Here is a 72,089-nt window from a genome sequence, read left to right as displayed (position 1 = left end):
TATTTATAATTCCTGAAAATATAGTATATTTATTAAACAATATATTAATAGGATTAATAAAGTTTTACTGAACATTTAATCTATACAGTAACACAGTAAACAAGTATAATTAAAGACTTTTAAAACTATAATTAATTTTAGTTAATAGTCATTTATAGGCCTATAGCTACTACATCACAATAAAAATATTATATAAATTTCAACTATAAGAAACCAACGTTAACTCAATATAATTTTAGAAAGGATTATATTTTAATTAAATAATTTCAATATTTTTCTTAATTCAAAATTCTATTTGCGAAAACTTTGCTAGAAAATATTTTCGATTTTTATAAATAAAAGAACTAATATTTCAATATAAAATTTATAAAGTCTCAGTTAATAATCTGTAAAATATTTTAAAGAATTTTGATTATAAATAATCATAACTAATAGGCCTAATCGAAAAGACGTTTCTTAATTTTCTTAGAATAAATTATATTTAAACATTTTAAATGATTTACAAAGAAACCGAATAGTAGTGTTATTAATTATAATTTTAATTATATAAATCAAAGTTATTGCAGTTAAAATAAAACCCTCAAGCTGCTTCTCTTTAACAATTTACAATAGCATTACTTTCACTTACTGATATTAACGGTAGGTATAAAACAGGAGTTGGATATTGATCGAGAAATTTTATTTTCCCAATTACAAAACCTCGATTATTATTATTATTATTATTTTAAGTTAGAGGAAATATCTGTTATCGTTATAAAAAAAATACAGGACGAATAGCAAATTTTGAAGTCGCGAAAACCATTCCAACTTTCAATATAAGCACACTAAACAATTAGTAATAGTATCTTTATTACCACTAGAAAGAGAGAAAAAGATATTTTATTAAATTCAAGAAGAATTTTTTAGATGGTAGAGCAAAATATTTATTATTTTATGAGCATAAAATTTGTCACTTGTAATAAAACATATTCTTGCCATTATTTTCCTTATATATCTTTAGAAAAAAAGAAAATATCCAGATACTTTCTAGACAAATTTATTTTATATTTAAGATAAATGACTTTAGAGTATTAAAAAATTGTATTTAGGATAGATTCTTCACGCTAATTTCCGAAATTGTTACAACGTAAACGATATCATTTATAAAATTTTTTCACTCGAACAGTGTAAGTTTCGATAAGAGATTTCTTAAAAACCCTAAATAGCAATTATTTTAGATATGTAAGATTAAGAAATTGGATACTTTAATGCATGATATAAAGTAGTCTAAACATAAAATGCGAGTTGAATGATAACGCAAGTGACGTCAGAAAGACTCCGCCTATAAAGGTCTGACATGACTAGCTCCTACACACTGATTGTCAGTCCTTTGCTGCGAAAGTACTCTTTCAGGTAAGTTTCTTTCATATTTTTCCCAATTCTATAATTTATTTATTTGTTTCGTAGATTTAAAATAGAATTTTACGAAAAGTTTGGAAACTGGTCAAAATTTTTTTCATTATGAACATTTTCCTGTTTACAAACTTTTCAGCGCAATTGTTTTGGTTTTTTCAAGAATTTTGGAAAATTATTAAATGAAATAAAATAAAATAAAATATTATTTACTTATATTAATTATTGTATCTATTTAATAAATTTTACGTATTATTTACAGTAAAAGTTTTGGATAAAAATAATAAATCAAAATATTTAATTCTGTTCTCAATTAAATTATAATTATTATTTTCTCAATTAATAATAGACTTCCAAATTCATCATATAACTTTTTCCACGTTATAAATTCAAATTTAAATATCTTACAAAGAAGGAAAATTATGAAAAAAAATTAATTCGTTAATTAAAGATTTACATCAAATATTTGATTTATAAATTTTTATAAAATATATATTTTAATTTCAAAATTTTCAGAGTAAAATTTGAAAAAAATTCTGTGAAATTAATGAAAATAAAACTTAATTAAAACTAAAATTATAAGATTTATCCACCTTGCTCTGAAAATACGACATTAATATTAAAGGTAAGAAAGGAATTGATTGATTAAAAATCCATTTACAGGTATTAAAACAAAATTTTAATGTATTTAATAACATAAATTTCTTGATTCTTTTAAAAATATTTTTTAATATAACAATTTTCTAAAAACATTTCAAAATGGATGATCAATTTAATATGGCATACAAATACTTATATCACAATTATTTCATATTAAAAGTTAATTTAAAGTACTAGAAGTAATTAAGTGAAATAAATACTCACTTATTTTATATATATGCAAACTTGAACAGGATTTATGTATGTAATCGCGTTATAATTATCGTAACAACGAAGACGAGTACAGAAATGCTTACTGAAATGATTAACTTTACAGGTCTTGAACTTAACCTATTTATGATATTAAATACAATTTTTAAAATTAGTTTAAATCTGACAATTTACAAAATACACTTAATATATTCGTTTAAATTCATCTTATCTCATATATTGGTATTGATTGAAGATTTACAACATATTTTATAACGATAAAAAAACAAGTCAGCGGGAAAACGAACAAAATTTTAATTATTATATATGAATAAATATGTAATTAACATTAAATTACGTAATTATACAGCGTAATTAATATGTAATACAATATCTAATTCTATTTAGTATTACATTATGTTGTACACGATGAGGCTGGTTACTTAATGCAGGAACTAATATGAACAGGTTTAGTTGATTACATATATTAAAATATATTAAGCGATTAATTATTGTAGTTAATTTACTATTTAAAAAATATATATATAATTTAAGCAATTAAATAGTTAATTTTGCGACAATAGGCGATTGTAGCTTAATCCGAGTGATCGTTGAAAATAAAAGTTTTATAACATATGTTTGATTTGCATTCAAGAGAGAGTTAAGAAAAATCTTAATGATATGATTTTCTATACAATTCTCGATTTCATTAATACACTTTTAAATATTTGTTTAGTACTATTTTAAGTTGAAAGTAAAGAATTACATCCGATTTCTAAAGAATTCTTTCATGCTTATATTTCTTTCCAATTCAACTATTTTTGTCTCAATCAAAATTAAATAAATAAATAAAAAATGACGTATTTTTGTGTTAAAATGTTGCAAATACAAATAAATGTTTCTAAAAGAAGAGAATAAAAATAAAAATTGTCAGAAATGTACTCCGAAAATGTAAAGATATTAAAATATTCACCCGTTTCCGATTAAACTATTTGTTATTCAGTATCAATTATCTTTGCATATTTAAATTTAATTAAATCTTATAAATTGGAATAGTCCATTGTTCACTTAGAAAGTTTCTAACATTGGAGTATTTACAAAATTTCTCAACTTTCGACAGTTGGCTGTTGACTCTCTTTTTGATCTATTGATTCTGTACTGTTGAATAGAAGGACACTGTTTCTGTTCACAGGATTCTACACATTCTCGCGAAATTTATTTCAATACTACTGAATATCAAATACAAACATTCGCAATCAATAGAGATCGTTTATTCCTTAATTATTCTCATTCACACATATTTTATAAGATTCTTACAAAGATTTGTTTGAAGTCAAAGTATTAACGTATATATTAAAAATGCCAGATCACACGATTTTCATTTTATTTCAAATTCTCTGACGGAAATACAAGTTGCTAAATCTTTATACTATCGATTTAAGAAGTTAATTCAGATGCCGTTTTCTCATTTATTAAAAACAGCGATCCCTTTCAATGCCATTACTAATAATTTCAGCAAAATTGAATATTTAAATGCACTTCACCATATGAATAATTTATAGGCGAATGAATTTCTTATGAAATTAGCGTTAGTTTATTATTGAAGTATCATTGAAATTCTACTTAATAAAATTTTAAATTAGCTTTGTTATGATTCGATTTTTGTGCATGACATTAATACGTATGATAGACTCGAAAAAATATATTTTTACAAATTTATACGAAAGATTGTATCTTTCATATATTATGTATCGAATTTATTAAATTTTATCGGTACTTAAAGGCGATATAATAGAATTTTTCTATTAAAATGCGAGCATATTATATAATTTAGCTAAATATAAATCTATATTTTTATAATCTATTTATCAGTGATTGTTTGTTTACTTATAACTTAATTTTTTTAAAATATAAATTTAAGTATTAAAGTATTATTTTAATGCAAAATAATCTATATACTCACATTAATATATTTATCAAGTTTTAGAGTGTGAAAAGATCGATGTAAGTTGTAATCCAAGATAAATAACTTTTGTATATTAAAAGTAAACTGATTATAAGAACAAAATTTCAAATTTCGTGCTTAAGTGGGAATCTTGGAAAATAATCCCCTCTTTTTTCACTTTTTTCTTCATAAAATATCTTAAATTTAGTGTAAAATTTTAAAAAAATATTCAATTTAAAAATATATTATGAAATCGATTTTTATACGCAAATTTATCTTCATTAAGTTTTGATATACATAAAAAAACTTTTTATTTTAGTTTATTCAGTTTTTATTTAAACATATTTAACATATTTTAAGGGAAAATTCATCAAAAAGACTTGTTTTCTTAGTTAAGTAGCTGAAAATAAAATTATTTAAGTGTTTTTTTTTTTTAAATTCTGTTTTAGTATTTTATTTGAAATTTAAATTAAGATATATTTTTATAATATTCTGACTACAAAGTTGTAACTTATATACATTTTTATTGGTAAAAGACGATCGCTGAAAAGTTATATTAAAAAAGTTTTATTTTAGATTATTCAGCTTATATTTAAATTTATTTAACATATTTTAACTGTATTTTTCTATATTAGATTTACCATAAAATTTTTGATTTTAATTTGTAATTCTTCAACTTAAATAAATTAATTTTAAACAGTGTCTTTTGTGTTATTTTATTATATTTTTTTTATATTTTTACTGAATTTAAAATAAACATATTTTTAAGATAAATTTTATTATTGATGAAAGAAGATCTACAGAAATATATATATATATATATATATATATATATATATATATATATATATATAAAGTAAAATCTATAATAAAAAATTATATATTTGAAACGGTTTTTACAAAAATATATTCAATTTAAACAACCTATTTTGTCCATTTTAGTAAAGACAATGTTTGATTTCCCGACTGGACGCTTTTTAGATATTTTTAAAGGCAAAAATCATTATAAAATATATATTTTTAGTCGATAAATTAAAGTAAATACTAAATAAATTATACTTTAAACATTAAAAGAACATTCTAATTAATAAAACTTATTAAAACATGATTTAATTTATTAAAATTTCTTACTTAAGTCTTAATTTCTTAAGATGCAAAATTAAATGTATTTTATTTTGAAGTAAAAGAGTAAATAATTTATTTATTTTCATTAGCAAATGAAACCAATTTAATTTAAATCTTTCAACAACTTTAACTAAAGTAAATTATGATGTTTGGTTTAGTGCAGGGATTTTATTGTAATTTTATGAAGTTTAAAATCTTGATTAGGGCTCATCAAAGTTAATTTTAATTTAATTTCCGATAAAGTAAACTTAACGAAGTGTTATTCAGTTATTTAAAAGATTATAACCCTTCGTTTTTCTTTAATTTTCGTCGTTTTTTTTTATAACGCTGACAGAAAATTACACTGTGTAAATTCCTTAAATTACACTTAATTATCGGCTCATAAATATCATAAAGAATGTAATAAAAAGTTTAAAAGTTTAATTAAATTTTGTTTAGTTTATTTTTAACGCAACTGGATGTTTTAAAATCGTTCTGTATAAAAAAAATTCTCGGACTTGGAAACGAAATTACCCGATTATTCAGTAAATAAATTTTAATCCAAAAATTTTGAAAGAAAAATCAGAATTTTTAATGAAAATAATGATAGAAATTAAAAATAAATTGCCGTTAAAACACCCCAATAAAAAATAAATAAATAAAATTGATTCTTTCTTAAGCTTATTTATAAAATCTATAATAGGTTTTGAGACTTTTTTCTTTTATTATTTTCGGTTGATAAAGGTCGCGAAATATAAAATAAAAATAAAATAAAAGATTACATCATTTCTAAACTCAGAATTCTTAAATCATTGTTCTAGAAGAAAGAAGGATACTTAAGGGAATTTGTAAAAAGGGCTTCAATTCTCAAGAGAAAATTTACTTTTTTTACGAATAAAAACTTTGGTTAAAGACAAATTTTTCATCTTAAGTTTAAATCTTTTATAAAAAAAACCTATTTTAAGTGATAGTGAAAATTTTTTTTATATTATTATTAGAAATAACTTTTCAGTTTAACAATTTTCTATCATGTTTCTTTTTTTTCATACCTGACTTTATTAAAGAACTCGTAGATTGGAATAGATATAATAAGACATTACGAAATTGAAAAGATTATTTCGAATAAAAAATCTACTATTTTGAGAAATTTTGAGATCGAATATCTTATTGAAGTAGAAATGGCTCGAATTGAAAGATTATTTCACAATTTTTTTTTGTTTTTTGGTTGTAACTTCAAATATCCGAAATATTCTATAAGCTGTCAAATATCTAACACCAGAATGTCTTAATATATATAAAAGAAAAACATTCTGGATATAATATTTTATCTAAATGTATTTTTGAACAAGTATTTATTTAAAAACGAAGAATTGTATAAAAAGCTACGTTAAAACTTTTATTTATTTGTTTGTTTAACTTAAATGGATTTTAAGATATGATTTTATTAAAACTATTATTTGAACAAGTGTTAATCAAAAGTATTTTTAATATTTTATATAATATTATTAAAATAATTAAGCTTTTAAAAATTAGAATACGTTAAAATTAGGTTTTTGATGCGATAATTTGTTTGACATTCAAAGAATGCTGCACGTATCTGAAATGTTATTTGATCGAGTTACAAAATGTCTTCAATTAAATAAAACTAAATATTATTTTTATTTTACCACATAAAATTTGCAATTATTTCCATTAATCAAAGTAATATTTTTTTTAATATTTTCGAAATGAAACAATATTTCGAGTCATATATATCAAATGTAGATTCTATGAGTTATAATTGCCATAAGTTTCCATCTTTGTTGGTAAAATTGCATGAAAAAATCGTGCATTTATGCTGAACTGTTTATGTAAAGTATGTATCATTGTCATATATAAAATGTAAGTTTACTAAGTATACTATATATAAAATGTAAGTTTTGTATAAATGTCGACTTACTTTTACATTTTTTGAGATTTTTCAACGTTTATAAATCCATTAAATTGGTACAGAGTTAACGAATAATCTAATTGTAAAACTCACGAATAAATTTAACACGTTTCTTTTTATCTACTTAAAAATTAACTTGAAAGTACTCTTTCGTTTTGTTTATAGAAATTCCTCTTTTTAATACCTACAAAGTAACTTAAAATTGAATGAAAATCCTTTCACAAGTACAATTTTTCTTAATTTTAAAGTGTTAAATACAAATTCTTTGTTCTCATTCACGAAAATATAAACCAAGATAAAATGACGATGTTTACAATTCAGTTGTTTATGAGAGTAGGCCTATGTAAGAATTTATCATCTTACACAAACTTTAAATTATGTAAATTTATAAGTAGCAAATATTTTAATTTTAAATTATTAATAAAAGTTTAAATATAACTTGTAATGAAATATTATGGACTTGTAGTTTTGACAGACAAGTTTAAGCTTCGAAGCATATTGATAATATCACGTTCAGAATTTTGATGATTTGTCACTTTATAATTTATTTCATGGCAAGTAAGGAAATATAATCCAAATGAGTTACAAAGTAATTACCTATAAGTGATTCCAGCAATCACTGTCAATCATCACATTAATTATTGTCGACTTCCAACTGCGTCAGAAGTTAACAGAAACAAGGAAACGAAGTTACCACTGTTATTCATGTCATTTCTATTACATCAGAAGTAAGAACTTAAATGGTAGTCGGGGAGCAAATTACACCACATGCCAAGTTAACAGCTGGGACATTTTCGATTGTTATTCGATTTATAGAAATGCATGTGGAGACTAGATAAAGCATTGATTATATCTTAGTTGGTGGTATGTAATGGATCATTTAATACCATTTACTTTTTCATACACAGCTTTTTCTCCATAATTTATAGTATTACTATTTGTTTGTCAGATAAAGACATTTAAGTAAGTCATTTTTTGAAATCAACGCATTATTGAATTAAGAACAAACGTTTTACCGTTGATATAAATTAATTATTTTCTTTAAGTTCACACCTAACTGGTTTTCAATGATTTGATTAAAGCGCATCATTTAATTTTGAACTATTTATTTAGGTATCTTTTTCTCTTGTAATTACTTCTAGACAATTGGCCAAATGGAAAATCTGGCGTCTCTAGTTATCTTGACAGTAGATAATCTTATTATTATTATTTATTTTTTGGACGTTTATTATATTTGTTCGTACGTTAAGACAATTTACCGTATTTAAACAAAAAAGTTATGAAGTGCTAGAAAGGTAATGATTGAAAAATTTCTATTGTTTCGTATGAATAGTGCGGAAATTTTTTTGCTTCGTTTCTTAAAATGTATTAATTTTTGTTAAATTTTAATTACTGAACAATATTAATTCAATAAAATTTAGTTAAATATATAAAATTTTCAAAGAATCTTGTTTTCTTTGTTTTGGTTTTACCATTAAAATTGAACACAATGATTTGTGATATTGTCATTTCAATATTAAAAACGATCCTTTTTCATTTCTAAAATAAAAATGTTCGAAACGATTTTTTATTTTTTAAAATTTTATTAATTTTTTGAAGAAGCTAATGAATAAAAATTTTACTTTTGTACAGATAATCAATAATTTTGTACGAACAAGTGACAATCTGACATTTTTTCTAAATAAAGAATCAAACTGTAGAAAAAAATTTAACAAAAGAATTCATTAGTTAATTTTTTAATATATATTTTATTTTAAAAAGACGGTTTAATATTCCATTTTTAATCATTTTTTGTACAATATTTCAATGGCTAAGTGAAAACAAATCGCTTTAACAAAAACTACCAAAGCTTTATTTCCTATAGATTTATATTATAAAGATGATCTAGAATATCACGAGAAAATAGACACATTTTTGTTATAAATTTATATAAACGAGAATGAATTTCACCGCTGTAATCAGACTCTTCAATTATAATGAAGATTCTATCAGCAGAATCTCTCTTTTTTTCTGTCCTTTTGATCAGTTTCTAAATCAAGTTTTCTTAGTTATATTCTTGTATAAATATGCTGTTTTATTTTTCTTTAACTATTAATACTTTAATATCATAATTCATGATTTTCTTATCAGAGTCGATTTCTTCCTCATAATAAAACTTATTTCGTAAGAATAAGAATTCGTTTTATTAATGGAATAATTTTTGTTTTATTTAATAAATTAATAATTTAAAACTGAAAAAATCTCATGTTATTTTTAAAAATATTTTATGTATTATTTTCTATTAAATTATATTACTATTATTATTGAATAAAAGAATTAGAATATGAATTTTTAAAATATTATTTTAAACTATATAATTAGTAAAATATAAAACAATAACGAGAAACATTTAGAAAAGCGTGATAAAACTTTGTAAATTTAGAACATTAATATGTTAATTTAAAATCTCACTAAGTCATAAGATCATATTGCATATTTAGGAAAATTACATATATTTGTCTTTCTGTTTGCTTAATGTATACGGAATAACTGCATATAATAGCAATAAATGTCAACGAAGTGAATAATTGTATAAAATAAATAATTTATTATTATGTATTACAGAATATTTTCGAAAAATAAAGGAAAGATATGGTGCGTTGTCAGACTTCAGTTCTTCTTTTACTATTTGTGATTGCTTGCGCTGGTTTAAGTAGTAGCATCACCACTCAGGTAAAAATAATAAAAGAAAATAAAATAAATCGATTAAGAATTTTTCAGTAATAAAATTAAGAACAGTTTTTCTAAATGAATAATTTTTTAAAAAAATATTAAATTAAAATGTCGAAATGGAAATGTTTATGTTACATCAACTTTTATAATATTTTATATTTTTTATGCAAACGTCTGTATAAATATTTTATGACTTTTAATATAATTTTCGACTTACTTTAGAAGTAAAGTTAATATATTTTTACGAAAAACTTATAATAATTTGATTATTACGATTTTACATAAAAAATATTGAAGAAAATTATAGATTAAGTTTGTTTACATTAAAATTTTAGAAGACAATTTTTTAAATATATATTTGAATATTAAGATAATTATTTTGTCGAAAATTGGTTAGGTATGATTAATTTTTTTAATGTATGAATAAAAAAGTTATTATCGATTTTGTATTTTATTTTTTGGAATTATTTTAAAGGAAACCCGACCTAAGAAACCGTTCTGCAATGCGTTTACTGGATGTGGTCGAAAAAGATTTGTTATAAATCCACTTCTTCATATTCAAGATGATCAATACGATGAATTGAACAGAATTGCGCGGATAGTTGCAGAAATAATGAAGCAGAAAGGCGAATATAGATATTATCCTAGTTCACGAGTAAGAAATTCAAATAATAAATTAAATAACTTTTGAATATTTATCTTACAAAATGATTTTAATTGGACGTATTATTATTATTTTTAAATAAAACAATAAGCACGAATTAAACGAAGGTTTAATGAATGTTCTCAATCCTGAATCAAGAAAACGAAGATCACCAATTTATGATGATTTTGTGTCCGAAGAAAATGAGGTATAAAAATAATATATTTAATAAAACATAATAAATTATATTTAAATAATACAATTTATTTAATTTTCAGTTTTAAAAGAAAAGAAGGAGAAGAATAGTTTTTATTAAATGCTTGCCATAAAATGTTATTAAAAGTAGATATTATTTTCTTGAAATAAATCATGTTAAAATTGCTTAAATTATTTAATTGCCAAATTGTAATGTCTCTTAAGATATTCTGTATGTCATATAAATGTAGAGAAATAAAGAATGATTAAGTTTTTATCAAATTAACCTTTTTGTGTCATTTATTTCTCAATATACAACAAATACTATTAATATAAAGAAGATAAATGCCGGACACAAATTTGTTAATTGCTTTTGCATACTGTACACACATTTTTTACTTTCGCATGTCAAGATGAGTAATTGTCTTAAGGCAATTATATCGGTTTATCTTCCTGAATTCTTTTCTCTGCAGCTTTACTTTCACTTAAGTTTATTATTTAACTATTTCATTTAAATAATTTATCAGCGATGTTTTAAGTTGTTTTTCTATTTGAAATTTTAGTTTTGGAAAAAAAATAATGACAGATATTGAAAAATATTTGTTATAATCTAAGTAATTATGTAAAAATCAGAAATTAGATTAAATGAAGAATGTATTATTTTCATAAAAATTTCTTTGTATATTTATGAAAAAACTTGAATTTGTTTAAAGAATTTTATAAATGTAAATATTATTGTAAGTTTATTTATAAATTTTTAAAAATAATATTTAAAAATTAATTTTCTAAAGTGTTTTTTTAAACATTTTAGAATTTGGAAAAGAAGTTTCCAACTTTATTTTCCATTCTCTGCCAAGTATTCAAACCTTTTATTTTATAACTTAACATTAATTCTTCTAAGATTATAATTAGGATTCTTCTAATTGTTTTCTCTACAGAAACGCCTAAAAATAATTTTAAAAAAAACTTTTTCCTATTAATTCTTATCTTATTCTATTTATCTTCAAATTTTCAATACACTAATAAGTCTATTTCTATTTAATAAATATAAAAATGAATTTATTTTAAAATTATTTCTAATGCAAAAAAAATAAACAGTAAATATTTATATTTAAGAATAAAAAAACTTATTTAATACTTTTAAGTGCGAGAATTTGAAAACTATTTCAAAAATTTTACCATTTTGATATGAAAAAACTTTTACATTTATTCATTATTAGGAATTCAATCTTATCAGGTTGTAAAGGCAAAATTTAGACATTTTGAAAGCAAAAACTTTATTAACAATTAACTGAAAAACGAATACAGTTTAGCCTGGTAGGTAATCATCATCAATATCAACCATATCTCACTACCTTTGCTGCAAACTTCTAATCCCGTTAGCATAGAATGACTGGGGTTTTTCTTTGAAGAAAGTCTCGAGCGTCGATATTGTCATTGAACTGTATATTGGCAATATGGTTCTGCAGGGCGCAAAATAAATGGTAGTTAATTGGCGCCAAGTCTGGACTATAAGGAAAGTCAACTTTACACTGTATACTTAAATCAATTTTTGGACGAAGTTCTTAGAACTTGGTGTTAAAACGCTTCAGTCATTCACTTTAGAGTTCTTTCGTGATAGTAATGTTGGTTATAAGCAGCTCAATCATGATGACGCCAAATAAAACGCAGATCATCATGTTCTTTGCACTGTCGACCCTTTGACATTTGCAACAGCTGGTTGACCTTTGTTTGCCCACGAACGATGTGCAGATGACATAATATTCGTTTTCGCAAAGAATTCATCTGCCCCCCATTAAGCCCCCTTATTTAGATTCTAGATCCGCCGCTGGTCAAGAGTGTCACGATTTTTTATTTTTCAATCAGGGGTGCCACTCAATAAAAAAGGCTGAAAAACACTGTGATAGAGCAACAGTACGCGAATGTGTTCTTTCGAAAGTTTCACTTAGACATTGCTTATGCGACTTATTTTAGAAACAGGTGTTCTTAAATGGCTGAGTATGCGTAAAAAGAAGGTCAAGGCTACCCATATGTTTTTAATGTTTTCTTAAATATGTGAATTAACGTTAAATTTTATTTTGAAAATATTGTATCTGTTTTTAATATTTGAAATTTTTAAAAATTAGAAAGAAAAATCGTTCTGGTAAAGAAATTTATTTACAATATTATTATTATTGTTGTTGTTCTTTTTAGTTTTAATTTTATCACACCTATCTTAACAGTCATAATTAAAATAAGAATATTATACGGTTTAAATATTGGCTTCATTTATGTAAATGAAATTATAAAACAAAATTATGTAAATTCTCTAAAGTAGTCGCATAATTAAATTAACAAATATGTAATGTAAATTAAATAAAATTAATAACATAATTATCGAACAACATTTGTAAAATAAGAAAATATTAAAAATTGTAAATTATATAATTAAAATAAACATAAAAAACAATTAAATTATATTTTAATTTACTTTAAGTAATAATAAAAATAAACAATTTAACAATTCTGTACCGAAAACAAAATAATTATTTATTTAAGAATTTATATTTTTATTTATCTTTTATGTATATAGAAAAATGTAATATTAAATAAATATAAACAAAATTTAAATAAGGAAAAAAGAAGGCGAAGAAAAATTTTTATTGCTAAACTGAAAACATTTCACGTCTAGCAAATCTTATTAAAGAAACACAACCTTAATTACTGTATATCCCTAAGGAACAGTTGTCATAACATCCACAATTGGTGACGATTTATGAACAATTTCGTACAGTTTATCCAAACACAAATAATTTTACGGGATTCTAATCTTAGTAAATTAGTTAAATTATACGCGCGCGTAAATGTTTTACATTAATTATATCATTAGATTGCGCTATATTTGTTATTTATGCATTTTTCGGAATTTAATTTAAAGAAATATACGCTTTAAGAAACTTAATTTAGGATCGTGTAAAGTGTACTACATATATTAAAAATTCATTCGATTTAATACATTATTAGAATACACGAATCAATTATTTATGATTGCTCGTATTTTTAAATTAAACTACACGAATTGTTAACATATTTTTGTTTTCTTATGCCATACACCTAAGAAGCATTGTAATGAATTTTTTACTTAATTTTGATTACAAATAGTTTAAGATTCTTTAAAACCATTAATTGATATAGCAAATATAATATTAAACAAATGAATTACTTACTTTAAATTATCGGTTTTAGTTAACAGTTGAATTTATAAAAGAAAGTCCTTCTTGATATATTAAGTCAAAATTGGGGTGTATAAAAACAAGAGTTATTACGAATAATGAAATTAAATATGCGTAAATGTGCACGGGAAGTAATCCATTAAAAATTTTGTGTTAAAATTCTATCATAATAGGTAACTCTGTGTAACGTATGTTTTGGGAGACCGAGTCGTGTTAGAGCAATTTCAGGAGAATCGGTAAAAGGTAAGTTGTCAAGTTAGTTTAACAGAAGATATGGTTTAGAAATGTCTTTAATGATTTTGTTTATGAGAGTATTAGAAGCAGTAGCCCATGTAGATAGATAATAATCAATGATCGTTTGAAAATTGGTAAAATAAATGGTGCGTGGGGCAAGTTTGGATAAAGTGTGTTTATTGTTTCTCCACAGTATTCCTCTACACATTGCCGAACCTTTTATTATTTTATCAATACGATGTTCATAGGTAAGTAAGTAAGTTTATCATCGACTGTAGTAAAGTAAAACCTGTCCAAAACGTAATCTGTCTAAACGGGGAAAAACTCTTCGGAAAGGTTGATTTTGTATGCTAAAAAACCTGTTCAAAACGGAAACCTGCCAAACCGGAAAAAATATTTGGTACCATGCGATTCCCGTTTACACAGGTTTTACTGAATATAAGCCATTAACTACATTGACAAAAGTAAGATTATAGTTGTAAATTTTGAACGAAAAATCACAATAGGATCTTATCGAGGCAAAATACATAGTTATAGCGTTATTTAGATTTTGAGAGCTACCTGAGTGTTTATCTAGATCATGTTTTAGGATGTTATTTATAATTGGCGTAAGCCATTGTTAGAGAATTAAGCTGCTTTAAAGTATCGTTAATGTACTGTACGCTTTGAATAATTTGTTCAAGATTGAGCCTTGAATTCTCATGGTGGGTGAGAAATCTTGAAAGGAGTAGTCATTGATTTTTATTTTGTAAGTACGGAATATGTAATAATTATTTAACCACGGGTTTATTATAGGCTTGAGATCAAAATTATTGTTTAGGATGTCTAATAACTAATGTGGTAGAACGGAGTCATAAGCGTGGGATATATCTAGATAATCAGTGCTGATTAAGAAATATTTTACTGGTAATTTGTACATATATCTAATTTTATATGCATATTTCGAATATTTTCAACTGCAGACGATAAACATATACGTCCATAAGAAATATGGCTTTTGTTTAGGAACTGACTTTAATATAGAGGAACATCATTGGTTGGGCATATATTTTTAAGAACTAAAGGAAAGGTATGCAAGAAAATGGTAGCGAAAATGTGTTTAATTTTATTGCAGAATTATAGCAGTGTAGTTTATCGAAGAAATTTTGTCTATGGCATATCGACTTTCCTGAAGGGATAGTAATTTTGTTGTTGCTAAAGAGACTAAAATTGGGTAAATCGGGTTTAATGATTTGTAAGAGTTTATAAAGGATATATGTGTAAATCTTTGCTTGAAGTTGTTATAATATATATATATATATTATAACAACTTCAAGCAATACGTACAGAAAAAACCCTCAACTTTTTTTTTTTTTTGCATTTCTCGATGTTTCAAAGTCTCTTGAGTCGAAAATGTAAAAATCTTGTAAAAATATATATATATATATATATTTTTACAAGATTTTTCTGTACGTATAGATGATAGCGTGTTTGTGGGAGTACGATTTTGTTCATCCTCTTTGAAGCTTAATAACTCCCGTGCTTTTAGTCGAAAATTTATGAAATTTTTGCACGGAAGTTTCTGTATCAGGAGATTGATGCTTTTAAAGTTTTAGTGGCTAAAGGTCGCGGGAGTGGGGAGATAGAAGGGAATCATCTCTCATATCTCGATTTGAATCGGACTTATTGAAGATTTACTCGTTATTAGCATTTATAATTTTTTTAAAACTCATCTGCACCCTCAAAGTTAAGTTTTTTGCCAATTTATAATAATTAATACAAAAACTTTTTAAATGAAATTTCATAACAAATGGTATCACACGCAATTTTAACTGTTTTCCGGGAAAGTTACGCAACTCGTACCTGGATATTTATTTATATTAATAAAAACTAAAAAAAAAAAACCAAAATGTAAGAAAAATTATCAATGTTAATTATTTTAATTAAATAAATTGGTTAATTTAGTGCTTTGGTCGAAAACAAGACTAAATTCTGTATAACTGTCTTAATTATCATCAAAAGATTTGAATAATTTTCGTTTAAATTACGAAATGAAGAGAAAGAAATAACCTGTTAGACTATGAAAAAGGAATTATCATGAGAACTTTAAACATAAAAGCACCATTTCAAAATATATTTAAAAATACCATAGTCTCACTTGAAAATATGGGCACAAATCGAATTGATATCGTGTGAAAAACGACAAATTGTGTGTTGTATGTCAAAAAAAGACGAGATATGCAAGTGCAAGTCAAATTGTACGAGATATTCAATATAAAGTGTCCAGACAAACTATCGTCAATACGGCAGTGCAGCAAAAATTTTTTAAATGACAGCAACTTCAAAAAATATAAAAAGAAAAATATAACTAAAGTTAAAACCAAATCATATTGCAGCACCATGAGCATCCGCTGAAAGAGCAAACGAGACATTTGCCCTTCCCTGAGATCGAGTAAGAAATTCCACAAATTATAATCATAAAAGTGATTGAGATACGTAATTTTTATACTTTCGACCACAAGAGGCTTTGATTCAATACTATATTCTACCCGTGTAATATATCTGTGAAAAAAAACCTCAAAAAATTGAATAATTAAATAAAAATTTATTGATGCAATTTACTTGTTTTCAAGCTTTGCTCCCCCTGGAAAATTTTCTGCGGACACCAATGTACAATGTAATCGAAATTTGCTAAAAAGCCCCAGACTTTGGGCGACAAACTATTTTTTTTAATGAGGAAAAAGTTAATTTTGACAATCTGACAAATTGCCAATATAACTGGCATGGTTTAAGCAGAGCCTGAAGTTTCTTCAAAGCATGTTAGTGGTGGCTGCTCATTAATGATGTGAGAAGCTTTTGGCTTCAACGGACTTCACTTCCTAGAAAATTTGTATGTAGAACGAACTTTCGTAGAAAACATACGGGGTGATTTAGGCCATTCTATATAAGTGAATGAAAAGCAATACAAACGCTGTTTTAGATGTTTAAAAGAAAATGTCTTAGACCTATATAGATTCCAAAAACTTGTGGAATCAATGAAAACTCACGTTTTTAATCTAGCAGTAAAATATACAAGAAAAATTATGCATTAAAGTGGAATAAAACACATTTATTAAATCTGTTGGTAATTTTATTTACATGCTGAATTGGATAAAAATGTTTGTAGAGCACTATTTCTTTTAACATTTTAAAACATTTATGCCTGAACTGTTTATTTCTTAATAATTCTTACGCTTTTCTTCTTAAGATTTAAGATTTACAACGCTCTCCAAGTTTAGATAATTTTTTTTTATAGCACTGTTTGTTTCAGTTAGACTTTCTATCCATGAATGTAGCCATTGGAAGACGAGACTGAAAATCAAAAACCTTTACTGGCCTATGAAGAGAGAGAGAGTATATATATAAAGCTTTTTTTCTTATTTTTCCCACTCAATTGATATTTCAAGATATCGTGAAATATCAATTGAATGAAAAAAAGCGTTAATACATTTCTTTTGAAGAGATAAGCCAATTTATGCTATTCTAATATCCATATAATCGAAAATGTTATTAGATGAAGAATATGATACACGTAGTGACGTTAATTACTGTAATTAGTTTATCATGATTCTTATTTTATTTATGAACCATAAAAGTTTGATTAAATTCAAAAAGTACTCCCAATTGATTCACTATAAATATCTGAATAATTAACACAACGACATTAAATGCATGATACTAATTAAATACCTTTGCAAATACATTTTCTGAAAAATTAATATTGTATATATTTTTATTATATCTGTACTTTGGCCATATTTAAACTATATTATTAAATTCATAATTTGAACGACCTATCCGTTCAAAATAGAATAGTAAGTTACTTCAATTGAAGACGATGGAGGTTGAGGAAATTAATGGGTTCACCCTAGAGCTCTGGGGCACCCGGGATCGATCCAATAGACTAACTACAGCAATTTTTCATAAGCAGATAAGTCGAACCCCAGTCGTACCCATTGTGGGCCTGATGGAATCCACGATGGCCTGCAAAGGCCCTTTTAGTGCTCAACGAGCGGGAAATGTTTCTTCACTATGCTTAATCTTTTAAAAAATTTTTAGATAAAAACTTTTATAAATCATTAAATATTTTAGAATAATAATAATAAAATAACGAAAATTTAATCCTTTATTCTGAATAAAAGAATATTTTTGCCTAATTGTTTTTGATGTATAAACGAATGGTGAAATTTCTATTTAGAAAATTAAATTAATGATATTGATTATCCTAAATTTAGATTAATGATAAAATGCCAATTTCATTAATTAAGAATAATAATAACTGGAAACATAAATCTTGTTTTCAATTACTATTAATCTAAATTTATGAAAAAGACATTTATTTTTCTAAAACTTTTATTTTCAAAATACTTTTTGTAATTATTTAAGTGCACATTAAAATATAAATAATAAAATTTGTAAAATGAATTTTCTCTAAAATAGAAAATCTTTAAAATTTGTCGTTAGAAAGTTGAAAGAGTTTGAAGTTCTTATAGGTCAGAACATTTAAAGATATCTAGAAGATTTGCCCAGATTCTTCACGGGAATAGGAAGCTAACTTAAAACAGAATATTTGGCTAATTCGGCCCACCAATGGCCGTGATAAAATCACCGAACATTAGTAGTTAATTGGTCGCGGGTTCACACCTAACTAACGAACTGGAAGCGTGGAGATTTCCTGGTTTTGTTCGCCTGTCTAATAATTAAATAGAGCTAGTTTCCATAAAAGTCTTCCCAGTGGCATCTCCCTCGTCCGTGTGTCGAGTTGCATTTTGTCATCAAATCAAAGATACTTCATATTGAACATAAACGTACTCAGCAAAAATATATATACTGCAATAACCAACACCTTATAAGTTGCTGAGGGAATTTTTAATTAAGAAAACTAACGTTTTCGATCTAGTCCATAGATAATCTTCAGGTTTAAACTGACGAACAAAAATAATTCCAAAGAATGGAACACAACATATTTAAATTCAAAAAAAACCGACAACGGAGCAACAAATTAAGGTATGTATCAAATAAACCTTTTATATGTGGAAACTGGAAGTATTGAAAAGATTACGGCTTCATTTTAACTTTGAATCTATCTGAAATAAACTTATTACGCCATTTTTTAGAATGTTATTAGGATATCCGTTTAATAAATATTTATTAAACGGACAGACATTGTAATGAGACAAATTGTAATGTTAACGTAGATAATATATAATCTAAATATTGTTTAAAGAAAATAATATTGTTAAGAGAAAAATTAAAGAACATTTCTCGATAATAAATAAGAAAAATATTAATAGGCCTAATATAAATTTAAATAATAGCATCAATGTTGATGCTTGTTCGGATAGATTTGTTAACTATAAATTAGAGGTGGGAGATCAAGTTCTGCTGCTGAAACTGGAATTTATCCGTTTAGTCCAACTGTTCCTCGGAACAATTAGGCTAGGCGGTTCTTCGGAATCATTACATAACGTAGGAATTGCTTAGTCTGTTGGACTAGACGGTCACTCGTCGGTTTTACATAGAATATAAAATGTTTCTCACTCAATTCTTTTTTTTTTGGTCGATCTGTTCCAGATTATTCTTGTTTAACTGAGGAATTTGAGAAAAATGTAGACTATAGTCCAGATTTCATCCCTCCTTATTAAGCCGCTACGGCATACTGTCGTACTGTTTATCGTACTGTCAACGTTGTTGAACTCGTTACACGTTAAATATAATGGAATGTAGTGAGTTTAGAATATAGTCAAAGATAAAGTTTAAACAGTACGATTTGTGATATACTGAACAGTGACTACTTTCGTTAAGGAATATTTTTTCATTACCTTTAGCAACCGAATTTTATTCATTTTCTTGAAAGCCATAATTTGCTTATAGTTATGATTTTATATTCTAAACTTTGTCCAACACTTCATATCGTTTTATATTAATAGTATTTCTTAACATTATAAATAGATTACACTCTAAAACAGGGATGGGGAACCTGCGGCCTTAAGGCCGCATGTGGCCTTTTGGGCCAACAAGTGTGGCCTTCTGCGGCCTGTGATATAAATGTTGATATATATTTTTTAAGACCTTTATTTCTTTTTATAGTTATTATACATAAATTTACAATACACACACGCATATATAGACTGTCTTTCTTTTATTACATAACTTTCAAATTACTTAGCGGCCTAAGCCTAGGGATAAAATGTCAAAAGAAATTTCAATGCGGCCTCTGTAAGGGACGATGAATTGTAATGTGGCCTTCATGAACGAAAAGGTTCCCCACCCCTGCTCTAAAACAATCCAAACAGTACAAAAATCTACGAGAATTTTGTACTGTTTAGTAATTTTTATTTACATTTGCATTAATTTTAATCATTTTTATTATAATATTTTAATTATTGAGTTGATTTTTATAAGTTTTATAATATTTTAAAAAATTAGTATTAGTCATCTAGCAAATGAAAATACTTGTGTCGCCATCTGTTATGAATTCGTTAAAGTTTTAGTCTTTTGAAATGACAGAACATTTTATTTCTTTATTGTTCGAGTATAGAGATAAAATAATAATAATCCGTTAGTTAACATACGAGTCTTTTTTTATTTTTATTTTCAACTATAATTATTATGTATTAATCTTTCTATCGCCGTGTAAGAATATGAACACAAAGAAGCGGAACGACTTCTTTAAAATAAATCCAAAGTCATTAATGATATTTAGATTATGACGATTTAAATAAGGATTTTGGAGAATGGTTGTATGAATATCGGGGAGTTTGGTGCAGGAGTTTAAATGATGGAGGGTAGTGCTGGTAACGTTGGGACAGTAACTAATATGATAAAGGATATGCTTGTGAAGAAAATGGTTGGTGATGAGCATATTAATCTGGGCACGAGTGATGAAGAGATGTAGATGCCGGGTGATTTCATGCATGTTCGGAGGGGGACAGGAATTGGATAGCCAAGGGTAATCGTCTTTTTTGCTGTAGTTAGTCTAAGCACTATTCATGTCCCTAGTATTATCAATGTCGACGATGGTGATGAGATCTTCGGCAGTAGTGCGTAGTATCAGTCCAGGTGCTTTTAGAAAGGGCATCAGCTTTGTGATTGATGGGAATGCTGGTATGGACGGGAACCCAGATGAGGTGGAATTTGTAATCATGTGATAGACTAGTGGTTAATGGCCTCCTCAATGTTGTGGACGATAGTAGGGGATGAGAGATGCAAGAGGGTAGACAGGATGGATTTGGAATCTGTACAAATGGAAATATTGGTGTGATTGGTGGGAGGGTGGAGGATTGCTTGGAGAATGGCGACTCCTTCAGCTGTAAAAGTCATGGGGTGGAGGGTGAAGTGGGTTTGATAATTGGAAGTGAGGTCGATATAGGCAGCGGTAACACAATTATTGGTTTTGGAAGTATCCGTACCAATAACGTAGAGGTGAGGATTGGAGAAGGATCAGGAGTCGAATAATATGGTAACACAATAGATCGGGATATTAGTGATCTTCCTTTCCAAGCCCCCAAGGTGAATGGGTGTATTGACGGGTAAAACGGCATTGCGAGGATTAGGGAGGAAGTCGTTCGGCCGGATGTGATGATTCCTCAGCAATGGCGGGATGTGGTAAATATATGGTGACTGAGGTTCCAGATGATGTTGCTGAGGGGTCGATATTGCGTCGTTTGTGATAATTGACAAACTGTTTAATGAGACGTTTGCAATAATGAAGGTTAAAGGATGGTTGGTTGGCAACACGGAGGGTAACGATGTTGGCAGTGCAATTGGGGATGCCCAGGCTAAGTTTGATTTAACATTGGCGGATAGATTCGAGAGACTTTACTTGGCTGACGTTGAGGGAAATGACGGCTGGAATGATATAGTCGAGGATGCTGCCTATGGTGTGTCTGCGATAAAGAGAAGGTCGTGGGGGATCCGCCATGATTGTTATTGCAAAAGATTTTGAAGATATTAAGTAATTTATGGCATTTATTGCGGATATAGGTGCATTGCAAAACTATCGTACTCATTTTAATTACTTTATCATCCGTTTCTATATTAAAAATATTCAAGTTATTGTAAACCTAAACGATGACAGGAATGGAAATAAATATTGATAAGTGTAGAAACGTTTTCATGAATCTAAAAGTGTGCAATTTTAAAATTTATTTTGATAAATAGCCAATCTTAAAAATTAAATTTCATATCAAAATTTATTAAATATGAAAGTTTATATACACTTCAGAAAATTCGATTTACAAATTTAATTGTTGAAGAAATTATAATTCTGGTTCGGACGTATACTGACTACAATGACAGTCGAACACCGCTTTAAATATAGTGTGAATGTCCGTACTATATAAGTTGCCTTGTCCATTTATAGACGATTAACAGAGTCTTTAAGCTGGTAAAAACACTGCTTTATGTTTTGGTTGTCACTTTGCAGATCATCAGACGTTAATCTAATCGAAGTAAGTTGAACAACCAGTGCAGAAATGTCTGTCCGTCAATTCAAAACGAAGAAACCCAATCCGGGATTAAATGTCAAGTCCAGTAAATTAAGTCGTAACCGGGTGAAACGTCATTTCCGGGTGACAAAGTCGTCGTATTCGGGTGGCAGAGTCACATCCGGTGAAAAGTGGACGTGGGTGGAAGTGACCTCGGAAGAGAAAAGATTTATTTTATGCAACAGAAGAAGAGCCTTTTCCACCAAGGTTTCTTCCGCTTGACGGATGTTTCCACGGTCACTTTGGACTCCCCTCGACACTCCACCGTCCATTCTGCAACTTCCGGGTATCGCAGTCCCAGGTAGTCGACCACAGTCGAGGCGCTATCGTCGGGAGTAATGACAACCACCCGTTTGACGCACTCTCCGCTCTCCTCGACATCTTTCGGAAGCACCCGAATCACCGGAAACGGAACGGAAGACGACGAAGAGCCTTCCTCCTCCTCACCATCTGCCGAGATGCGCCACTTCTTTAATTCCTTAAAATTTTCCATTCTGCCAAAGAAAGAAACGACTATTATGAAAATACAACCAGTATTCGTTTTGTTAATTTAATTTTATGTAAATTGTAAGATTTCTAATGAAAAATTAATTTTAAAAATATCGTCTTAATTATAACGAAAAGTCACAAATGAATATTATAATAAAATCTCTGTTAAATATAGTAATTTTAACTTTCAAACAATTTTTAATGTTCGATATAGAAATCAGTTTCTACAAATTATACAGTTCTGTCCATTGCCATAACACAAAACATTTGTGAAAATTTAGACGAATAATCTCGAATTATTCTGTTTAATTAAAGTTCAGACTATAACGGTGCAAATTTCATATGGGATATGATGCGTATATAAACTATAGCGGGCTAATACCAATGTAATGTATTTATTAATTTAGATTCCATTGGATTTGGGCTTAACGTAGAGTGAAAATGAGTGGAAAGACCCTGTTCGTCGTCTCTGTCAAGACCGATCAATTGTTATGGAAATAGAGATTCGTCGGAAAATCATTAGCACTAATTGTGATATTCGGCTTAACAATGTTAAAAAAACACGTAAAATTAGAAACATCGTAGTCTGTACTTACCGATAAAATCGACGCAAACGAAACAAAACTGAGAAAAACGCTCGAAACGAGAAAATTTTGACAGCACGAACTAAAAATCCAACCGTTCGCATTAACAATCAACGACCGCTCGCAACAATAAAACTCTGACAATATGTTAGTACACAGAGTTTTATTATTGCGTTGCTACGAAATTTAATATTAAAAGTTTGATCGAATTTCGTGATTTGCCCGGACCTTTCCTTGCATATATTCGTACATTAATGTACGCAAAAACCTAATATTCTCGTATAATGATGAATAAAAATTTCGATTTTATCATGACTTTTACAACCGGAAAAACAATAAACTTCAAGTATAAAACCCCAATTTTATCTACCTTTGTAATTTAATTAAGCTGCTGGAGCGTGCTTTAAGCAATTTGGTGGGAACACTGGTATGCCTCAGCTCCTCATTATTGTTGTTCGGCTCTTTGTATAAGTTATCCATTTTTAGTTTTACTGTACTAAGCTACAAAAAAATACGGAGACGTTCACGTAGAAAATAGAAATGAAAGGTCAAATGAACGCCTGACGTTAACAAAAATAGTTGTGTTCATTAAACGGCGTAGGCCAACTCACTGAGTCACGTAAGTGTTTCACCTGGTAAAAATCACGACTGTGGCTGAAAAACTTCTTTGAAACTTTTGGGATTTCAGTCGTCTGCAAACTTTTTCGACAGTCGACCTTTTCAAGAATTTCTCAACCTTTCATGGACACCCTCTACTTTACTGTTAAGCTACGTAATTATAATAGGACAAGCAATATTGGGCTGCAGTTAGAAAATTCCGCCTGTCTTTTCCTTATCTCGAGAACGGAGTTAGATAGATGAAAGACGAGACCAGATATAGAAACTTTACGGGCAGCAAGAGATCCCGACTATGTACTATGTACGAACTTTTGATGCAAACTAGAAGTCACGTTATTTCAATTGAAATACCAATTGAAAATTGGTATTTTCTCCTTAAAGCGGTTAGATAGATGACCGGCACGACTTTATTGTTAAAGGTAAAGTATGACGTACAGGGGCAAGCCTCTACTGATTTGGAGTATTTTAAATTAAATAAATGAAAAATCGACATCCCGACACTGTGACGATGTGACAATAAAAGAATTGCTCATGGGATTTTTAGATTGTTTATTACTTATAATACAGGCATGGGCAAATGCGGCTCTGAGAGCCGCATGTGGCTCTTTTTGAGTTACATGCGGCTCTTGCTGAAAGTGTTAATTTCTGTTTTTTATTATTATTTTTACAATTTTATTTTTTAACAATTTTGTAAAAATATGTTTATTAAAAAAATTCAATATTTGTTTTATATTATATTTATTTTATATAATAAAATCGCGTGCCTTACCATACTATCTATCACGACAGTACAGAACTGCGGCTCCCATGCATTTTGCAAAACCTACATTTTGGCTCCCACTGAACTCTTGCTTGCCCACCCCTGTTATAATATTATAATAAATGTTATTATGTTAATGAACTTTTTTCTTATCAATCTCTGTCAAAGTAATATCGAACTCTTGAGAAGACCTGGGGCCGTATTCTGCTAGTCACTTATCTCTCTTCTCTTCTTTCAATGACGAATGACGTGAAAACGAGAGACAAAATTCGTCTCTCGGAAACAGTGGCATTTCCGGTCACTTTTAACGATTTCGTCTTCGTTTATGACATCACGATACTACTAGGTTGATTATACATGTTCGTGTTATTTGCGCGCGCAACACGGTATACAATTTTAACCAATGAAATTGTAAAATTTTCGAAAATGCAGAGTACGTAATCATGGAAAGCACGTGTTCAAATAAAGCACGTCATTTCGACGAATGAATGTTTTTTGTTTTATAACGATTTTACGGATTGTAATATCAATTTGTCAATTGTCAAATAAAAATTTGGTTAATGTTATCCATGGTTCCAAAATGGCGGCTCGTCTCCGATTCCAGCAAATAAAAGAAAGGAAACAGTGGGGACGCACGTTCTAACCTAACCTAACATATTCTAATAATTTTGTTGGTAATAATTATGCTAATTTATTAGAATACGTTAGGTTAGGTTAGAACGTGCGTCTCCACTGTTTCCTTTCTTCTATTTGCTGGAATCAGAGACGAGATTTTGGAACCATAGGCATTGGCGTAGCCAGGGTTTTGTTATGGAGGGGGCCTAGTAGAGGCTGTAATTTTCTGGGTAGGGGCACCAGGTTAACTGGGGGGGCGTGCCCACCCTTGCCCCTTCCTGGCTACGCCCATGACTATAGGTAATATTAACCAAAAATTTTAATAACCTAAGTAAAAATGCGTGAGTACTTAGATATTTTTCGAAATATTACCATCTAATTTCCCCTTAACTATCTAAGTAGGATTAATATGATATTCAGTAATTGATGTAAGATAATTAAAAAAAAAAAAAAAAAAAAAATGGAATCAGTAGAGTTTTCGAGTAGGCACTGGGAAAAAAGCAGCATTTTCTCTCTCGAAATATTCTTTTCCGATATAGAGAACGTTCTCTAATACAATTGTACAGCGCGAGTAGCATCCAGTCGTCCATATTGGATATAACGAAATCGAGGCGAAAGACAACTATCCGCTCGTCTCTGACAGAAGACAGAATCGTCAAGAAAAAAAGTTGTCCAGAATCGCGTTTGCTGAGACACGATGATCTGTCCATACGTAAACACATGATTAGCCAATCAGCGACCGGCTTGTGAGAGACGATGACCAGAATACGGCCACTGATCTTAAAAGTTGTCTCTCGGCTGTTCTTCCCTATTTGCGTGCGAAGAATGCAGTAAAAAAAAAAACTTCGGAATAAATTAATAGTCCTCATCTATAAGAGAGTTTGTAAGATCTCTTTGCTTTCGATAGCGGCCATACCACGCTGAAAATACCGGTTCTCGTCAGATCCCCGCAGTCAAGCAGTGTAGGGCCCGGTCAGTATGGGACAGAGATGACCTGGGAATACTGGGTGCTGCTATCATTTTTTTCTCACTGTTCTTGACTCTTACAGACGATCTTTCTGCCAACTTCTTAATATTAAAACCCCCTTTTTTTCTTAATAAATAGAATTCATGAATTAAATTTATATTTAATACCAAAAGTCAATAGATTCTAAGATAATGTAGAATTGCCATTATAAACAGAGACAACTCCAGCTTCAATCTCGATCACTTAAAGAGAAAAAGGACAGATTGCGATATCTTCATTTTGTGCACGACCAATTTAGTATACATTAGAAAAAAATTTCATGTTTTTAAAATAATTGGATAGTACAGAGTTTTGTTACATACGTCAGTTGTAATAAATAAGCTTCAAATTTTGGTTTTACCCTTGTTTTTAATTATTCGAAACATGTATTTACAGTTATTTATTTGCATATTTTAAAACTTACTTTTCAACAGAAATACACAAATTGTAATGCTTCCAACAAACCTTTGGCGTATTTGTCTCATAAAGAGGTGTGACTGTGTAAGTGAAAAGAGGAGTATTTTAAACATGTTTTTGTGTACTGATTTGAAAGAAGCATTGCCTATGATTCTATCATCTAATCTTTCAAAAAACAAAATTTGTAAATTTCTGTAACTGTATTTATTATACAGTAGGACCTCGCTTTTAACGAGCATAATTCGTTCCAGAGTCTTAAGCTTAATTCACACTGAGCACGATTCGCTGGAGAAAGCGAATAACACTTCAGACACGATGTCGTTTCCGGCGAATTTTACCATTTCGCGAATCGCTTTGAAGTTCGGAACCGTCAAGCTTTTTCGCTAGCGAAAAAATTTTGCCACCAATCGTATTCCGCTAATTGTCAGTGGTTCTTGTTGTTTTCCAGATGGCTACAGAAACTTTCGTTTTTGGTTGTATGGGTCACTAAGCGAATAAAACTCATTTTTCGCTTTTTTCATTCGCTCAGTGTGAACTAAGCTTCACTCGTAATGCGAAACAATTTTTCCCATAGAAATTAATGTAAAATACGATAATGCGTTCCACGCCGAAAAAATGCTCAAATGTCTTATGTATAACGTTCATTTAAAAAAAAACTATTGTACAATATACATTGTTAAGAAGTGTGAATCATCTTCATCTTTTCTTCTAGCACGGAGTGAACCATCCTGGAATGAGAATTCTAATTTGCAGAAACAAAAGAAAAAATCACAGCTAATATGTTCGATAAACACTCCAAACGATATGCCAAGTTCTTAGGTTATGTACATGCTATAATTAAATATTAGAAATGAATTAATTTGACTAGAGGTAAGCAGTTATGTTTCTATCTCGTATTACATTTAATAATTATAAATAGTTAATTTTTAATTCAGACATTTCTAAAATTTAATTTGGAATCGGTTATTAAATTTAATGACCCAAGAATTTGACATATCGTTTGGCGTGTTTATTATATAACGGGCTATGGTTGTTGATGTCTATAAGTAATGTGTGAACACGAGTTTGGAAAAATGTGTGATCACAAGCGACACTAAGATGCTAGCGGAAAGAGTGCTAAACACAGACTGGTGGAGCATGCCGCATGCGCACAATTCGGGACTTCTCCTCTCCTCATCACTCGTTATGCGAAATATCGTTCGTTAAGCGAGGTAAATTTTCAGAATTTTTGTTCGTTATGCGAAATACTCGTTGTGCGAGGTGTTCGTTAAGTGAGGTTCTACTGTATTTTTGTTTTATACTTATATTTTTTATAAATTTATAAAATTTTTCAAGTACATGAACATTTGATTTTAAATAGAAAAACAATCTTATCCAGGGAATACTGCCTTAGCTGGCATGCTTCCGTCTCTCTGAATAGGGGTGTTAAGACGCCACCTAGCCACAAAATTTAGCAACACTAAACTTTTCGAAACGAAAAGTTCAGAATGCGATAGCCTTTCTTATCTCTTAAGCAGCTGCCGCGGCATACTGATGTGTCACAAGAGGATCTTAAAGTCTGCCGCGAAAACTTCTGAAAGTTATTGAATAAATTATTTTGGAAAGAAGCCCAAAGAACAATAAGTGTACATAGCAAAATTAAAACCCCTCTAAATTGATTATACGAGTTTTCATTGTTATAATAAATAAATGTATACCTACATAATGTAGTAAAAAATATATATTTATAAGCAAAATTACAGTATATGTGCACAAATTGGAATATTTCATTTAAAATGAAATTCTCTTTAAATCAAAAATGTATCTATAATTGTCCATATTTAGTTCAAATTATTTTAACTTAGAAATAGTGGAACATTGGACAGGTTTCTAATGACCATTTTTAAATGCAAATTAAGACTTACTGTTAATTGCTTTTCTTATGTAAATTAAAAGTAAGCCTATTCATTTAAATAACTACAGTAGAGAGTCGTTATCCGAATCAATTGGAGACTGGGGTTGTTCGGATAACTGATTTTTCGGATAATCGATTATGCGAGAAAAAATATATTAACCTGTCCTATGTTGAAATTTTTCTCCGTTGCGTGTCGCTTCGTGTTGAATTTTCGTCGATTTTAAACATAACGAAAAGTTTCAATAATAATAATCGAGGCTATTGTATTGTTAAAAATTAATTTATTTATTTTGTACAAACAAAATAAATATATTGAAAAATATAAAAATTATACTTTAGAAGTAAATCTAGTATCAAAAAAGTTCGATTCAGCACGACAGTCCGACTGGAAAGCGTTCAGATAAACGACTCTCTACTGTATTGTTTTAACTTGTTGCTGTTTTATTTAATTCATAAAAAATATAGATAAAACGAATTAGGTTGTGGCAATATGACGATAAAATGTTTATAAACACGACTTTAAATCATGTGATTTATTCAGCAGGAATTTAATATTAAATTCATGTGTGCTGTAAGATAAAAAAGGTTGAAAAACACTCAACAGAAGGAAAAAAATAATAAAATTGTATCATGTCAAATAAAACTTTACTGCGAAAATATAGATTTGTCAGTAATGGTCCCGGATTCTATTGTGTTGAAATGACTATACAATTTCAGAAATATCAGTTCCAAACTGAAAATAAAATTTCTGCTAAAATATCTTTGTGATTCATAGAAAACTATAGAAATTTAAGTGATTTCTTTTATACAAGTAGTTTATCAATCATAGCAATGATTACAATTTCAGTGTGTAAACAAAGTTATATGTAAGCTGAATATCATTTCTTTGTTTATATAATTATTCCATGTTAGATATCTGAAATATTTTGTCATTTAAGAATGTGTACTGTACATGAAAATTAACACTTAAATCATTTTATTCATAACAACTTTTATTCTGATCCCAAATTCCACAACAATTATCACAGTAGTATTATATGCACAAATATTTCATTCAAATACATTAACACTTAGGAAAATATTTTGTATTAATGTATATAAACAATGAATGGGAAATGCAGTTTCAAAAGATAAATATACATTTTTCACATTTCACGTCATTTGATCAACTTAAAATAAATTTACACATAATGTAAGTATTATATTCACGTAAGTATTACCAATAATGGTAAGCATATATATATATGTATATATATACAACAATTTGTGCTTTCAAACTTGTTAAAGTTTCAAAATTCATATATATATATATATATAATATAAATAAAAATTGCAATGTTGAACAATTCTTAAAAGATTAATCAATTAAATATAATTTTCAAAAAGTATTTAAATATCAAATATTAAAAGCATGGATTTCATTTTCAGATGTGTACATCAATTATATGCTACATTAAGTTTAATTGTGAATGGCACAATTCATAAGTTAGTTTACAAAAGCCATCAATTTTAACATATCATTCATTTTAAAAATGAAATACTTAAAAATTCTGCTACTAAATAATAAAACAAATCTGAAAAAAAGTATTATATTTACTGATGACAATCTTAATTTTATATAGTTCCATATTGATATGTTCATAGAAATTAAAAATATGATAGTAATCTAACAGTTGAACATCGTTTAAAATTTATAAAAAAAACCCATAAGTGCAATAAATCTCATATTAAATATCAAAATGAAGTCAACTATTTAGTGACATTTATGAACAAATTCCAAATGGATAATTTTCTTTTAATATAGTGGAAGACCATTTACTATACAAGATGACAGAAACCATGGAGTAACGATTTCTCATCATCTTGTTGAGAAAACAATTAGAATAATCTTTGAATTAATTCAAAGATTCATATAACAATATTTATGTAAGATGTTACATTAATTAAAATCATATTATATTTAAAAAAATTAAGAATGAAAATTCGTTATAATGCATTATTATTAATAGCATTTTAATTGCACTTTTAAATTGATAACTTTGAAAAAATATTTTATTTATATAACAATATTTGTATGTTGAAAAAAAATTAAAACATTTTATATAGCATTGTGAAGTTTATCATAAATAATATATTATATTCAATCACATGGCATGTAATTATCATTTCAAATGTTTAGTTCTCTATTAAAATTAAATAATATAAAATTTGAAAGTTGTTATTAATTTAAAAAATTACTTATTTTATGAGTAAAATATAGTTTTTAATATAAGTTTTTCAGTGGCAATTGAAGCATGGTTACAATTGTTTTAAAAAAGTAATAAATTAACTGGAATTAATTCTTTTATAATGTTTTTGTTTGACAGATAAGCAAAAATATTCATTACTGATGTATAAGTCAATATCATATTCAATGTTTAATCATAATGGTTTTTTGTACAAAAATAAATTTACAAGTGTTTTGAGTTTTTACATACTTTCAATTTCTCAATCATAACTTATGAACTTGTGCTCTCAATCATAACTTATGAACTTGTGAACTTATGAAGCTATTTCAATTCCAAATGTTTTATTTCATCAATTGTCAGATTTGCAAGATAAAATCATTAACTCAGCTGCAATGTTGATACACACATAAGCTTGTATGCAAGCATATGAATAAAATAATTATTTCTTGATAATTTAAAAATAACATTTTGTATTTATATATAAATTAATTTATTCTCTAATTCTGTAATTTAAATCCTCTCTTCTTGTAAACTGTTACAATTAGTATTTTCTAAAATTTATTTATATATAACCAGACACTTTCCAATTATTTTAATAGAATACTTATAAACATAATTAAAAATATTGTAATGATTGGTTTAAAATCATCCTGTTCAATGGCAGAGCTTGATAAAGACTGTTATCATTGTTGATCCCTTGTAACATTTTTCAACCTTTTTCTCATCATAGACTGGTAAAATTATATATGATTTTATCTGGACCAAGTAATTATATGTGACTATGAATTATGCTTATTTATTAAGCTTATACTTGCTTATCTACAGATACAATTTGAAAGCCACTGAAACATTTGAAACACAAAACCAATTTTGAAAAATGCTGTTTTGAGACCATATCTACTTTCACTTATATTGCAATAATAGACTTTACCCCCTGATAGACTTTGGCCAGTCAAAAATCCTATGCTTATTATTTATTTCATCACCACATGTCTATATTACAAATAATTAATAATAGCATATTATTTTGAAATTATACACACAAAATAAAAATTAGTAAGTATATTTCTACTAATAGGCAATTTACCAATTGAAATATTGACTAATTGATACATTTCATTGATAATGAAAAATCATACAAGCATGTATTTTCATTGATTAGAATAATATACATCTGACTAGAAAACTAAACTGACGTAAGATATTGAAAATAAAAATGTTTACTTATGAAGTGCATTTTCTAATTGTTAATAGCTTCGCTTAAGTTATTTTATTCTATCAAACAATTCTTTTTATCAGAAAGTACTCAGCAAAACAAACATAATGAACAAGTAACACCTTATCTTTGCCAAGAAAATATTTATTTCAAAAACAAACGTTTTCAGCCTGATTAACAGGCCATCATCAGGTTTTAAACTAAATTGGAACTAAAGCATTCCAAAATAGAATACAAAATTCAGAAAAATTAAATAACTAACGGAATAACATAAGATATAAAGTAAAATTAAACAAAAATTAAAAAATCACCGGTGTAAGATAAACAATAAGTATATAAGAATTAATATAATATCTCTAATAAATTATTAATTTAGTTGGTTAGAGTTCTTAGGAATCTTCCCTCTGCATGGAAGTTTATGATTAAAAAATTTACTAAGAACTCTAACCAACTAAATTAATAATTTATTAGAGATATTATATTAATTCTTATATACTTATTGTTTATCTTACACCGGTGATTTTTTAATTTTTGTTTAATTTAATTTTATATCTTATGTTATTCTGTCAGTTATTTAATTTTTTTGAACTTTGTATTCTATTTTGGAATGCTTTAGTTCCAATTTAGTTCAGAACCTGATGATGGCCTGTTAATCAGGCTGAAAATGTTTGTTTTCAAAATAAATATGTTCTCGGCAAAGAGAAGGTGTTATTTGTATGTTTTGTTTAATTCTTTTTATTCGATGCAAGTTTAAGAGGAAAAAAACCAAATCAGATCTTAGGACGAAATGTGATATATTTTCCATATAATAGTTAATGAGTAAAAAATTCAAATGTGAAAAGATGAGATTTACAAAAGTAACAATACTGTGATATTTTTATCCTATAAAATAAGCAATAACTATTAAACAAATAGCAACAAACAGTTAATTATTAAAAATGATATCTTTCTTAAAAAAACCAACATTTATATTGATATAAAGAAAAACCATCCTCTCATTCCAAGTTCTTTAGATAGATTTTTTTTTAAAGAAATTTTGCTATTCTGAACTAACTGTATCCCTCACATGCATGTATTTTTCTATATTGAAAAGAATAAATTCCAGGTTTTTACAGTAGTAGTAATAATAATAATGGTGGTAGGGAGAGATTCTTCTATTTAAATTAAGATTAAGGATTTTTCTTTATTCTGAATGGTCTCAAAAAATCTTTCTATCAGAATAAATAATTCTGTCACTATACCTGAAATTCAACATACACTACAACAACAGTATCAATTAATCTTTTAAATTAAAATACTTATATTACTCAGCTTTTCTTTCATTTTGTTTTATCTTACATAACAATTTATACCTATATAAACAGTTTTCTTTTGATAATTAAAATATTTCATCTTGAATGAAATAGGATATTTGTAATACAATAAAACTATAAAAATGGATTCACCAAAAAGACTGGTCAAACTACAAATTATTTAATTCTTAAATATATTTTCTTTATTAATGTAAAATGCTCATACTTAACTAATAAGCTTTTTTACAAAAAACGTTTATCTATAATGAACTCTTTCCTTCCTAATGCCCATAAAAAATCATTTTAATAAAACAAAGTTAATAAATAATTTTTGGATACTTAAAATATTATTAATTTATTAAATACAAATACATTTAGTAGTTATATTATGAAGAATCTGTTTTCATTATAACAGAGAGATCAGTAAAAGCAAATATGATAAATAGTAAAAATTGACTTTTGAACATTGAATTAATTTAATAAATCAGTCTTTCACTTGGCATAATTTAATCAAATCAGGTTTTATCTATTTTATTTGAAAATAAATAAAAATGTCCTAGTTTTAACTTTATAAAAAAACAGTAGATCATCAATTATATTACCATACGTTTATATAAATCACTTATAAATTAAACTATTATACTGCTAAAAAACTTTTCTATTTTTTGTATAAAAATTTTATAAATTAAAAAAAAAATAATCATCTTATAATAAATAAATCTTATAATACAATTTTGCTTATTGATTGTCTGTTTGTAATTCCATTTTATATTGAAAATTTCACATTTCTTTCAATGAAATAATTAAACTAATACACATTTAAAATCAATATAAGCAATAAGCAATTATCTAAATCTAATTTACAAGATAGCTAATTTCTATTGCAATTTAATTGATAATTTTAAAACCAGACATGAAAATGTTACATTTTTAATAAAATAGCATTGTTTTATGGTGTGTTGATTTGCTTAACCAAATATGTTTAAAGAATAAAGTTAATATAATTAACTGTTTTAAAAATAATTATTCCAACTGAAATTATCCTAAAAAGTTAACATATTTTATAAGTAGATTAGGAAGAAAAACTAATTAGGTTCATTGATCTTTATTTAAAATCATGGCTAAATAAAGATTAACAAGTCATTCAAATATCAAGTTTTATGTTTCTGTTGCCATGTGGTTGAATATTTTATGATATGTCAGATTCTCAAAGGACAAAGTCCTATACAAAGAATATATATATTATATATGTCCTACAAACATTTTTATTTACTTAAGGTCATAATTAGATTCATAAAAGTATATGACATTTACTACATATCTGTATGTATTGAAAATAAAAAGATTACATTATAGAAAAGAATTTAAACTGGATTTGCTCAATTATTAATTCATTCCAAATTATAATGCAAAATATTAAATAAATCAAACCAATTAAAATCACTAGATTTAAATTTACATAAATTAAATTTGTTTCCATTTCAATGATAATTAAATTTTATTAAAAAATGTCTATTCTTAATGAACAAATCAGCAATTTTGAATCTTTCCATTCATACTTATTTGTTTCAAAACTACATTTCTCATACAATGTAGTAAAATTTAACTATTTTAAATTTGATGAATTGTGTTATATAAAAAAAGGACATTCATTTGTATGTAAAATAGAAATATTATATATTTTCAATAAGACATACGTCTAGCATACAAAACACTGATCGGCAAGTTGGACATGGACAGGAACTGCTTAGCCATGTCTCTGGACGGTTCTGATCCTGTCTACTAGCAAACCATCTTCCCATGCACCATACACACCACATAGGTCTACAATAACATTGCTGACAATTTCCAGCATCTGCATGATCACATAACTTTTGAAGTTTAACATTAGCAGGAGTTAACATACAACCAATACAAGGTTCCACATCCTAATTAAAAAAATTAATATATAAATAAATAATTTTGCAAATACAAATGCAAATACAAACATCAAAACATGATAGTTATATATTAAAGCCAAATAATATCAGGCTATATTACTACTACTGTTATTAATTAAATGCTAAGTAATATGGCACTAGAGACAGGCATTAAATGCCATTTCTTGCTAAACTTAATAATTATAATTAAATTAATATTTTACTAATTAATTTAAATTTCTGGAAAAAGAAAATTGTTATATCTAGATTAAAAAGTTCTGGAAGCAGTAATCAGATGAAGTTCGAGTAGTGTAACTGGCAACACAACAGCACAGTAAGCGAGAGTTGAAGGTTTGAGTCCCACTTCAGGCTAATTCTTTTCTTCCAGAATCTTCTGAATTAATTATTAAAATATTAATTTATTGTATATCCCAGCATATAAGACGACTGGGCATATAAGACAACCCCTGACTTTTACAGTTAAAATATAGAGTTTGGGATATACTAGCCATATACTACTACTCTTCAAAAGCACACAAAATAAAAGTAAAAAAAAAATCAGATTTGATTTCAATATGGTAATTTTAATTCAAATGCTTATGACATGCAGGTACTTAGCAGGTAAACTATCACTTATAAACATAAGGCTGTTTGTCATCAAACAAGAAAAATTTGGTGGAAAAACACATTCATGATAATCGCTATCATCAATCGCGAGCATCTTTTTTGCTATCAATTCTTTTCTCCCAATAATTTGTTTTTTATTTCAAGAAAAAGATCGATTCTAGCCTGATTTTGAAGTGAGATGTCGCAACATACCGGCCTGCCCTTGTATCCTATTACCATACCTCCTTCTCTGCCTCTCAGATCTCGCACATGCGCATCTGTGCCACATCACTGCAGTCTTCAGGAGCGAGATCTGAGAGGCAGAGAAAGAGTGTGAGGATCTGAAGCACTGGCCCTCAATATGTCTTGTTACTTCATAACGTAACAGCATCACATTAACCTTTTTTCAACTAACTGTCAACTTTTACACCTGAGAGCAAAACATCTGTTCGGTTCTCAGGCACTAAAATGACGCTTTCTCATCACCTCTTGACCAAAGTTTCTGATTTCATTCACCTAAAGAAAAATAAGACTTCCAAAGTTCGTCAGTTGCTGCCTGGATTTAGACTTGCCAAGGTCCCTAACTTCGTAGTATGTTCTTTTTCTGTGTGTGTGTGGGTGAATTTTTGTCTTTGGATTAAATCTGCCGTCTATTGGATTAATCACCACCTAAGTGGACTAAGTTCACCATTCCCCTCACCAAATCGACTAACCAGTCAACCAACTATTTCTTATTAACTTTAATAATTACAGTTTAATGTTCAGCATTAATAAAAGTTACAAAAATGATTAATTTACTGTATTTTTGTTATTTCTTACTCCTGTTTTTAGGTATTCGGTATTCGGCCGAATAGTGATTAAATATTTGGTATTCGGCCGAATAGTGATTTAAATATTCGGTATTAGGCCGAATACCGGGTAGTAACCGAATATTCGTTACATCACTATTAAAAAGTTGTCTTATATGCCAGAATATATGGTAATTATAATTATTAAATTTAGAAGAGATGGCACCTAACACCTTGCCTTTAGGGTAAAATTACTTAGTCCTTAATAATAGTAGTAACATAACCTGATATAATTTGACAATCATTTGGCTTCAAACAATATAAATATTAATTATTATTATGTTCAACTTTATTATAATTTTGAAACTTAATTTAAGTTCAGAAATTTCTTATCTTGAATACAGATAGTCCCTTACTTGTGAACATTTGAGTTACAAACTGGTACATATGGACAAAGTTGTCCTCAAGTTCAAAGTTAACGTGTAAGGATAGTTCACATGTCTGCTGAATGGTGGCAACAGGAGCAAGAGTAGCATAGTGGTAAACAATAGCTCTCTCTCACTGTACCCACATGGTCTCATTTGAATGTGTGTTGTGCACTCTCCAGAAAACTTTGCAATTGTTTTCAGAAGTTTTTTCCCTTATAAGCATTCTAAGATATTTAGTGTTGAGTGGTGATGCGACTGGTAATGCCAAGAAATGCCAGGCCATCACGATGGAGACAAAAGTAGACATTATAAAAAGAATGGAGCATGATGAGATGGCTGATGTTGATTGCTCATACCAGATGAATCGTTCTACCATTGGTCCAATCCTCAAGAACACAGATAAGATCATGGAACATGTGAAAAGTTCAGTGCCTATGCACTCTACTGTTATTAGTAGCAAATGTGAAAAAGTGATTGAAGAATTTGAAAAACTTTTGAGCATTTAGATGAAAGATTGTCATCAGAAGAGCAAGCCGCTAAGCCTAATGCTTATTGAAGAAGGCTTTAAAATGTTTTTAAGACATAAAGACAAAATATGGAGAAGCTGCAGATGTGACTGTTACTGATGGTTTAACCACTTCAAGGCACATAAAAAGACTCCATAATGTAAAGGTGACTGGAGAGGTGGCAAGTGCAGATAAAATAACAGCCCAGGAGTTCCCTGCCACACTTAAGGAAATCATCAAAGAAGGCAAGTTTTCACCTCAGCAAATATTTAGTGTTGACAAAATAAGCCTTTATTGAAAGATGCCAGACCAAACCTACATCATTAAAGAAGAGAAGTCTATACCTGGCTTCAAACCTACAGGAGATATGAAGCTGAAGCCATTGTTAGTGTATAATTCTGAAAACCCAACAGCCCTGAAAAATACAGGTAAGGTCTCACTTGTTGTGTAGAAGAGTAACTCAAAAGCCTGGGTCACTCTTGCTATGTTTCAAGAATGATTTTATCACAATTTCATTCCCAAGGTAAAGAGATACTTCTGGGATAAGAAATTCCCTTTAACATTCTCTTCCTTTTAGATAATATACCGGGACATCCTTCTTTCCTGGATGATTTTCATCCACATGTGAATATAGTTTTCCTGCCACCCAACACTACCTCCCTTCTTCAGCTAATGGACTAGGGGGCATTGCAACCTTCAAGAAATATCTCCATTGCACATTTCATCAGACACTGCTAAAGGCAACTGAGGGTGATTCTGGGATAACATTGTGTGAATTTTGGAAGAGCTTCACTATCCATAATGCCATAAAGAACATTGATGCTTCATAGTGTAAACTTACCACTTCCACCATGAACAGAGTTTGGAAGAAACTGTGTCCCATATTTGTCCATGACTCTCCTAGTTTTGTGAAGCTACAGGCAGAAGAACAAAATGTAGTTGACAACTTAGTGAGCATCAACGAGAAGCTTGACCTTGATCTCAAGGAACAGGACTTTCATGAATATTTTGCTGTACACCACCAGGAGCAGACAAATGAAGACCTCATGGAACTGGAAAACCAAAGGAAGAAGGAAGAAAAAGAAGTGGAAATGGAACCAGCACTGAAGCATTTCCAGGCCAAGATGACGACACAGGCATTTCAGATGATTGAAGACACTGTTGGCTCTTTGAATCACAGAACCCTAAATATAGAACAGTATACCAGGGGTATACAGCAGCTGTCCACAATGCACTTCATTGCTACCAGGACATATATGATGAGATAAAGGCGGCCACCACCCAGACATCCTTAGACCAGTTCTTTAAGAGGGTGGATGATGAGTCTTGTCATGACCCTGAACCAGTGCCATTGACATCATGTGTTAGAGCATCGATGCCAAAATCTTCTCACCTTCCCTCTGATGTTGACATCCCATCATCACCTAGTGCTGATGACTCATCTCCTGTTATTGATGCACCATTGTCTCCCATTTCTGATGCTCTACCATCACCCACTGCCTCCTCCACTTCTACTCATTAACTAACTTGTTTCACCTCATCACAGAAAGCCAGTCCATAGATGCCAGCTGTGTCATCTTATTAAAAATCTTATTTTTGTTACTATAAACTTTATTTCATGTACTTAAAGGTTGTTCAAAGCACATTAAAAAACCACTGAAAACTATTGTTTATATCAGTACATCTGAAAGCAGAGCTGGTTGTAATCAAAACACACGTCCCAGTACAGACATCCAAACAAATGCATTTACAAACAGCCAATTGGAACGGACCTGTTCATAAGTAGGACTATCTGTACTTAAATAATACATTTTTGGGCTGCAGTTTTCAAATTGCAGACCTACAGATTCCCACTGTCCACCCTTCCTTAGTCTCAGGAATGGTTAGATACATAAAAATCGAGACCAGATATGGAAAGTTCATATGTAGTTAATGCCTGATTAACTACATATGAACTCCCAGTCTAGACTAGAAATCGTGATTTTTTTAAATTAAAAATTTCAGCCTGACATTGTGATGATGTCACAACAAGTAATTACACATTTAACTTATGTTAAATAGTCATACTGAATAAGTCATGTTTATAATAAAATTTTTGCATGCTGTGATATTTATCAGAGCAAATGATTTATTAAAATAATTTCAAATGTGTTTGAAAGAGAATATTAATTTTGTGGGATAGTGTGCTTTTTATATATAAAGATATGTAAAAAGCACACTAATTCATAAAATTAAAGAATACTTGCAGAAACAACCTCCATAAATGCAGACAAAATTATGTACAAAAATACAAATGTTACTCAATAATAATAAAAACCACTTTTAACAAGTTATTCTAGCTGTACAAGATATACAATTGTTAATTTCCTACAAAGTAACCATAACATTCATCTTGGTCTAAATTTCATTAATGTTGGATTTAAAATCTTGCTATTTTCTTAAAAACATTTTATTATTATTATTATTGCATAATTATATAGATTGATGGAAAGATGAGCATTTTACCACAAACAGTAATATTTGCAAAATGCTAAAAATCAATGGCCAGAAATAATTGTGTTTTCATCTGCAAAAAGTTGCAGAAAATACATAAAGTTATCAGATTTCAGGTTTGCTAAGATAAAATTACATTATAAACTTCTACATCATTTGAAATTTAAAAAAAACTTGTCTAATAATAAATTTATATGAATATAATGTTATTTTGCTTCAAAAATTTGTAAACTTCTAAATCTTGATTTTGACAGTTTTTAGCAGTAATTGTTAACATTTTGATGATAAATCCAAACTTCAAAAATAAACAAAAATTTTATGAAGATAATTCATTCAAAATTATCAATTTGATGCTAACTTTTTTAATCAAAAACAATTTTTTTAACATGATCACTTTTGAAACAAAATTAAAAAACATTGCTATTTTTTAAATTACTCAAAACAGGTTGAGAAATCATAATCCATAATATGAGAGCATTTATGCTAGTAGATTTAAAATTTTTCATTTCTAAATCTAAATAAAAAATAAATTATTTATTTTATAACATAAATAAAAAAAAATTCAATTGTTAATTAAATCTTAAATTTAAAATAAACTTACCTCATCATCAGTATAAGAGTATTTGGGATTTCCAGAAACATATGTGTAAAAAACATCTAAAAAACGATCAGTCAATGTATGTTGTATTATGATACCTTGAGCATTTTGTACTGGTGCCTGTAATTTTTCCCGTAAACTACTATATTCTTGAGAATTTACCCTAATAAACATAAAAAAAGAACATAAATTGATTGAAATATTTAACTCCAGAACACACACAACTTCTGTAAATTTTGATATTATTTGAGAAATGAGCAATGTAAATTTAAAGTTTTGCTTAAAATTTAAGAAAGTCTAATAAAGAAAATGCATGCAATAGAAACCAAAGCCTAAATTTTTAGAAACAAAACTATGCTGGATTTTTCAGGCTAGTTTTTGATTAAATTCTTAAACCAATTTTTACTTAAAGACAAGTGTCCCTATTTTGTAAAAGTATATATGATTTAAACAGACATGTATAAATGGAATTATATATTTTGAAAATTTAAATGACCAAAAATGTTTCCATTAAATAAACAAAAGGTTTATTTCCTTTCTGTTGAAAAGTTTTTGTGGTCTTTATTTTGTTGTAATTTATACAGCAGTTTAATATAATTTCATTTTTGAACTTAATTAATGTAGAAACAAGAAGAAAAGATCAATTTATAGCAAGAATTAAGTGTGTTAGATACATTATCAGTTATACTGTACTATCTGGATCTCCAGGAAACACTATTATAAATTTGATAAAAGTAAGACATTTTCTAAAAGCAAAATTTCCTTACTGGTTGATATTAGAGATGGAGAGGATGATGATACTATACTCCAAGGATGTGTCATGAAGATGAACACTATAAAAAACCTATTAACCAAGACACCCAAGAGTGTGGGATCAACAAAGCTTAAGAAGGCTTTGTTGATCCCACACTCTTCTTGTAGTAACAATAATTGAGGTAAAAAGAACTTATAAGAGTGGTACATGTCTGACAGTTCTGGCATCCATGTTTAAGATGCCAAAGTTGAAAATGTGCACCATTCTCAAGAACAAGGAAGCAATAAAAGCAGCAAATGTGGCTAAAGGTGTGACAATGTTGGTCTCTAGGATATTGCATGCTATTGAGATGGAGAAACTCCTCCTAGTATGGATAAATAAGAAGGAATTGGCTGATATCATCATCTCTGAAAGGATTATTTGTGAGAAAGCTAAGCAAGCTGCATAATGGCCTTAAGAAATGAGTACAGTAAATGCAATTTTCACTTTATTATTTACAGCATTTAAAAACATGCTATGTTTACCTTAAATTATGCATATTTGCTATTTAAGTTTATCAAAAGGATATTGTTTAAGATATGGAATGGATTAATTCACTTTCCATTATTTCTAATGAGGAAAAATGATATGAACTTCGAACAATTCAGAGTTCAAATGGACTCCTGAAATGAATTAAAGTACAAAACACTGCTGAACTTTTATATTGATTAAATGAATGCAACTTACAAGGAATTTCATTTTGTTGCTATCAATGTGAATCATCATCATTCATCATACTTTATGAAACAGTAACCTGTTAAAGTTCAGAGTTAGTCCATTTTTACTGACTCCAACTCCACAGCCCAGGCAAGAGGCACTGATATTGATGTAGTAGGATACAATTAACCAAAACCAAGATAACAACAACTAAAAGGGTTTGGGAACAATCTTAGTTGTTATTCAAACCAATAAAAAGATCCATAGCCAAATAAATATACATCTAAATTATCCTGAATTATTTTAATTACAGTACTTAAAATTTATAAATAATTAATTTTATTTATTTCAGAAAGTAAATAATTAAACAGATATCAATTACAAATCAGAATTTTTAACCAGTTGTCAAAACTGATGAAAAAATATAAAGTTTTTGATAATGTATAAAGTTCAAAATTAAATACAGTATATTTGTGTAGTCAAGATTTTTCAGTTAGATTTGTTCTATCTACAACTCTTCACATAAGTTAGCTTAATTATTGATATTGCTCTAGTCAGATTCAATAGTCAGCTCTCAATAGAATAAACCTAGTTAGAACAACATTGTAAACAAGTGTAGAATATGTGTCTACATTTGTTCTATATATCTATTCATTCAAACAAATTTATCAGCTTTAGATAGAAGTTAAGCTTAGTTCACACTGAGTGCGATTCACTGGCGAAAGCAAAAAACAAAGCGAATAACATGTCAGACATGATGTCATTTCCGGTGAATTTTACCATTTAGCGAATTAATTTAAAGTTCAGAATCGTCAAGCTTTCTCACTAGCGAAAAAGTTTTGCCACCAATTGTATTCCCGCTAGTTGTCATGTGATTCTTGTTGTTTTCGAGATGGCTACAGAAACTTTCTCACGCAGTAGAGTAGATGTTGTAATTATGGATTTTTAATATTTCTCTCACCCAGCATTGTTTTCTTTTTGACACATCTTTCTTTCTTGATAAATAAACAAACGTGGTTGATGACAGAATACCGGAAGCGGCCATTTTGTTTTTCGAGATGACGTTTTCTTTACTTGCAAATGATTGACTGCTTAAGATTTGCAATGGCTTTTTGCTTTTGGTTGTAAGGTCAATTTCGCTAAGCGAATAAAACTCGTTTTTCACTTTTCTCATTCGCTTTCACTATTCGCTCAGTGTGAACTAAGCTTAACTTGAGATTCTTTATTCCACTTACAAAAATGCAATAAACAGTTCTTTTAAAAGTATCTAATACAGAAAGTACTCAATAACAATATACTTTAAGATATGAAAAAATTCAGTAATTGTTTGACTATATTCTGAAGGCCAAATTTATGCCAAAAGTACAGAAATTTTCAGTATAGTTGTGGTTGCCAACTTTCTTGTATAAAAAAGACACAGACGTTGTACAATGGAGATAACAAACTGAGTCAGTTATGAATTATGAATATTTGCTTACTAACTGTAAATATAAAACATTCAGTAGACAAGTATATGTGTAATACATGTCATGTACTCTAAGTGTAGTATATGTACTTTTTTAGACTAGTATCATTTAAGGAAGCAAAGTTTAAAATTTTATTTTAAAGTGTTCAAGTGATATAACAGAAATGGTAAAGCAAATCAAATTGTTGGATTATTCACAGATTACATTTTAAGACATAATTTTAATTATTTATAACTTTAAAAAATATTCATTAATATTATAAATCAGACATGGGCAAATGGGGCTCAGAGAGCCACATGTGGCTCTTTTTGAGTTACATGTGGCTCTTGCTGAAAGTATTAATTTCTGCTTTTTATTATCATCTTTATAATTTTATTTCCACAATTTTGTGAAAATATGTTTATTAAAAAAATTCAGTATTTGTTTTATATTATATAATAATCAACGTACTCTATCCTTCCCAGCCTTACCATACTATCTGCTTTGACAGTACAGAACTGCACCTCTCATGCATTTTGCAACCTACATTTTGGCTCCCACTGAACTCTTGCTTGCCCACCCTGTTATAAATGTTCCCTGTTGTAATCATTTTAGCATCAAACTCTCAGCTGACTCTCACCAGGCTAGCAGCCTTCTGCACTCAAAAACTGAATTATAGCATGCTGGTCAAACTTGAATGAAGTATGAATGGTAAAAGTAATCTTTCTCTGGATATCACATGCTCATGGTGCCACGAAACATAACAATACTAGTACACTGGTAGTTGGCATTGCAACCTGTGCACTGCATGGCATCATGGGATTGTCTGACACACCAAACATCGGCTGAACATGTTTCCATTGAATCAACCATATACTGTATACATTGTCTTGTTTTATATTAGACATATAACAGATATATTAGCCTGTGTGTTTATATAATTATAATCTACAGTAGGGATGAGCAACACGACAGCCCGTTAAACATGTTTATGCGGCCCGCCAAGCATTTCAAAATTGAATTTATTTTATCGACTTTCTCCCATATATTGTTATAAAATTAATTATAATAAAATGGTAGTACATACTAAACCGAAACAATTTTTTGTGACGAGTTACTCACTTGTCGGTGACAATTCGGATCATGGAGGAGTTTATTGCTATTCGCTTGTACTCCGAAAGACAGGAAAGTGATCGCTAGGCGACCGAAGAGTTGGCCTTATAGAAGACGGCTGTACGTGAGAGGGGCAGTAGAGTGTCTTCCGGGAAGACTTTGATGGGAAGCTGGCTCCTATTCAGGCATCATCGGCAAGGAGGAAACCCGGAAAAACTCCTAGCTGCCAGCCCGTCCGAGCGGGGCGTGAACCCACGATCGAACTCCAGTGTTTAGGATCTGATCTCCGCAGCTATAAGCGGAGACGGAGTCCACTCGGCCACTGGTGGGCCACTTGTCGGCGACTTCTTCAAAGATGCAATACGAACGTGCCGCGTCTGCGCGATTTTTTGTGACGAGATACACACTTGTCGGCGACTTGTTTAAACATGCAATACGAACGCGCCGCGTCTGTGCTTGTTTGTGTTTGCTTCTGTCACACAATCAGTCAGACTGATAAGCTGTTAACTAGCAATTTTAGAAATTCTTGTGTTTCTTGAAAGGCGTAAGTGCAATATTATTGTCAAAAAAAGTAATATCAGAGTTTTTTGTATTCAAAATTAAGTTTTCTACAAATTTTTTTCACTTTCAAATTTTTAATCCATAATAGCATGTCGGAAAAGCAAACAAAAAAACGGAAGGTTGCGGATGAGCACAGGCATTTCCAAGAAAAGTGGAAATTTGATTATTTTTTCACTTTCGTCAAAGATAAAGCTGTATGCTTAATATGCTCAGAGACTGTGTCGACATTAAAAGAATATAACATAAAAAGGCATTACGATACAAAACATGAACAACATTATAAAAACTTAACAGGACAACTCCGAATAGATAAGTTTAATCAAATGGAGAAAAACTTGGGAAACCAACAGGCTATTTTATCAAATATGGCAGTAAAGGCTAGTTTTGTTGTCAGTCAAATACTGGAAAAAAAAAATGAAACCCTTTGCGGATGGAGAGATGATAAAAGCATGTCTGACTGCTGTTGCAGAAATAGCATTTCCTGATAAAATAAATATTATTTCAAACATTAGTTTATCACGATTCACCATTGCAAGGAGAATTGAAGACTTGTCCGAGAACATAGCAACAACGCTTCGTGAACGCATTGCAAAATTCGAATACTGTTCTTTGGCACTTGATGAGAGTTGCGATATTAGCGATCAGCACAACTGGCTATATTTTTACGTGGTATTGACACCAAATTTAATATTACCGAAGAATTGTGTTCACTGATTCCAATGCAAGGGACTACAACCGGCAAAGACCTGTACGATGAACTAAAGTCTTGTTGGAAAATTTTTCAATTTCATTAGAAAAGATTATTGGTATATTGACAGATGGAGCATGAGCAATGTCAAGCATGGCGGTAGGAGTATCGGGAAGGCTATTTCAAGACATTAAGAAAGTCACAGGAAGGGAAATATTCGTTAACCACTGCATCATTCACCAGGAAAATTGTGTGCGTGAAAAGATTGAGTTTGCCAAATGTCACAGTACCAATAATTAAACTAATCAATTTTATAAAGTCACGCGCGTTAAATCACCGTGAATTTAAAGAATTCCTGAAAGATTTAGAAACTGAATATGGCGACGTGGTTTTTAATACCGAAGTACGTTGGCTTAGTAGAGGTGCAATGCTAAAAAGAGTATACAACTTAAAAAGCGAAATACAATTGTTCTTGGATATGAAGGGATATGCCTTTCCTCATTTTGGTAATAAAGAATGGATGTGTGATTTTGGGTTTCTTATCGACATGACTCAGCATCTGAAAGATCTTAATGTGGAACTTCAAGGCAAAGAACAGTTTATTCACAATTTGTATGATAAAATTCAGGGCTTTGAGCACAAATTAAAATTGTGGAAACAGCGTCTTTGCAGAATAATGTGTCTCACTTTCCACATTTAGAAAAAGAAAATGTTACTACTTCTCAAAAATACGCACAATATATAGACATTTTAATCAATGAATTTCAATTACGATTCCAAATGTTCAAAGCTGAGAAGACAGCGGTTTCCATGAAAATGTTTTCCTCGCCATTTAATATCGATGTGGATACAGTTCCCGAAGACTTTCAAATGGAAGTGATTGACATGCAGAATAATACCGATTTAAAAAATGTATTTTTCTCAGTAAACATTGAAAATTTTTATAAATCTTATGTGAGCCCTGAGAAATTTCCGCTTTTGACGAAAAATGCAAAGCAACTGATGTCTCTGTTCGAAAGTACGTATGTTTGCAAACAATTATTTTCAGCCATGAAATTAATCAAAAATGACCACCGATCAAGACTGAGTGATGCACGATTAGAAAGCTGCGTACGTGTAGCTTACCTCATCAATTCTGGCTGATATTGATCAGCTTGTATTGAAAAAACAGTGCCAAATTTCTCATTAAAAATTTCAAGTAAATTTGTTTTTCTGTTCTTTTATTGTTTGTTTTTATTTTGCATTAAAATTTGTATATGAAATCTTTACTTTTTTTAAATTTTATATTTTTTTATTCTAATGTTTATTATAAATAAAGTTTTGTAAATTATTAATAAGTGTTACTTTATGTGCGGCCCCGCCAAAAAATTTTAAAATTTAAAATTGGCCCGTTGATTAAAAAGGTTGCTCACCCCTGATCTACAGCATATTTAAAAGTTTTTTTTTAATATGTATGAAATAATTCAAGTATTAAACTTATAAACTTGGCAAAAATCAAAAATTTACTATTTTAATTACATAACTAATATCAAGAATCATCTTAAGCTGGCATCAACGTAGCAGGATCTTTTAAGACTCCAGATGTTTTAATTTTGAGATTATATGATGATATACTATCATTGCTAGAATTGTCCTAGGGTTAGTTAACTTTAAATCTACAGAATTACCCTCATGAGTGTTAATCTGAGTGTTGCATGAGTGTTGCATGAGTGTTGCATCAGTGTTGCATGAGTGTTCATAGGAAAACTACCAGGTAAGTTCACTGGCCGATTTTATGTGGTGAAAATTTATTCTTTAGTTTAGCAAAGAATCAAGATGTTCAATATCAGTTCAGATTCCTTTGTGGAAAATATTTATTTGGACTATTTAGACAAGGTTTATCCTAGTATTGGCAAAATACTTTCAAAACAAAACAATATAACACCATTGTCTACAGACTGTAAATTTCAAAAAGGCAATTTTGATTTAAAAAGTTAGTTTAACATTAGTTGTTTTATAAAGTAAAATTCACTTCACTCTGACATCATAATTAATCATTTCTCATCATTATATATTATAATATATTTTAATACATATATTAAAATATTGGGATAGTATCTAACAAATCTGCTATAGTCAATCAAGTCTGCTTAAGAGAAAACCCTCAGGATCCTTGAGATATGTTTCTTTATCTGGACTGTTGCGAATATGAAGTAACAAGTTCATCGAGAAAGTTGTCAGTGATATTCAATTCTCTTTACTTTTTCATGTCTTAGGAACTCTATATGACAAATAATACACTTGAAAATGTTAAAATTCATTATTGAATAACTTTACTTACATATTGGTTTCATTCTTATAGCTTCAATTTTATTATTCTATCAAATAATCAATAAATATAGTATATTTATCAGTCGTATTATTTTTGCTTATTCCCAGAAATACATAGGAAGCCTAGCTAAAAAGATGGTAAATATCCTTTGCTGTAAAATTTCTGAATGCTCTCTAATGAGATAAACATACTGTAATAAGTACAGCACCACCTTAAAGTAAGATTGTGTGACCTCCAAAATCTGTTTAATAATCATTTGTATATTCTCATCTCAAGGGGAATAAGACAAGAAATGTCATCCAAAAAAATAAATATATTTGCATATAGCACTTAGTGCAAGTAAATTAATGCCATTGATTCAAGATTAATTTATCTGATGTGTTAACTTAGCACATTTAGAGTTTCCATAATGGCAGACTTGTTTTGTCAAAAGTTAAAATATGTACAAAAGTCAAAAATCCCACCAAATGCAGTGTTATTCATTTTCTCTAAATGAGATAAAAGTTTGTTCTATAGAAATTCATAAACAAATCATAGAAGTGTATCGTGATTACATTATGAATGAAGCAAGTGTGAGAAATTGGTGTTTAATGTTTAATCAAGGAAGATAATGAGCAACCATACACTATCACAGTTACTCAAACTGTGCTTCAGAAATTTGGGTGGGACATTTTTGTCCACCTACCACACAGTTCTGGCCTGACTCATAGTGACTTTCATTTCTTTCCCAAGTTAAAAATTTTTTAGGTGTATTTGGGATGTTTTGGAACAGATGAGAAGTGAAAGAAGCTGTCAATATCTGGCTAAGAACTGGCAGTGCAAATCTATGACATAGAAATTGAAAAACTAGCATTGCACTACAATGAAAAATGCTTTAATCATAATGGTGACTATGTAGAAAAGTAACTAGTCTTGTACTAATTACTTAATAAAACTTTTTCATAGCTTTACTGATTTTTCCTTTTTTATAGCCAAACATTCTTCATTTTCTGGATGCCTCTTGTACATGTTATCTGTGCTGTTTGTTCATATATGGTATATGTTATAATATTTTAATGTTTTTAATATGAAACTGCTTTATATGTATGTCCAATAAAACATGTTCATTGTGATTCTGTAAGAAAGCTATGCATCTGTTTATCAGAAAACTGCCCAATGAAAGATTTCACAAAATCTGAACAAATATCATATGGGACATTCCAATTTTCAATGCCAACTAAGCACTGATCTCAGCGTTTGTTAAAAGTTATTTCTTTTTTCACTATTGTCAATGCTGACTCAACAAACTCAGCACTCAACAGATATGCTGACTGCTACTTTCCAATGAATTATGGGTAATTAGTGAGGAAAATTTGAATGAAATCCATCTTCTGAGAATGGAATTATGGGAACTAAGAACTCTGTACTCAAAGTTGGAATGTCGTTGATGATGTCAAATTGTTGGTTTCAACACTCAACCATGTTGAAAATTGAAATGTCCTGATACTGTAGTGGTGGGTGCTCAAACTTCTTGACTGATGGGCCAAATTGCACATAAGTCATAGGTAAGTGGGTTCACAAACATTTTGTACATTCCATATATAAAGAGAACATCTGTAGTTTAAAATGTTGCCAAATATTATTAGTAGCATTTGGTATTGAAATGGAATATTTCAACTATGTTCAGATTTCTCGTTTTTTGTTCTACAGCAAAATGTACTTTTTTTTACTTATACACCTTTTCATAGATTGCATCACACACACACAAGTGAGTGAACAAAAAAAAAATTGTTAATTTTTCCAAGTAATTTTTAAAAAATGTGATCATGTAGCATAATAAAAAAATAACTAAATAGAGAAAAAAACATTCATTATTTCTTTCACCAAAAATTATGACTATAATTATTAGCAAATGTAAAAAAAAATTACAAAAATTGATTGTGCAATTTTGTTTACAGTGAACATTTCTCACAATTATTAAATTTAATATTTTCTGAAACTCCTTTGCTTTCAATAATGGCCAGATATTGTTTTGGCATTGACGATACCAACAAAGATTTGGGTTAGTTGTTTCCCCAAACATTATATGAGTTCCTTCATTTCTGCCTTGTTTTTTTAGTCTCCTATTTGAAATCAGGTTTTCCATGTTGCTCCATAAATTTTCAATTGGATTGGCATCTAGTGACTGAGGACACCAATCTAACTTATTAATATCATTACATCAAAAATAATCTATAACAATCTTTGATGTATATTTGGAATCACTGTCTTGTCTAAAAACTAAGTTATTTTCTATAATATTACAAAATTTAATAATATAATAATTAAACTAAAAAGTAAGGCGATCACAAGAACAGATGACTTCAACGTCTGTTACACACATGTCCGGTCTAAAAAGTGGTGACCTTTCTCTCCTCTCTTCCCTGTCCAAGCTCTTCCTTCCCCTTCATGATCCCTCAGTTCTCCGAATTCTTGACCATCGCAGATGTGGAGTTAATGGGGAGGAGTACTAATGAATAGCAGATTTTAAACTCTGCTTACACCCCCCTTCTTAGCCTTGTCATCACCCCTGTGATGATACAATTTTATATTGGTAAGGTGAGCTATCTTTTTAGTTCCATTTTCTATTCTATACATCACATTTTTAGGAATGTTGTCGTAGTATATTATTTTATCGATACGATACGGTCCTTTAATGTTCGGATGTTTTCCCCTCATACCACTCTGAACTAAAATCCAGGATCCAACTTTAATATTTACCAATGGTCCTGCATGCTTCCTATCATAATATTTTTTGATAGATTCTCTATATTTCTTTCGTTGTTCTTCAGTACACTCCTTTTCATACGATTGTAAATCTATAATTCCAAATTCGCTGTCAGCTTCCAGCTTAACAACTGTTCGTTGCCATTTGAATAATGGAGAGCAACCTAAAAAAGAGTTGTAGCTTCGGTTTTCGTGGCAAACTGCAGCATCCAAGCAATTTTTCCACCTGCCTTTGAAATCTGGATAACAATTAAGGAATTTCTTGAGATCCTGTATCTTTCTCTGATACACTCCGTTTCCGGCTGAATGATAAGGTGATGTGGTTTTTAATGTGATATTCCTGTCTCTGGCCCATTGCTTGAAACTGTCCGATTTAAAGGTAGATCCGCAATCGCTGATGATAGTACTTACATTATTGAATAATGGTAAATTATCCAAGTAACGGATGACACTACGCACATCCTTCTTCATAGCTTTAGCATAAGTTATCCGTGTAGCTTCGTCTATGACCACTAGAAATGATTTAGTCAGTCTTACCCCTTCACTGCGTTTCTGAAACTCCGCAAAATCAATGTGTACCGTATTGAAGGGTATTTTCGATTGTGGGGGCAAATAGAGTTGGTCTTGACGGGGTCGGTATTTAAACTTGACGGATTGACATATCGGACAGGTCTGCAAGTAACGTTGGATACTTTGTCTCATGTTAGGCCACCAGAACCGTGCCCTTAACTTGTAATAAGTCCTCCAAAACCCATCATGACCCCCACTGTCCGGATCATCATGATACCGCTTCATAATGCTGTTTTGAATATTTTTCGGGACAATCAACCAGCCATTCTTGGTCTTTTGCCACTTGTGTTTGTTGATTTGGTGGACTGGCATCGATTTCACGCGGGGACACAATCTGGAGATGGCATCTGCGTCTGTTAATTTTTTCCAGTGCGATGGTTAATTTTCATATCATAGGTTTGTAAAAAGACTTGCCACCGGCCTAACCTTCCTTTTGGTTCTTTTAATCCCATTAAAAAGGTAAGTGCTTGGTGATCGGTATGCACGGTGAATTTTCTTCCCTCCAAGAAACTTTGAAAATATTTAATTGCCTTGATCACGGCCAAGCACTCCTTTTCAGTTGTGCTGTAGTCAACCTCCGCTGATGTAAAAGTATATGATTGATATCCTATAACTCGTAGTTGTCTTCCTCGCATCTCATCGGTGTCCCGCTGATATAATATAGAGCCGCTGCCATAATGGGAAGCATCGGTACAAAGCTCGAAGTTCAGCCTCCAATCAGGAGTTTGTAATATAGGATTCGATGTAATTCTTTGAATCAATTCTTGATATGCTTGCTCACATTCTGTCGTCCACTTGAAGGGAATGTCTTTCTGTTTAAGTTGATCTAAAGGTCGAACAATAGCGGCATAATTTGGAATAAATGCACCGAAGTGTCCAGTCAGTCCCGTGAAACACCCTTACCGTGTGAAGATCATGGGGCTGAGGCATATTACGAACTTTTTCGATCGACTCTGTTGCCGTAGTTTTGCTAAAACCGTCTATAACTCTTCCCAAGAATTTAATTTTATTTACATTAAATTCTGATTTATTTAGGTTTATAACAAAGTTCGCGTTGTATAACCTCTCTAATACTTGATATGTGAGCTCCACATTACTTATTTCATTGTCAGCCCCTGTGCTTATATCGTCGATATAATTCCGAACTTTTTCATTTTCCAACAGATCCCCCAGTACCTTATTCATAACTTTTTGAAATAACGCCGGAGAATTTTTCCAACCTTGAGGCAAACGAGTATACTGATAATGTCCAAATGGGGTGACAAATGCCGTATACTTCCGAGTCTCCTCACTAATTCCAATCTGCCAAAATCCATCTTTTAAGTCCAATTTTGTAAAATATTTGCATCCTTTGAATCCATTGATAATATCGTCTATTAAGGGAAAGGGATAAGGATCCAATTCAGTCACTTCGTTGATTTTCATATAATTGTGAGCCAATCTGTAATTGCCATTCCCTTTGGGAAGAACAACACAAGGAGAAGCGTAAGGAGATGATGTTTCTTCTATTATGCCTTGTGCTAAGAAGTCTTTTATTTTAGTCCTTAACCACTGATATTTGTCACGAGACAACCGATAGGGTTTACATTTGATCACTTTCGTATCTGTTATATTAAAATCGACAGTGAACTTATAGGGGGTCTGGTATAATCAGGTTGATCGATGCCCGGAAAATGCCGCAAAAATTTCTGTAATATAATTCTGTCGGTTTTAACTAATAAAACTTCCCGCTTACCAAAATTCCAGCAGAGGTTAAGTTTTCCCAATGTGTGAATCCCTAACAAAAGATCGTAGTCCATTTCCTTAACGATAATTGCTTCTATGAGTTGGGTATGGTCTCTAAACTTTATAGTAGCCAAAACATCCTCCCTGTATACAGTAAGTGCTCCATTAAATGATTTTAAGACTGTATGTATAGGATGGGATTCTAGTTTGCATTTATCTACCAATTTTGGACTAATAAGGTTGACCGTGGATCCTGGATCTAGAAAAACTGAGCAATACACGTTGTTCACTTCCATTGAGAATATTCTAGGATCATTATGATCTGTGACTAGACAATGATCCGATTTTGTCAGAGGGATCGGTAAACCCTTCCTTACTCGTTTTTTGGACCATTATCAATTTCATTCACTGAGGTAAAACTTCGGTTACCATGAATATTATTATTCCTTCTTTCGATTTTCTTCGGTACCGAGTTTTTTGTAGGTACCAATTTGCTCAATCCGACACGTAAGTTTTCTTTGTCGTTTAAATTGTGTTGAAGAAGAATAGCTTGCATATCTGCCGGTAGTCCACGTATTACCATGGTGATAAAGCTTTGTTCCCCAATATCCGGATATGCAAGTTGGATACGCCGTTGTTTTTCAAAATAATATTCCAATAGTGAACCACCACGATATTCCCACATATCTGCTAATATGGAAAGTTGGATCCGATTCTGTCCGAACGCACTAAGAAAAGAGTTTTTCCATTCCTCCCAATTATCACTGACCTTATCTAATACTCGAGAATTGTACCATTTCACGGCAATTCCTTCCAAATAATTTCGAAGGTTACGGATCTTTTGTTCGTCTGTAATCCAATTGTGAGATGCACACGCGTGTTCGTATGAAATTATCCAAACACGCGCTTCCTCCGATTTTCCATCATATTTTTCTATGTTGATCATATCACGAGATGAGTTTAATGACATTTTTTCAATGGTTTGCCGAAAAGAGTTCATAATCTTCAACGTCTCGGCTTGTTGGTTCATGTACAGCTTTTGCAACTGAACCATCTGTGCCAACACATCCGACTTCGGGTCAGACGAACTGTTCGAGGCAACCGGTTGTATTAAAGTTTTGTTAAGATAGAGCTCACCTTCTGTCTCCGATAATGAAATAGATAGTGTTCGATAATTCGTCATTGTCCGGATAGCAGTTTGGAAAACCGACGAGGTCGAAATTACGGGATGATTTTCGATTCCTTGAAATTCTTGGTTAATTTCCGTCCATTCGTCTTCCCCTTCTAGTTGATATCGGGAGATAATGTAGGAGTCTTCGGTCTTCTGAACCAAAAATTTGAAAAGCATGATTCTACTATATAAATAGAGCTGTGTACTGAAATCCTGTCGACTGCGCCAATTTGTAATATTACAAAATTTAATAATATAATAATTAAACTAAAAAGTAAGGCAATCACAAGAACAGATGACTTCAATGTCTGTTACATTTTCTAACCTCATTTTGCAAACTAATTCCTCTATACTTTCCTTGAGAATGTTTTAGTAGTCTTGTATCTTCATTCTTCCATCAGTAAATACTAATTTGCCAACTCCTTTTGCACTGAAACACTTCCAAATCATACTTATCCTCACTATGTTTAACAGATGGAACAGCTGCTCCAAACAGATTAAATTTTTTCTCATATGACCAAATAACATGGTTCTAAAAGCAGATGGTCTACCTTAAGTGTGGTGAAAAAAGGAAAAGCAATTAAACTCTGTGCTAACTCTAAAGCCAATTGTAATAATGATGGGAGTGAAGAAAGAAGACTATTTAAACACACTCAAGAAATTTATTTTTGTTACATTATTATATAATATAACAAATAATATTGTTATATTATTTATTATATTATATTAGTAGACAATAATATAACAAAAATAGTATACAATAAGGACACAGAGGCAAATGAATTAACACTCAAGAAAAATTTGGAGGAGTTAATTTGTAAAATGGAGTCAATGCCAAAGCAATGTCTGGTCATAATTGAAAGTAAAGGGGGTCCCACAAGTAGAGTAAATTTAATTATGAGAAATGTTTATTGCATAAGTAAAATTGTATGATCAATTTCTTTGCAACATTTTTCTCATTATTTTACATTTCAATTTTTTTTCTTACATTTTGTGTGTGTAAGTAAAAAACAAATAATACTTCTAGTCACATTATATTGGAGAGAAAGGTTAAATAAACTTCAAGGTTATTTGAAATGTGAAGATAAAAGGTAAATTTTAGCATAACATAATTATAATAAAATCAAATCTTATCAGTGCTATGTATTAATAAATAATGGTAGTTTTTATTTTATTATTTTTTTATAGAAAATGTTTAATAATTATCTTTAATATTTACATTTATTAAATACTTTAACATAAAATAATAAATTAGAATACATACCAAATAGAAAATGGTTTTATTCTATTCTGATGTGTTTTCACTTCTATTTTTAAAAACTGAATACCAGTTGTACTTGAATGAGATATTGCAAATTCTGTACTTTGAGAGAGAGTAAGGATACATTCATTCTGTTGTGCTATTTTCAATGTATATGGTGTAATTTGAATTATCCAAGTATCTGTTACAACGATACGATTGAGACTCTGACGACCACTGACAAATTTGTCAACACGCCGATATTCTGTATTAATTTCTGTTGCAATGTCATTCCAAACTCTTCCACTTTTCTCCAAATTTCTTACAACTGGATGATATTTCCAATTATTTTGTGACCAATACAATGCAACTACACATGCTGTTACAGGTAGTAGAACTGAAAAAGTAAATGCTATTTGCCATCCAATATTAGACCAAGCTAATTGTAATACAGATGGATGATCTGTAAAACAATAGATTCCAGCAAAATAACCTAAAAATTATATAAGTTTATTAAACAAAGGCAAATAAGCCAGAAAAAAAATTAAAATGTTGTATAGAGAAATTAAAACTTAACTTAAAGTCTAAAAATAAAACTGAATTTAAACATCATAGATCTATTATTTAAGTTACGTAAAATCTAAATACATTTAATTTTATATCATTAAAAAATGTATCAAACAAATGTATTAACAATAAAGAAGAATTATCATTATCAGTAGCCTGGCAAAAGCGGTCTTTGATACATTATAACAGGGGTGACCAACAAGTCAATCGCAATCGACTGGTCGATCGCAGAGCCAATTTTGGTCGATCGCTAGCGATGTCTCGACTTAATGCAGTGGTTTCCAACCTGTGGGGCGCGCCCCCTAGGGGGCCGCGAGACTGTTGCAAGGGGGGCATGCAGCTGTTTCCAAAATATCATTTTCGAATACAAACCAAAAAAGTTGAATAGGTGTCAAAAAAATGAATCAGCAAAAAGTATAGCTAATCCACAATCCTCGCCGCAAATTTTTCGGGTACAAATGCTAAAACATCCATCCATACTCTTGCTGGAACGAAAACATCTCGCTTTCGCGTTTGGAGCCGAGCGCCGGCGGGGCGAGGAAACAAAAGACAAGCACTCGGAACATCCCGGGTATTCTCGTGCTTACTCGCGCCAAACTTCAGTAAACAGAAGCATCTGTTTTTTTTTCTGTTGTCTATGAACAGAATTAGTTCGTTAGTAGTGCTTGCGATAACCACGTTGATATATAGAATGAAACACTTCGCTTTGGTAACTTCTAAATTAATATTGAGGTAAATTTCATAACTGTTATAATAGTACATTATTTTTAGTACATTTAAAATTATTATTTCTTATAATAAATAATTATTTTTTTATGTATATTTTTACATAATATTGTATATTATTTTGTAGCCCATTAAATAAATTATAATATCAGTTGAGTATTTATGAAATTAGATTGTTAGAAAAATTAAGGGAACGCAACAATTTTTTTTTAAGGGGGGCGCAGGTACAAAAAGGTTGGAAACCACTGACTTAATGTATTATATTTGTAACCGAACGCAACTGTATGCATGCAGTTATGACTCGACTCATAAGCAGTGAGTGCACTTCGTACTGAAACACAGTGTATAAACATAGTATGTATTTCACACTCCCCCTCCCCACTTAGACTATGCCTATGACAACAAGTCGATCGCAACACATTTTTACGATAAAAAGTAGATCTTATGTGCACAAAAGTTGGCAACCCCTGCATTATAACATAAAGCTAGTAACACAGTCTTCATCAACTGCGCATGCGCAGAATGACAAAGACGGTGCATGTTCCCGTAGAACTTTCGGAATTCATTTTTTAAAAAGATTCTTGCCATCGAATAATTTGTCCATTGTCTGTTCACCTGAAGAAGAACCTGAGGTTTGAAAACGTTAGTGAAGCAAGAAATATAGCGAAATTAGCACTGTTCAGTTTGAGTAGAAGCAAGTCAAATAACAAGAGCTCACTTTGTACACATCCAGTAGTTTATCCCGACTTCACTCGACACTTTGTGTAAAGCTATAAAGTTTTAAAATGTTTTCTATCTTTGCAAATTATACACTATTAATCTATATTTATTACATTCCTTAGCCAAGAAAAAGAAAGTTCTGTAAAATTTACTTTCAGAAAGAAGAAACTATATTGATTACCATATTTCTGAATTTACACAGTGTATATGAGCATGCTCTTATGTTTTCCAGCTTGTTTTGGCTTACACTGCTGTGTCAATGTAAATTAAATGTAAATGTATCAATACAATAAACATTATTAAAAATAAAATACCAAAACAAAAAATGCTTCCAATGCTATAAAAGTTGTGTTAAAAATAGCAAATTTTTTAGGCACTTTGCACAATGTAGTGCATATTTTGCCCCCATCTATATGACCACATTCTTACACAAGCTGAAATACAGTACATAATCTCTAATGATTTGCAGAAAGCTTATAGGCTTACATTTCTGATATTCTTCTGGCCTTAATCAGACAAAGTAAGATAGCAAACGAACTCACATTTTAGACAAAGACATTGTAATGACGAGGTTAATCGAAAGAAAGGTCGATTTAAAACGTTCATTTGGATAATATCAGACAAAATTCTCAATTAAATGGTAGCATTACACATTTCTATAATAGAAATAATTGCGTGAAATTTTAAATTTCAAATTATTTAAATGCTTTAACAGATTTTATCTTCTCGGCTTTTACTTTCTAATGTAAGATCAAAGAACTTTCTCAGTTAAAACTTGTTTGATTTAGGCATATGTATTTTCAAGGTTAAAGAGTTTTTTCACATTATAAATACATATGAAAAGTTGTAAAATTTATAGACATATTTAAATGAATATACGAATAAAATACAAATTGATAATAAACAAAAACTTACCAAGGGGTAGAAGAGAATGTATGATAATTGTTAATGTAGATCTACATATATGATATTCAACAAACTTTACATTCTCATTAGTGTTGATACACTCAATTAAATGATTAACCGTCAGTCCCGCTGTAATGAATTCAGTCGGAGGAGCTACTATACAAAAACAGAATAACACATAGGTAATTGAGAAAAGAACTAATTCCGAATATAAAGTCATTTTTTTCTGTAAACTACACGGTAAATGTCACCATGGTTACAATAACAACGCCGATGACCTAAATGACAACGACACCTATCGACAAAATAAAGTTAATCTTACGAATTTATAACATATATTTATTTATTTTTATTTATTATTATTTAATTTAATATTAATATAATGTTTCTTGAAAATAATAGTAAAAATAATATTAGTCAATTTAAATAAACTAATATAATTTTCAAGATAAATATAAATCGAAAAAGTTATAATAAAGTTTCGTATTATCAAAAAAGGAAATTATTTTATATATAAACCGTAATAATAGAAAATATAAATTTAATTTTATTCAAAAATGTAAAGGTTCGACATATAATTGTTTTCTTATGCAATTTTAGTAATTAATATTGTAAGTGACACATTAAAAATAATTCGTATGAAAACTTTCGCTTAATTAAAAATGATTATAAATTAAAATAAGTTAAAAAATATTTGTATAATTCTTTAATAGAAATAATCAGTCTTCTGTAAATACCAAAAATTCTTTTTCTATTGGATCTATTTACAGGACGTTAAATAATCAGAGCGCATCTGATTTATTGATATGAGAAAAGATCGAGCTTATAAAATTTTAATAAATGTGAAAAAGTATCTAAACAAGAATTAAAAGAAAAAAATTTATAATTAAAATTATTAGTTGTTATCAAATTCATTCTATCGAAATATGTTAAAGCCGATATGGATATAAATGTTATTTGTTGTATGTTATGCGATAGGCCTGTACAGTACTATCGTATTTCAGTTAAAGTTTTATAATAGATTTATGCATGCATTTTATTATTATTTCAGTCACGTTTAGCCTAAATACTCCGGATGAAATAAAATAATAATCCGGTACTATAAAAAGTTTTATCTTAATTAATATTTTTATAACATAAAATTGCCTTAAAAATTGCTTCATTTAATAAATGCTGCAAAATTGATAAGTTAAATCATATTATATGATTATCTAACATTCTTACACAAGTATCACATGTTTAAACACAATTATCATTTATTATTATTTTTTTAATCTTTATATCAACTGTTAATGAAACTAATCAATTATTGATAACTAATGTCAGTATAAACATCACGTGTTTAGTTTATTTAAACATATAATACACAATTTATTATTTGAAAAGAGAAGGTTTAATTTGAAATAAATATAATTTCAAGTTGTTTTTCTTTATTAAAATTCCCAACAAATATTTAAAATAAACAGCAAGCAATCCAAATTTCCCGGATAGGTCGAATCCAATTTCTCATCACCCGGCTGGACCGTTGTAAGCCTGGTGAAAACCATAATGAACATAAAAAAGGCATTCTTGGTGCCTACAAGGCAGAAAGATCCTCTTCCAGAAAAAGTGTAAGAATAGTTTGCAAACTTGAGATATGTCTTTCTATTAAAACATTAAAATATGGTGTTTTACTGTAGATTTTCAAATTTATTCAGTTACATACTTTATAGAATTTTCAGAATAATGTTTGAAGATTAGCATTATTAAAAGAAAGCATTATTTTTTAATTTATATTTTACAGTTTAAAAGTATTTACATTTAGAGTTCACAACAATTTGCATTTAAAGCAAAACCTGTCGAACAACTGATAGGATAGAACTGACATAGCAACATACTCAGAAATAAAAAACAAATTTAAAAAATTATTTTCCTTTAATGTATAACTGTATGTCACACTTTGTAACAACACAAAGTGTCGTGGGCAAATCACTTACACATAATATAAAATGGAAAATTACCAGGTCACTTACCGTTGGAGAGGAAGAGATTCAAATATTAATAAAGAACTTAATCCAAAAACATTAACTTCAGGACTTGATGATTAACCCAGAGCTTCACATCCAACAATTACTGAATATCATGTTGATTTAAGATGTTGGATTGCTTTGGCTACTGGAATTTTAGGAGATATAGCACAATTAATTGGAGAACCAAGTGATGAATTTGTAGCCACTAACAAATATTTAACAGATAATCAATTGCTAGATAAATTACATTGGTCTCCAACTTCTCAATCATATTGTGATTTTGGATTACATACAGATAATATTAAATTAATTCATCCAAAACCACCACATATGCCTCCAGGGTATGCAGTGCCTAAAATGGAAATGGTTAGGTATGTTAAAGATGAACCAACATATAAATTTGTTAATAATTTGGGATATGTTAGTCTTTTTCCATTTTTATTGAAAATTATAAAGCCAGATAATGCTAAATTAGAAAAATCCTTAAAGATATGAGAGATTGTTACGAAAAAATTCAAAAAGTATACAGGTAGTTCCCGATTTTCACAACGTAAAGAGTTCCTAAAAATGTAACGGAAGTAGAACAATGAAAGTTCCGTTTCCAAAGAGTTAAGAAAAATTATAAAATATTTTGTTAAGATAGGAAAGTATTTTGAAAAACATTATTTAAAATGTTAAACCGATGGTTTAACGTTTAAAATAATGATTTAAATTAAATAAAGTGAATGAAATCATCATTTTGTGCAACTTATGGTAACAGTCTAGTCACTAAACATAATAAATTTTCTAATTATCAAAAGAACAAATTTGGCCAAAAGTGTCTGAGAATGAGACGATCGTAATGTCCTATACAGCATACATTAATCTGAAATACATTGACGGCTGGTTGGCCGAGCAGTCAAGGGGAGCAGCTTACCGCTTTGGGGGACACGGGATCGAATCCAGATGGATCCGTACGGATACGTCGGGTCCCGTTCCTCACCTCCCGGCCACCCTGGTTGTGGTCCTAAATTGTGGACCTTGCTGAATCCATAATGGGCTTGCTAAAGAGGCCCTCTTAGTGCCCACAGGGCGAAGAGTTAAAAAAAATCTCAAAAACATAAAAATAGTTTTAAAATATTCAAGTATTATTTCATAATCTCAACATCCAAATAACACAATATTCAAAACACCAAGCATTACCTATCCAAGTATAAACGAAGATGAATCAATGTAATTAGTCTGAAATTACTTGTACACTTGTTCCTTCTGTTTACAGGAAACTAGAAGCTTACCCTGGTATTATAAAAATCCGAAGTTACAAGTATAAATATCAACAACTAACATATTGATAACATTCTCAACTCAAATGCTTGGCTAAATGTTTCCAGTATATCAAGTCTTTCTGTTCTGCTGACAGTTTCATAATTTAACTTCATGTCTCGTTGTTCCGGAAGTTATTGTTGTGACGCCGAAATGTATTCCAGAATTTTCCAAAAAAGTCCTGTATTTTTAAAGAATTCTGAAGAATTTTTTACTTTAGAATTTTAATTCATCTTAAAAAGTGCGCATATCTGTAAGTAAATAATTGCTACCGTTCATTAATTGTTATTTTTGTAGATAATATGGATGAGGCGAGGCCGTGTATAAAATATTCGGCTTTCTGATGCTTCTGGTTAACGGAGCACAGTTTGCTACGTAATCAGATGATCAGATGTTTGCGGATAACAAGCAGTTATCCGCAAACAAAAGCGGATAACAACGTACCGATGCAAGAATAAATAATAATTATTAATATCACAAAATATTATACAGTGGTGCCTCATATAACGTACTTAATCCGTTCCAGGTGCACGTCCGTTAAGTGAAACGTCCGTTATACGAAACGCATTTTCCCATAGAAATACATGCTAAAACATCTAATTCGTTCCGCAGCATAAAATAACCGTACTGTATCATAAAAAAATGAACATGGAGTGCGTTCTTTTATTCTTCCGCGTAACTCTGTGCGAGCGACATCCGTTTAAAAATTCCTGCGGAACGCGTTCCTAAATTCCGGTGGAAGTGCGCGACGTCGAACGGCAAAAACGGCCGCTCGTAGCAGTAGTTTACGGTGGAAAGCAACATGGCGTCCTCCATGGCTCAGATAGTTTCGTTTCCGGGTCCATTACGTGGTTTTATGAATGAGAATTTAGAAACTGTGAAAGCGCGAGTTAGAGCACGCGGAGATGTAAGTGTCTTTATGAATTTTTTTTTGAGGCTATCTTGAATGCTCTTTCAACAAATAATCCATTTTATGGTTAAATTGGGACCCTTCTTTTGCCTTTTAAAGCTCATAGTTTAGAATTATAGATTCCTCCATCACAATACTATCGATATTGCGGGCGCCGCCATTTTTCTTTCTTTCACCGTCGTTTCTAAATGCCTACAAACAGCAGCGCACTCCCGTAGTAGCGGAGACGCATTAAAGAACGCACCCATGGAGCAGTCACCAATTATGCCGAAAAGTCCGTTGTTCGCAGCCAGTCCGTTGCTCGAGTCACGTAACGGCCAAACAGAAAGTCCGTTGTTCGCAGCGTCCGTTATTCGAGACGTACGTTATACGAGGCACCACTGTATTTCTCTTGAATACAGCAGATGGTTTTACGAATTTTGTGGGAGAAGAAATCACTGCTGCAAAGATATATTCATCTGAAAAGTACGCTTCCTAAGCTATTGATAATCCTACAACTTGTGTGTAAAATAAATGACTAAAATCAAAATTTTATGGTTTGTGTTATTTGCTGTTTAACATAAAATTGCAGTCTTATTATTTTTAACTATGACATATGCAAGTGCTCCGGAAAGACGGATGAGCGTAGACACGAGAACAGCATAGACTGGGCGCTGGGAGTCTCGTATTAGCTGTATCAAAATATCGTCAGTTTGCTTAAGCCGTAATCCTACCCGAAGAAGCATTATAAGAAAAACGCAGAAACAGGAAACAGAGAAATTTTCTTTTCCAGTAGCACGGAAAAAAATCCAGAAAATCGAAATGAAAAATGTTTACAACAGAAGGGTTCAGTTGTAGTACAGGCGTACCGACGGGCGGATGGTCGAGCGTCCAAGGTAGTAGTTCAAGCATGTCAAATTCAAAGGCCAAATAAACAATGTTTAAGTTTATGTGAGACGCAAAAAAATAAACAACAAAAACTTCAATTAAGCACTTTCTGATACATTTTAGTTGGCGCATAATTCGAAAAATCCAGTTTTATGTAAATATGTGGTATTAAAAATCAACAAAACATGAATTGCGCTGTTAAGAAAATTTATATATTCTCGACTTATGTTAATCAAAATGTAATTTTAAAAAGTTTAAAATTTTTTCTTTTGTTTTTTATAGGCGAGTTCATGTTTCATTAAATGGCAAATTGTTAGCTTCTCTTGAACGTGCATTAATAATTCTGACTACTAATGCACATAATAATCATTTTTATTATCAAATTCATTGTAATGGAAAAGTTTGAGGAAACTTTGAGAGAAAAAATTATCAAAATGAAACGAAAATAGAAGATTATAATATAAACACGAACAGTGCCGTAACTAGGGCGGTGCCAGCGGTGCCCAGGCACAGGGCGTAGACCCTGGGGCGCAGAAATGACCTGGACCAAGGTTTCGGTCATAGTTTTGGGGCGTAGTTACAGATGCTCGCACCGGGCGCATAAAAGGCTAGTTACGGGCCTGGACACAAATAAAGCAGAAATTAAGGTCTCAGCATACCACTCTGGGTGACCAGGGAACAAATCTAAACGTGTTGAAAAGCCTCGAAATATATTGTTTCGTCTGTCATTTTTTTTTTTTTGTAACTCTTTCCGCCCAGTGGACACTAAGAGGGCCTCTTATAGCAAGCCCATTATGGGTTCGGCCAGGCCCACAATGGGGCGGCCGGGTGGTGAGGGACGGGGACCGACATATCCGGACGGACCACTCCCCGAAAAATTCCTGGGGATTTCTCGACCCGTCCGGATTCGATCCCGGGTCCCCCAGGGCGGTAGGCTGCTAACCTTGACCGCTCGGCCATCCGGCCTCCGTCTGTCATCTTCCAGCCATACAGTGGACCTGACCAAACCCACTATGGAATTGTTAACGCGTTCGCAACGTTGTGTACCACAGATGGCACATTTGTTTCTTTTATATTAGCCACCGTGTTCCACTGTTACCACCACAGTAAAATTCATTCGCTTGGATGCATTTTTATATTATGAGTTTATTTTTATTTTGACACATGGCCACAAATAAAGCACTTCTACCGTTGTGTACCATATTTGGAGGACAATCATTATTTTAATAATATACATTATATACGAACTAAAGTGTACCAGATGCATTTATATTGATTTAAGACATTTATCATTATTATCAATATATTATAATACCACATTTACAGTAAATTACTTAAGTGCCCAATTTGGTAAGACTGCAGACATAACTGACGCTGTTAGGCCCTTAACAGAGCTAACGAGCACGTCCATAAGAGCAAAAAAGCCAAAGGGACCATTTATCTAAATGTGACCCTTCGCGAGATATAGCCCCTGAAATCAGCCTAAAGCTTACTTTCATAGGGGTCACGCTGCATGCTCCGCTAAACTTAGCGCATGTTTAACAGTCAGTACAGCTCGGTGATCAGATATTTATCGGCAAATAATAAACAAAAGTCTGACATTTGACCCTTTGCGAGATAATCGCCTAAAAATGTTAACCCAACGGTGGCAGTTCCTGTCGCCATCTTGCTTGCAAGTAAGGGGCCGTCCATAAATTACGTAAGGCATTTTGGGGTGAGTGGGGGTCAAGGATTTCTTACGATTTCTTACTCAGGGGTAGGGGGTAATAGATCTCGTCTTACGTAATATTCTTATTTTTATTTTTTGATCTCGTTGCGTGGTGAAGTTTTGAATTTGGCTTCTATTTGGCGGTTTCTATTAAGAACGCTCGTTGTACCAATGCCATGTCGTGTGACGTGATAGAATAATAACGCTAGCAGACTCACGTCCTACACATTTTTTATCATGGGAGAAAGGCAGTGTGGTGGTTTCTCTCTCTTGTTTTGCTTTGTATGACGTTTCTGTTTACACGTGTAGTAGCTGGTCGATCTGTCAAAGTTTTTTGCGTCCTTTTGTGAAAATTAAAATTAATATAAAAATGAATATTATGTCGTTGATTAATGATAATAATAACGAAATGATTGCTGATAATTATAAAATAAAGTGCTTAAAATAAATTGTTCATTCGAATTCAATAAATTTTTATATTTTAAAATTTGTTCATATAAAGTCTTTATAAATAATAGTACGTACATATTAATTAACTAATTAATAATTATATATTTTGGACCTAAGATTTTTAGGGTTTCATAAAAAAAATTTGTTTTGTTAAAATCTAGTTTTTTTAAATCATGCCTAAATATTACGTAAGATAGAAAAGGGGAGAGGGGATAAAAGAAAATATTACGGTTTCTTACACAGGGGTGGGTGGGGGTCTAGAATGGCCGAAATCGCCCTTACGTAATTTATGGACGGCTCCTAAGTTGTTATAGGCAGACAATCAGTGCCTACAACAAGTAATAAATTCATTAATTTCTAATGACAGAAAACAGTTTTCATTTCGAACCAGTACTAATACCTATTCGGCTATTCTCCATGCTCCACGTCGTCAAGACGAACGAGCCTTGACTAACGCTCTGCATGTAATCGTGCGCTACCATGTTCGCTGTCGCTCGCACTGAAGCGCCCGGGTGAGGGTGAGCACCCACACCCCTCTATAACTATATAAAATCAAGTACTCCACGAACAGTCAAGTGGGCTACTAGAAGCCCACTTGACTGTTGGGTTAAATAGTTAAACGCGATATTCTTAGCAGAGCGCAATGTAATTGCTTTTTGTAGATGAGCGGAACGTATACTTCTCTGAGCAAAAACAATTTTTGTTGAGCAGATTCTGAGCAAAAAACTTTTCTGAGAATATATATATAATCTTATTTTTTCCTATAAAAATTAAAATAATTAATTATAAAGTAGAAATTAAAATTCATTTTAAAACATACTTCCATACAAAATATGATCTTTTGTCAATGATTTAATGTATTTAATCGAAATATACGTAGCAATAATCATGTTGCAGACAGAGTGAGAAATAAGTAAACAACAATTCAAATCAGTGTGCATACTCGCCTGCGCGGCACATAAATTCTCGTGCGCTGCAACAATTTGAGCAGTGCGCGGCCGCGCAGCTTGGGAACATTGGCAGAGCGCGACTGATTTGCGAAAGGCTATATCTCGCAAAGGGTCATATTTAGACATATGGTTCTTTGACTTTTTTGCTATTATAGGCATGTTGTATAGCTCTGTTAAAACAAAACAAAAAGAAAACCCATGTGAACATTAAGAACCTTTATAATCATGTTCATCAAACAATCCATGAAAAATTCCTGGGCTGGTCGCCCAGATCCGATCTCCTTGGAGTCTGTTTGGGACATCTAGAGGCTGTCTGCAGTGTATGTGTTCCTGACATATCCACTACCTCCAACAGCTGCTTACAGACAGGTAAGAGTGGCTCATGTGATGAGTAATTTGGCGAAATGACCATTCTTTTCTGTCAGCCTAATGACCGTGTCATTAACACGGCCTTCTTCAAACTTAAGGCGTCAACGTACCATCTCGATCATCCGGGATCGAATCCGGGTGAGCAATTCCAGGAATACTGTATTTTATCGGCTGTCTGTTACGGATGTATTGGGCCTGGCCCAATACATCCGTAAAATGAGTAATGAAAATTATAAACATTTATCAAGTGTTAATTCAACATTAATACGTATATGCAAGTATGAGTGTATTTTTATTTTCTAATTTTTCGGCAAAAAAATATATTCGAAAGTTTTTTTTATTTGTAGATAAATATATTGTTTAAATTTTATTATATTAATACTAATTAGGAAGCATTTTTAAATAGTTCATTGTGAATTACGACTGATATTTTGTAATGTATCGCCATCTGTTGTTATAAAAATAAATCAATCAGTGTTATTTATATTAATTTACTTCACAGTTTAAAAAATAGATAAAGTAATTTAATTTTATAATTTATATTATTAATATATTATTTAATAGTAAATAACTATTTATTAGTAACAGAAGAGTTTTATGTAATTGAATTTCTGTTTGTTAAGTTCATTTTAAATAAATAACAAGAATATTAAATGCCATATTTCTATGAATATTTAAGTAGCGAAATTAATCTTAAATAACATGTTTACAATATAATGAATAACTTATAATATAGAAAAATTTTATTAATTATTTTTATTAATATAGAAATATATTTCAAAATTTTAATTAAACCATTTTTTTGTATTTTTACTTTCCTGGCTGTTATACATAACAGAAAGGAAGTATGGCGATCGGTGAAAAAATGACACCCACATTTTTATACTTTTGGACCTAAGAGACTTTGAAACGAAGAGAAATACAAAGAAATTTGAGGATTTTTTCTGTATGTATGGATGTTAGTGTGGGGGGCACTATTTTGCTCACTTCATTTGAAGCTTAATAACTCCTGTGTGTTTTTGTTATTGGCATTTTAAATATATTTTTTTATAAAACCAATCTCTAACCTCAAAATTAAGTTTTTTGCCATTTTATGATAATAATAAAAAAAAATTAAATAAAATATCATAAAAGATGGCGCCACCAATTGTTCCGGGAAAGTTAAGAAGCTCATTGCTGGATTTTTCCAATGGAACTCCTAACACTTATTACACTTGCTTTTCTATTGTCACAAACAATATGATTAGTCATATTATGAATTAGGATAAGATTGCCTGTGCAAGATACTATTTTAAATTAGCTTAATTAAATCTATATAGGCTAAATTGTTAAATGTTTATCATGAAATACTATTTAAAAAAATATACATTAAATTAGATCAATTAACGATTATTTTATTTTACTGATGTTCAACAAATGGAAATTTTTTACTTTATATATAAAAAGTAAACCTTTGGAGAATAAGTGTTATTCGCTTTATTTTTTATGAGGAATTAAAAATCAGAAAGACTACAAACAAGAAAAAAATCATTATTAAAGTAGAGAAGGATATAGTTTTTAAATAAAAAATAAAAAAAAATTGATAGGTTTAAACACTAGCACGAATAAAATTTTTTAATATAAGTGAAATACAACAAAACATATCAAAAGTTTACTTCTGACATCTTTGATATTGGAAATCCAATTTTAAATTTATTAGAGTAAGTTTGTTTGACATCAAAAGAATTGTCATCAGACAACAAAGAAATGAATCAACAAGAGATTACAATTTAATTGTATTTCTTCAATGTTTTAATAGAATTCGTGAAATATTTTTGATATTATTAAAATTTTTAGTAAACCTAGACTATAAAATTTATCGTAAAAACGAAATTAATTATTTCATATAGTTAAACTCTATTAAACGAATTATTTTCTAGTAACCACTAATTATTGTCAATATTTTAACTGTTTTTTTTTCTTAATCTTATAAAATTCAATATGTAATAAATATGAAAAATTGAAAGTTAGAATAATTTTTTAATAACGGATATTCATACATATATACAGACAAATGTTTTAATATATTTCAAACTTAACATCTTTATAATACATTAAATTTAATATATAATAAAAGCAATTACATTTTTGAATTTATAATATTACAGAATTTATACAGAATCCCATTTGAAAACCAACAAATAGGGGTTGATAAAGAATATGCAGGGGTGACCAGAAGAAACCTAGCAGTACGAGTAAAAGAGCACAAATACAGTGTTAATAAAGGACTCAATAACACGATCCTGGCCAACATGACACAGTCGGACGGAGCAATGGTTAAATGGGATGAAACGAAGATCGTTAAAACGTTACACTCACCATCCATTGCGATGGAAATGAAAAAAATAGAGATACACAAAAGTAAAATGAGGAACCGCTGCCTAAACGCAAAAGATGCGAATGCTTTACCAACAGCATGGAAATACAAGATCAAAAAAGTATGGGTTTTAATAATCCATAAGGAATGAACTGGAACTTATATGTTAATTTAATTTATTAATAATATTAAACTCATGTAATTTGTTATTTAATTATTTAACGTTAATAGCATGTTTAGTAATTTTTATTATTTGTTTATGTAATATACAAAAAAATTTTGTTGACTATATTTTAAAAAATTCCAAAAAATCAAATAAGATGAATTTGAACAAAACGTTCCATTTTGGAACGATGGATGATAGCCTGACGATGGCCTATCGAAAATAGGCTGAAAACGTTTGAAATAAAGAGAAAAAACTCAGCAAATTAAATTCAGGTGTGTTGGTATTATAATTAAATTGAGTTCTTTCGGTTATTTTTCAGGCATACACATGTGTGGGTGAGCCTCATCAACGATAAAATGCCTAAAAGAAAATCACAATTGTCACGAAATACATCCGTGTCAAGGTCCCTCACACTCTGCTGATTTCATCTCCTCTACAAACTTCCAAACCCTTTGACCAATCTGAACCAAACTCTGCGCAGTTACTCTCTGGCACTCTACGTGAAATATGGACTACCATAAAACTCGGATTCCTCAGCCTCTCAGATTTCATCCTCCTACCCATAAACTCTCACACTTTTTGAACGATCTGGATAAATTTTTCATAGTTACTCTTTACAATCCTTTAAACAAAATACGTTACTTCAAAATTCAGACCCTCACGCTCTTTCTTCTGATTTCATTTTTAAACCCTTTCACCAATTTGCACCAAATTTTGCATAGTTACTCTCTGCTACCCTGCGGGAAACATACGTAACTTATAACGAGGACAACTCAGCCCTCTCCCTGAGTTCTTCTGGAACGCTGGGAATTCTTTGCTAGTATTAGATAAGAATAAACTGTATTTTCAAATATAATTAATTTATGGAGAATTTTATAATTTTCGGTTTTTTTCTCTGAATCTCGAAGTACAAATTTTGTTTTCTCAGAAAATTTCGTTAAATTCGAAAAGTTAGTCGAACTTTAGAGACGTTGTTATCGTAAAAATATCGACTGAAGGAGCACAATTTAACAAGGGAATTGAAAACATTTATTTTTGTTTTTTAATTAAATTTCTTTAAAACAACTCTTAACATTGGATTTCTGACATACTCTTTAACTGAAAGACTCATTATTATTTACAAGAAATTGCTAGTATTAAATTATCATTCATTTATTTCAAAAAATTAAGACACTAAGACATTTATAAATTAAAATAGCAAAAATATTTCATTACAAAAAATTTGATTAATAAGAAAAAAAATAGTACATTAAAAATAAATATTCAATGGATTTAACAGGTAATTGAGATATTAAAATGGTAAGAAATTTTCCGCGAAGTGTTTAAAATACTAATGAAATTGTTTAAACATCTTTGAAAGTAGTTTCAATTCACTTTACAATTTAGACAAAAAATATTTACTTAACACTGAAAAGACTGAAAAAGTCATCTTGACTCATTTCGGTTTTTTTTTTTTTTTATTTTGCAGAAAAGACCTCTTTCCGCTCAGAGGAACCTGAATTTTTTTTTTTTTTTTCACTTTAACTAACTTTTTATGGACAAGATGTGCGTGAAAGAAAATTTTTTTCAAAAAATTATTTTTCTCAAAATCTCTATGGATAATTTTGACCCACGACTGCTTTGTCATACTTGTGCAAGGCTGACACTCGACCTACAGAAGAACAACTTGCGAAAACGTTGAACTTCAACTTGTGAAACCATATTTTGGAAAAGAACGTAATATGACGACTGATAATTTCTTCGATTCGATTAAATTAACACACTCGCTCGCACAAAAAAAGACCAGGGCCTTAGGCACTGTAAACAAAAAGAAGTGTGATTTGTCACTATTAATAAATAACAAGGCTGATCTGCATTCGAGAAAGTTCCTGATATAAGGCAATT

General features: G+C 30.0%; 2 protein-coding genes and 1 pseudogene across 3 annotated transcripts in view; 2 read left to right on the top strand and 1 right to left on the bottom strand.

Moving 5' to 3' along the window:
* Nucleotides 1-11,052, top strand: part of LOC136985379 (uncharacterized) — a 16,434-nt gene extending 5,382 nt beyond the window's left edge. The window contains exons 1-5 of one of the 2 annotated variants that reach the window (XM_067282647.1): nucleotides 1,341-1,392; nucleotides 9,825-9,932; nucleotides 10,408-10,587; nucleotides 10,688-10,783; nucleotides 10,854-11,052. In XM_067282647.1, coding sequence (XP_067138748.1) covers nucleotides 9,852-9,932; nucleotides 10,408-10,587; nucleotides 10,688-10,783; nucleotides 10,854-10,859 — 363 coding nt within the window. In that variant the 5' untranslated portion in view covers nucleotides 1,341-1,392; nucleotides 9,825-9,851 and the 3' untranslated portion in view covers nucleotides 10,860-11,052. Of the gene's footprint in view, nucleotides 1-1,340; nucleotides 1,393-9,824; nucleotides 9,933-10,407; nucleotides 10,588-10,687; nucleotides 10,784-10,853 lie in introns of those variants that run through there. The other variant, XM_067282648.1, reaches the window with a different exon arrangement.
* A 15,639-nt stretch (nucleotides 11,053-26,691) lies between these two features.
* Nucleotides 26,692-26,808, top strand: LOC136985387 (5S ribosomal RNA; annotated as a pseudogene).
* Nucleotides 26,809-34,399: 7,591 nt separating this feature from the next.
* On the bottom strand, nucleotides 34,400-59,394 carry LOC136985373 (E3 ubiquitin-protein ligase TM129). Its single transcript, XM_067282644.1, has 4 exons — nucleotides 59,128-59,394; nucleotides 56,224-56,692; nucleotides 41,184-41,343; nucleotides 34,400-35,770 (listed from the first exon to the last, which is right to left on the bottom strand). Exons 1-4 carry the CDS (start codon nucleotides 59,336-59,338, stop codon nucleotides 35,516-35,518), a joined length of 1,095 nt encoding a protein of 364 aa, XP_067138745.1. The 5' UTR covers nucleotides 59,339-59,394; the 3' UTR covers nucleotides 34,400-35,515.
* Nucleotides 59,395-72,089: the final 12,695 nt, after the last annotated feature.

Source organism: Centruroides vittatus, unplaced genomic scaffold, assembly GCF_030686945.1.
Source record: "Centruroides vittatus isolate TY-2023 unplaced genomic scaffold, ASM3068694v2 contig_963, whole genome shotgun sequence".
NCBI lineage: Eukaryota > Metazoa > Arthropoda > Arachnida > Scorpiones > Buthidae > Centruroides > Centruroides vittatus.
The sequence above is the reverse complement of the archived record's forward strand: the minus strand, read 5'-3'. Positions and strand labels throughout refer to the sequence as shown.

Coding starts and splice junctions, on each gene's coding strand:
- LOC136985373 (XM_067282644.1), bottom strand. CDS start 59,338: ATGACTTTATATTCGGAATTAGTTCTTTTCTCAATTACCTATGTGTTA. Junction 56,693..59,127: donor ACATTCTCTTCTACCCCTTG/GTAAGTTTTTGT, acceptor TATAATTTTTAG/GTTATTTTGCTGGAATCTAT. Junction 41,344..56,223: donor ATAAAACCATTTTCTATTTG/GTATGTATTCTA, acceptor TATGTTTATTAG/GGTAAATTCTCAAGAATATA.